General features: G+C 34.1%; 4 protein-coding genes, 1 long non-coding RNA gene and 1 pseudogene across 16 annotated transcripts; 2 read left to right on the forward strand and 4 right to left on the reverse strand.

Moving 5' to 3' along the window:
* Window positions 1-12,825: 12,825 nt before the first annotated feature.
* LOC110824845 (Sec23/Sec24 protein transport family protein) lies at window positions 12,826-20,747 on the forward strand. Of its 3 annotated transcripts, none has more exons than XM_088220605.1 (4): window positions 12,826-13,816; window positions 14,077-15,811; window positions 17,795-17,875; window positions 20,433-20,747. In XM_088220605.1, the coding sequence occupies exons 1-2, from the start codon at window positions 13,109-13,111 to the stop codon at window positions 15,730-15,732; spliced, it is 2,364 nt and encodes a 787-aa protein (XP_088076731.1). In that variant the 5' UTR covers window positions 12,826-13,108; the 3' UTR covers window positions 15,733-15,811; window positions 17,795-17,875; window positions 20,433-20,747. The 3 variants fall into 3 exon arrangements, with proteins under 3 accessions (XP_088076731.1, XP_088076729.1, XP_088076732.1); XM_088220603.1 differs by lacking the exon at window positions 20,433-20,747 and adding an exon at window positions 19,320-20,379; XM_088220606.1 differs by lacking the exons at window positions 17,795-17,875; window positions 20,433-20,747 and adding an exon at window positions 16,004-17,601.
* Window positions 20,748-21,682: 935 nt separating this feature from the next.
* On the forward strand, window positions 21,683-24,299 carry LOC110824699 (Glucose-methanol-choline (GMC) oxidoreductase family protein). Its single transcript, XM_088220607.1, has 3 exons — window positions 21,683-21,941; window positions 22,482-23,997; window positions 24,077-24,299. The coding sequence occupies exons 1-3, from the start codon at window positions 21,848-21,850 to the stop codon at window positions 24,117-24,119; spliced, it is 1,653 nt and encodes a 550-aa protein (XP_088076733.1). The 5' UTR covers window positions 21,683-21,847; the 3' UTR covers window positions 24,120-24,299.
* A 392-nt stretch (window positions 24,300-24,691) lies between these two features.
* LOC110824820 ((R)-mandelonitrile lyase-like pseudogene) lies at window positions 24,692-27,185 on the reverse strand (annotated as a pseudogene).
* Window positions 27,186-29,987: 2,802 nt separating this feature from the next.
* LOC110824857 (D-3-phosphoglycerate dehydrogenase 2, chloroplastic-like) lies at window positions 29,988-35,095 on the reverse strand. The gene is made up of 4 exons (XM_022055359.2): window positions 34,365-35,095; window positions 31,463-31,839; window positions 31,276-31,386; window positions 29,988-30,980 (listed from the first exon to the last, which is right to left on the reverse strand). Exons 1-4 carry the CDS (start codon window positions 34,987-34,989, stop codon window positions 30,213-30,215), a joined length of 1,881 nt encoding a protein of 626 aa, XP_021911051.1. The 5' UTR covers window positions 34,990-35,095; the 3' UTR covers window positions 29,988-30,212.
* Window positions 35,096-39,729: 4,634 nt separating this feature from the next.
* LOC110824461 (mitogen-activated protein kinase kinase 5-like) lies at window positions 39,730-41,305 on the reverse strand. The gene has a single exon (XM_022055046.2). The coding sequence runs from the start codon at window positions 41,020-41,022 to the stop codon at window positions 39,982-39,984; it is 1,041 nt and encodes a 346-aa protein (XP_021910738.2). The 5' UTR covers window positions 41,023-41,305; the 3' UTR covers window positions 39,730-39,981.
* A 14,714-nt stretch (window positions 41,306-56,019) lies between these two features.
* LOC110826105 (uncharacterized) lies at window positions 56,020-67,074 on the reverse strand. Of its 10 annotated transcripts, none has more exons than XR_002541997.2 (7): window positions 66,858-67,073; window positions 64,166-66,753; window positions 63,786-63,937; window positions 61,922-62,003; window positions 61,094-61,216; window positions 60,344-60,438; window positions 56,020-56,269 (listed from the first exon to the last, which is right to left on the reverse strand). It is a non-coding gene; the product is annotated as an uncharacterized LOC110826105 (long non-coding RNA). The 10 variants fall into 10 exon arrangements; XR_002541998.2 differs by lacking the exon at window positions 56,020-56,269 and adding an exon at window positions 57,767-58,178; XR_015819385.1 differs by lacking the exon at window positions 56,020-56,269 and having other exon boundaries at window positions 60,110-60,438; window positions 60,977-61,216; window positions 66,858-67,074.
* Window positions 67,075-72,089: the final 5,015 nt, after the last annotated feature.

Genomic DNA, 72,089 nt, shown 5'->3' on the forward strand with positions numbered 1-72,089 from the left:
GTTTTCGGCTCATCCACCATTTCTTTTACTCCGATTTGGCTATGAGGGTGTTCAAAATCAAATTTCAAGTGAATAAGAGAATTTTTACATTTTTTTACGGTCAGAGGTGGCTCCAACGCGACAGTGGTCGGTTCTCTTCTCCAACGACTGATTCTTCTTCTCCGGTGGGGAGCTGGTGGATAGGGTTTGGGTTCAGTATGAAATGAGATATTTATACCTGTCTCCTTTAAATCTGGACCGTTCATTGCGTTTGATCTCGACCGTACGATCGCGTTTAATGAAGGAATAAATCTGAACCGTTCATCACATTTAATCACGACCGTCTGATTGCACATGAGGAGAGAATGGATCCAGACTGTCCATGCGCGCAGGAGCACATCTGGGCCATCTGATCACGGGCACGCGGATTGCCAGCGTGGCCTCCTGCATGGTACAAAGTCAGCGTGCCTTGCCACGCAGCGCACTCCAATTCGTTAGGGTTTCTTATTGGGCGGTCCTACGTGGTGCATTTTTCTTTAATTAAGTTTTTACCTCCACTTTTTGATTTTACTTTCAAAAATACCCCCCGAACCCAAATTTTTACCCATTTTTTTCAAAATTATTTTCAATTTCATCAACTACCTATTTTTTGCTAATTTTACATTAAATAAAACTTTATAAATTTAAAAATTATATATTTTTTTAATTTTAAAATTAATCCTATACTCTATTTCGGGCCCCGATATTACTACTCTCTCCCTTTAAAAGAGGGAGATAGAATCAAACTTTAAATCCCAGTATCCCCAGCTGTTCGATTGACAGTGAGAAACAAATTTGAGGGACTAAATTTCTTTTAAGGGGGAGAGAGTTGTAACACCCAACATTTACTTTTATTTTTATTTTTTAAAATATAGTTATTTATTTATTTTATTTTATTGTAATAAAAAAAGGGGTAAAAATTTTTTAAAGATTAAATTGAAAATAATTTTGAGAAAAAAAGGTGAAAATTTGGGTTCTAGGGGTATTTTTGAAAGATAAATAAAAAACCGAAGGTCAAAACGCAATTTAAAAAAATTGGGCCACATCAGACGCCCAGTCAACAGCCCCGACCAAGCAGGACGCGCCAAGTGGCAGAGGCGCTGATGCGGGAGGCCATGCGGGGGGGGGGGGAGCCACGTGGTTGATCCGCATGGGCGCAATCGAACGGCTGAGGTCCGTTCCCGCGCGCACGGACAGCCCAGATTGAATCGCGCACGGACAGCGTATATTGAATCGCAATGAACGACCCAGATTCACTCCCTATTTAATCGTGATAAGACGATTCAGATCAAAAGCGATGGACAGCCCAGATAAAAAACAGATGGATATAAATAACCTCATCTGCACCCAAACCCTAACCCTAGTCGCTAGAACCCCTCGCTGGAGAAGACAACCTAGTCGCCGGGGAGCTAGCCGTTGCCACCCGCCGCCCGCACTGAAACCTTTTCTGATTGCCAAAAAAGGTAAAAACTTCTCATTTTGCACAAAATTCAATTTTAAACTCACCCATGGCCAAATCTGAGTGAAAGAACCGGCTAATTGGCTGAAAAATGCTGCCGCGAGAAATTTCACAACCTGCCTCCGATGAGGCTCTTCCCAATTCCTGTTTCGTATAATTTTTTTACCATTGTGATCAACGTTTTCTTCTTTACATGTTGACTGAAGTGAAAAACTCAACTGCAACGTGAGCCGGAGGAGCCGCCGCATCGGAGAGCCCCGCCGCCGGTGAGTTTCGGTTTTTTATATTTTTTGGCCCACCGAGGCCATTTAGCGTGTGTGATTGCAGGAATCGATGTAAAATCGACTAAATTTGGCCGAAAACGGTTGACCCGAGGTGGACTGTCGTGCCGAATTTCTGAAATTGATCGAGTAGGCCCTGAGACTGATTTTTGGATTTATTTGGGACATTTGTAGGTATTGTAAACACGTTTCAGTTTCTAAAGAAAAATTCAGAGAACTCAGGGACCGGTTGTAGGCGCAGTAACCATTTAGTTTTTTGACGTTAAATCAAGAACCTCTCACCCTACTTTCTATCATATATTTGAAGTTTGAATAAATAATAATAAGGTCTTTTGTACAAATTAAATAGATGTGCATAATTAATTATGGATTGCTAATGAAGCCCGAATCAAACATTGTTCTCTGTTGATTTATTTTATAGTCTAAAAGCATGACATTATCTGAAAGTCCATCTCTGGGGACTTTGGACTTTACTTGACCACTGCTTGATTTTGGGATTTAAGATATGATTGCATTACCGAACGCATGTTCATTTATTTATGTGATTATGTTTGATTTGGTAATGTGGACAAAGGAAAAATAATAAAGGAGTGTGATCTAATAAACAGATAAGATGACAGCCTCACTAGATGTCATAAGAGATGGTGGACGGACCGGGTTCATAGGGAACCCTATTGTGAACATTGTCTTATACCAAACGGGGTATGGAGACTTGGTCATTTGGTGTTCGTACCAGACGAGGTATGGGGACGACCGCATCACCCTCATACCAGATGGAGTATTAAGGTTTAATGTCTTGGTGCTCATACCGGACGAGGTATGGAGATGGCTCTGTAATTAAGATTGTTAAGGGAAAGGATTCACGTGTAGCAAGGACACCCCTATGGATCCCTATAGATACTAGTACGCTGGTGAAACGAGAAATGGTTATGATTTAGTTTATTGTTAATGAATGTGAATTTATGATATGTTCTATGTTGCTGATCGTGCATGAAGTTATGATCTGTATGGTATTATTGTTTCTGTAGTTTGTTTTCATAAATTCTCCAATAGTAAGTGAATGGTAAATGATTTTATTTTTAATAAATATATTGGTAAATTTAGTGCTCCATTAGTTGTTTTGATTTTCTACCAACCTTTACTTCTGTGCCGGTGATATAGTGTGATGTCCTTACTGGGCTAGTGTAGCTCATCATTTATTTAACAATTTCATATCAAGAGGACTTGGTTCCCAAGCCTGATCTGCAAGAAGATTGCGAGTAGATACTAGAATACTTTATATTTTCCTTTATTTTTCTCATTTCTCGTGTTTCTTTTAGAGAATTCATTTCATAATGTTTGTTTAGTACTTTTAAGTTATTGTGTAAGGAATGTAAACCTTAACATTTTATTTCGCTTCCACACTTAAATTATTTTATATTTTCTTTTGGATTCTGGAGCTGTTACAGTTATAACATAATCTTAACGTCTCTTCCTCTTTTCTTACAAATGTGACTCCAGCACTCCAAAAAGAAACACTATATCGGATGAACCCACTGTGCTATAATGTTTTGATATATTTTCTCAACTCTTCCATCTCTACATGACTCATGCAGTAAGAAAAAACTAAGATAGGCTGCGTGTCAGCTGAAGGTCTATGGTAAACTCAACTTTTCTATCCACCGGTAGTTTAGAAAGTTCATCAAGAAACACATTCGGGAAGTCTCAGACTATTGGGATCTCTTGAATGCATTTTTATTTCTTAGGTTTGCCTAGTTTAGGGAAAACAACCGAGTTAAAACGCTATGTAATAAGAAAATTGCTATGAGAGAATAATATTCAGAACTTCTATTATCTTGTAAATGACTCTTCGTTAGGAGGCTTAAATACAATTTTTTTCGTGGAAACAATCCACAGTGGTGAACTATTCACAACCCCCTTTGTTGATTGGGATCTGGATCTTGGTTCTCTTGATCTGAAATGGTTAGTGAAAGGGTGAATTACAATAACTTAGTAAGAATATTACACTACTCACCGATACAGAAATGAATGTTGGTAAAAATCATAAAAACAACTAATAGAGCTCTTAATTTAAGTAAGTTCATTTATCATAAGTCAAACTATTTATTGCGTACTTACCATTGCGAGATTTTCAAAATCAACGTATAGAGACAATAGCTCAACAACTTCATAATCTCATATTCAAGTAAGTAAGAATAACAACTTTCCCTTTTTATTTGCCTATTGATATCCATGGGGCCATAGGGATGTCCCACTACGCGTGAACCAACATCCCACCTTGTCAACTAGCCGGTCATCCCCATACCCCATTCGGTATGAGTGCTAAAAATATCATCCCTCAATACCCGGTCTGGTATAAGGGTGAAACGGGTCGTCCTCATATCCCGTCTGGTATAAGAGTAAAAAATACCAATCCTCGATACTCAGTCCAGTATGATGCAACGTTCACGGTATGGTTCCTTATGTACCCGGTCCGTCCACTATCTCTCAGGATATCCAGTAAGACTATTATTCATTCATTCACTTAACTAATTAATTTTCTGTTTATATTTAATTTTTAATTTTATAATTTAACCATAAATCAACGCAAGAGAAACAATACATGCATAAAGAAAACACAACTGAATCATTTTACCAATTTCAGTATATTATCATGCATTTAAAGCTGTAAAATCAAAAAATCGATTAAACAGAACAATAATAATAAATAACCGATTCTAACTCCATTAGTAACCTGTAATTAATTCTCAAAACATTCTAAATTACAAAAATACCGTATTATTAATAATTAGACTTTAATTCTATAATAATAAATAAAGTGAGATATTCTTACTTGAATCAGTGTCTGAAATACTAAACTTTTTACTGCGCTTACTGGTGACTCCCGAGTTTCTTGAATTTTACTGCGAACGTAAAAACACACTTCACGTACCTAAAAATATCCCCAAAAAAATGAAAATCGATGTTAAAAACCTTATTCGGCTAATTTTAGAATTTTGGCACTGCGGCATTACCGCCTGCGGTGGTTGTTTGCCCCGTACTGGCCATTTTTTGTCAGTTTTGGCCAGTTTCGACCGATTTTATACTCATCCATACGAGAAAACACGTTAAGGGGCCTCAGTTTGCCCAAAAGAAGTTGGAAAACAAAAATTTAACTGTGGCAGAATTTTTCAATGCGATGGCTCCGCTAGCTCACCTTCGTGACTGAGCATTTTTCTTCGGTCAACCTGTAGAAAACAAAACGTTGAACACAGTAGTCAAAAAATTACATAAAACGGGAAACGAAAAAGGGTTCATCGGAGGTGATTTTTAATTTTTTTCGTGGCAGTGCTGTCGGGCTTTACCCACGGTTTTCGGCTCATCCGCTGTTTCTTTTGCTCCAATTTATCTATGGGGTGTTCAAAGTCAAATTCCGAGCGAATAAGAGAATTTTTACCTTTTTTGGCAGTCAGAGGTGGCTCCAGCGCGGCAGCGGGCCGCGGTCGGCTCCCTTCTCCAACGACTGGTTCTTCTTCTCCGGCGGAGGACTGGCGACTAGGATTTGGGTTCGGTATGAAGTGAGATATTTATATCCGTCTCTCTTAAATCTAGACCGTTCATCGCGTTTGATCTCGACCGTCCGATTCCGTTTAAGGAGGAAATAAATTTGGATCGTTCATTGCGATTTGATCTCAACCATATGATCATGTTTAAAGAAGAAATGAATCTAGATCATTCATCGCGTTTAATCGTGACCGTCTGATCGTGTCTAAGAAGAGAACGGATCCGGACTGTCCACTTGCACGGGAACGCATCTGGACTGTCCGATCGCGTCTACGCAGATTACCAGCGTGGCCCCCAGCGTAGCATCGAGTCAACGTGCCTTTCCACGCGGTGCGCTACGGTTCGTCAGGGCTGCTGACTTGGCGCTATAAGTGGCACATTTTTTTTAATTGCGTTTTGACCCATAATTTTTAATTTTTCTTTCAAAAATATAATTTGTTTCACCTATTTTTGCATCAAAATTGAATGTATTACCTGATAAACTTGATTCAATGTTATTTGTATATACTGCTGGGAGTGTAACACTATTGGAAGATGTTGTCTACAGGGTTTGTACTATAGAAATAGCAAATAGGAAACTGAGTGTAGACCTATAAAATTAGACACGGGGAATTTTGATATAATTTTAGGGATGAATTGGCTAGCGGCGTATCACACCACCGTAGATTATTTTAGTAAGAATGTGGTATTCAATCCTCATAATGAGGAGCCATTTACAAATTAATAAAATCATTTAGCACTTATTCCTTGATGGCAAGTTTTCTTATTCGTTAAGTACCTTAACCTTGCTGTTTTCTCTAACAAGGCAAACCCAAAAAAGAGAATTATATTCAAGAGATTCCAGTAGTCCGAGACTTTCTAGATGTGTTTCTGGATGAACTACCCGGACTGCCAGTGGATAGGAAAGTCGAGTTCACCATAGAGCTACAGCCAGGAACTCAGCCTATTTCGGTTGCTCCTTACCGCATGAGCCGCTTTGAGATGGAGGAGCTGATGAAACATATCACTGAATTGCAAGATAGTGGTTTTATCAAACATAGTGTGTCCCTTTGGGGTGCCAGAATCACTTTTATCAGAAAGGGAGATGGAACGTTGAGACTATGTATTGATTATAGAGGATTGAACAAGGTCACAATCAAGAACAAGTATCCCTTTCCCAGGATTGATGACCTCTTCGATCAGTTGCAGGGTGCGCAGGTCTTCTCCAAAATAGACATGCGATCAGGTTACCATCAGGTAAAAATGAGGACAGAAGACATCCCCAGGACAGCTTTTCGAACCAGGTAGGACACTATGAGTTCCTGGTCATGCCATATGGACTAACTAACGCCCCAACCATCTTCATGGATCTGATGAATAGGGTCTTCAGACAATTCTTAGATCAATTTATTATCATGTTCATCGATGACATCCTGGTCTATTCAAAAAGTATAGAGGAACATTCTCACCATCCAGCTCAGCTTTTGTAGGTTCTCAGAAGAAAGAACTTGTATGCAAAATTGAGTAAGTGTGGATTTTGGCTTGAGCAAACCACCTTCTTGGGACACATCATATCAAAGGTTGGAGTATCAGTGAATCCTAAAAAGGTTGAAGCAGTGCTTGGCTGGGAAAAATTGACATCAGTTAAAGAAATCCGTAGCTTTCTAGGAATGGCGGGCTATTATCGCAGGTTCGTTGAAGGATTTTTTAGTTTAGCTGCTCCCCTAACCCGACTCACAAAGAAGAATGCCAAGTTTGAGTGGAATGAAGACTGTGAAAGAAGTTTTTAAGAACTAAAGAAGCGGCTGACTACTGCACCTGTGCTGGCCTTACTGAGTGGATCGGGGGGATATACAGTTTATAATGATGCCTCCTATCTAGGCCTGGGTTGTGTTCTATTGCAGCATGGGAAGGTCATAACCTATGGGTCCAGACAGTTAAAGAGTCATGAGAAAAATTATCCCACCCATGACTTTGAGCTTGCCGCAATCATACACGTCTTAAAGACTTGGTGCCATTATTTATATGGAGAGACCTTTCAGATCTATACCGATCATAAGAGTTTGAAACACATTCACTCAAAAGGATCTCAACATGCGTCAGAGAAAGTGGATAGAACTTCTTAAGGATTATGATTGTGACATCTTCTATCATCCGGGTAAGGGCAACGTGGTAGCCGATGCACTCAACAGAAAAACTGCAGGTATCTTAGTCCATTTTATGGTTTCAGAATGCAGACAAATTAGGGCCGCACAACAGGTTTGACTTCAGGACTTGAGGAGAGCTACATGTTTGAGTCATCTAACCGTCTAGCCTGAGTTAATCTAGAGAATAAGGGAAACTCAGTCAGCTGATCCTGCCCTAGTAGCCCTCAAGAACGATGCATAACAGAGTTAGCTCAGAATTCCGAGTCTCCGCCGATGGGTTACTCCGATTCTAGGACAGAGTGTGTGTTCCAAGTGATAGTGAGTTAAAGAGAGATATCATAACAGAGGCCTATAGTTCAAAGTTTGCCATGCATCCCGGAAGCACAAAAATGTACCAAAGCATACGACCCTGGTTTTGGTGGAACGGGATGAAGAGAGACATAGCTGACTTTGTGTATAAATGCTTGGTATATCAGCAGGTCAAGGCAGAACATCAGTGCCCAGGCGGGTTACTTCAGCCATTACTAATCCCATAGTGGAAGTGAGAACATATCACCATGGACTTTGTGATAGGGTTACCCAAGGCATGCTCAAGACATGATGTCATTTGGGTAATTGTTGACCGACTTACCAAGTCTTCCCACTTCTTGGCCATTAGGATGACTGATCCCCTGGACAAGTTAGCAAGAATATATATCCGGAAAATAGTCAGATTGTATGGAGTCCTAGTGACAGTGGTGTCCGACAGGGACCCCCGGTTCACTTCTCGATTTTGGAGTAGCTTCCAGCAAGCCATGGGAACAAAGTTGTCCCTCAGTACTGGCTTCCATCCTCAGACTGATGGACAGTCAGAAAGGACAATCCGTACAGTTGAGGATATGCTCTGAGCTTGTGTCATTGACTTCGGGGGCCATGAGGATGACCATCTACCCCTGATAGAGTTCACTTACAACAACAACTACCAAGCGAGTATTTACATGACTCCGTATGAGGCATTATATGGGCGCTTATGCAGATCGCCAATTTGTTGGGAAGAAGTAGGCGATAGAAAATTATTCGGCCCGGAGCTAGTAGAGGAGACTACATCCAAAATAGCTAAGATTAGGAAGAACATTCAGATGACTCAAAGTAGGCAGAAGAGTTATGCGGACACCCGGATGAGAGATTTAGCGTTTGAGGAAGGCGACCGGGTGTTCCTTAAGGTCACTCCTTTTAAGGAAATCAGTAGGTTCAACAAGAGGGGGAAACTGAACCCCTGATTTATTGGACCATTTGAAGTCTTAGACATGATTGGTACTGCCGCCTACAGACTAGCACTGCCTCCAGAACTTTCTAAGGTCCACAATGTGTTTCATATGTCCATGCTACGTAAGTACAACCCGGACCCCTCTCATTTCTTGGCCCACGAACCTCTACCACTCAAGGAGGACTTATCCTACGAGGAAGTACCAGTCGACATTATGGATCGAAAGAGCAGATTACTCCGCAACCGGAAAATATCTTTCGTAAATGTCATATGGCAAAAGCACACACTAAGGGAGGCTACATGGGAGCTAGAATCAGACTTTAGAGCCAGTACCCCCAATTGTTCGATCGAGAGTAAGAGGCAAATTTGAGGGACCAAATTTTCTTTTTTTTAGGGGGGGGGGGGGGGGGTTGTAACACCTAATTATTTTTATTATTTTTATTTTATTTTATTTTTATTATTTTTATTTTATTTTATTTTTATTATTTTTATTTTATTTTATTTTTATTATTTCTATATAAATATAAATATGTATTAATTGAATTTATTTTATTTTAATTTGATTAAATGAAAATAATAGTAATAATAATAATAAAAAAATGAAAAAAATAAAAATTTGAGTTCTGGAGGTATTTTTGAAAGAAAAATAAAAAAACGGGGGTCAAAATATAATTTAAAAAAGTTATACTACGTCAGCAGCCCGGTCAGTAGCTTCGACCGACTAGGACGTGCTAGGTGGCAGAGACACTGACGTGGGATGCCATGCAAGGGAGCCACGTGGGTGATCCACGTGCGTACGATCGAACAACTGAGATCCGTTCTCCCGCGCACGGACGACCCAAATTGAATCGCGATGAACGATCCAGGTTCACTCCCTATTTAATCGCGATAGGACGGTTCAGATTAAAAGCGATGGATGGCCCAGATCAAAAGTAGATGGATACAAATAAGCCCATCCGCACCCAAACCCTAACCTTAGCCACCAGAGTCTCTAGCCGGAGAAGACAACCCAGCCGCCGGGGAGCCGACCACCGCCACTCGCCACCACACCGGAGCAATTTTCGACCGCCAAATGAGGTAAAAATTTTATCATTTGCTTATAATTTGATTTCAAACCCACCCATGGCCAAATCGGAGTGAAAAAACTGACCAATTGGTCAGAAAGCGCCGCTGAAGTTCAGCGGCGCTGCCACGGGTGTTTCGATTTTTGCCTCCGATGAGGCCCTTCCCGATTCCGGTTCGATGTGATTTTTTCACCATTGTGATAACCGTTTCCTCCTCTACAGGTTGATCGGAGCAAAATACCCAATCGCAATATTAGTCGAAGGAGCTTCCGCACCAGAGAGCTCCACCGCCGGTGAGTTTCGATTTTCTACGTTTTTTCAGTCCACCGAGGGCCCTAAGTGTGTTTTCTCACAAAAATCGATGCAAGTTTGGATGAATTCGACTGAAAACGATCGAAAACAGCCAACCTGAGGCGGATTGCCTCTGCGGGTGGCGGCGCCGTTGCCGGAGCACGCGAAGCCACCGTGCCAAATTTTTGAAATTGGCCAAGTAGGCCCTGGGACTGATTTTGGGTTATTTGGGACATTTGTAGGTACCATAAGCGCGTTTCAGTTCGCGAAGAAAAATTCAGGGATCCCAGGGACTGCCCGTAGGCGCAGTAATCATCTAGTTTTCGGCGTCAAATCAAGTAAGGAGGCACCCTATTTCGTATCATAGGATTGAAGTTTGAATAAATGATAATACTATATTTTGTACAAATTAAATAGATATACATAATTAATTAAGGTTGCTAATGGAGCCCGAACCGGACATTATTCTCTGTCGATTTCTGTTTGATTTATTTTACAGTTTAAATGCATTATGGTATCTAGTTTATCTATTTTATAGTTTTAAATGCATGTAGTACTGTCTTACTTGACCGCTGTGTGATTTTGGAATTTAAGGTATGATTGTATTACCAGGTGCATGTTTATTGTTTATGTGATTATGTTTAACTTGGTAACGGAGACTAAGAGAAAACAGATAAGGTGACAGCCTCACTAGATATCCTGGGAGATGGTGGACGGACCGGGTTCATAGAGAATCCTACCGTGAACGTTATCTCATACCGGACGGGGTATTGAAACTTAGTCATTTGGCGTTAATACCGGACGGGGTATGGGGACGGCCCGCTTCACCCTCATACCGGACGGGGTATTGAGGTTTAATGTCTTGGTACTCATACCGGACGGGGTATGGGGACGACCCTGGAATTAAATTTGTTAAGGAGAATGGTTCACATGTAGCAGGGACACCCCTATGGATCCCCATGGATACTAGTAGGCTGGTGAAAACGAGAAACGGTGATAATCAGTTATTGTTAATGAATACGGATTTATGATATGTTTTATGTTATTAATTATACATGAAATTGTGATATGTATGATATTACTGTTTCTGTAATTTATTTCCATAAATTCTCCGATGGTAAAAAAAATGGTAAATTATTTTATTTTAAATAAATGTATTAGTTTAAATCTACTGCTCTATTGGTTGTTTTGATTTTCTACTAGTCTCTACTTCTGTGACGGTGATCTAGTGTAGCTCATTCCTTATTTAACTATTTCAGATTAGGAGGACCTGGTTCACGAGCCTGATCCACAAGAAGACTGCGAGTAGATGTTAGATGCTTTATAATTTCCTTTATTTTTCTCATTTCTCGTATTTTTTTCAGAGAACTTATTCCGTGATGTTGTTTAGTACTTTTAAGTTATTGTGTAAGGGATGTTAACCTTAATTTTTTATTTCGCTTCCGCACTCAAATTATTATATGTATTTTTTTTTTGAATTTCTGAGATCGTTATACTTTAAGTTAGGTTTAACTGTTATAAGTGAATGAGAAAATAAAATATTAGATTAATGGATCATCCACTTAATTATTAAAATTAATAGAGATTTCTAACATAATGAGGGTGATGAATAGAGAAATAATGAACATGAAGTCTTTTTAAGGTTTATTTTCTTTAATTAAGTTTTTTTGTTGACGACTATAACCTTGATCACTTGTTTTTTTTTTTTTTAGTGTATTATATGTAATTAACATATATAAAAATATTTTCAATGTACCACATTTATATTTTTTTTAATCTAATATACCAACATAAGATAATGCATATTTTCGAAATTAAAATTATAAATGCACATTGAGAGAAACATGTGAAACTAATAATGTGTTTTAAGATATGATATTTTTAAGTAGTAATTATTAGGTGTAAAATAGAGTAATAAATGACATATAAAAATACATCATTTTAGAAAATTATTTATAAGTTAATCTCTAAAATGTTTTACCATAGTAATGATGATATTTAGAGATATAAATTCAATTTGTGTGATATTGTTTTTGATGTCCTACTTACAGGTGTTGAATAAAGTAGTAAGTGACGTATAGATATATTCATTATTATTTATAACATTTTAATAAATTATTTGTAAATTAATCTCCAAAATATTTTAATGATATTTAGAAATGTGAACTCAGTTTACTTGAATTATTATGTTTGGTCCTGTTTTCAAAGAGGATGGAGGTTCAAGCTTTACCACATAAAAAAAAAAAAATTTAGAAATATGAGGTTATTTATTATTTTGCTAATAATAATTATTTATTTAAAATAACAAATAAAAAAATATATATATATATATATTATTATTTTTTTTCTATATAAACAAGAGTGATTTTTTATTTTATTTTTTTTTCAATCAATTCACAAAAAATTCATTGTTTAAAGATGAACATTAATGCAAGTTATCCATTAAATTGTCTAAATATATTACAGATGAAGCGTGTAAAGTATCTATAGTTAATAAAGTATGAATAAAAAATTATAAATTCAAGACGGATATACGATGCATATATAAATTTGATGATAGATTTATCCTGCATCTGCACCCACTTGCGCCCATTATATATATATATATATAATTAATAATTTTTTAATGTTATTTTAATTTTTATTCAAACTAACTAAATTTTAATTAATAATATTTTTATATTTTATATTTATTATTAATATTATTTTTAAAAATATAAAAAAAATAAATAAAAGTGATAAAAAACTAAAGTATAAATTTATATTTTTATTAAGAAGACAAGTATAAAAATTAGTATACCTATTTGGGTCCGTACTCATCCCGTCTGCATCTTAAGCCATTAAGATGAATTAACATCAACTGGAAGTTGATCCGGGAGAGAGTTGAGTTCGAAGCTGAAAAAAAGGAAAAAAGAAAAAAAGAGTCAAGAACTCTTTTGAGTGTTGGTTTTTCCTTCACGTTTTGGCCTCATTTTCCTTGGAAACAAACACAAATATCATCTTTCGTCTTCCTCATTTGTCTACCCACAAAACCCATAAACTCAACTTACTAATCATCCTCCATATCACATCAAGATCCAATGGATTTTCTCGAACTGGAAGCGATCGAGGGTCTGCGATGGTCATGGAACTCATGGCCGACCACCAAAGCAGATTCCCAATCCCTTATCGTCCCTCTAAGCATCATGTGCACCCCACTTATGGAATCCTCCGAGCTCCCGATCCTCCCTTACGACCCCATCATCTGCGCCCGATGCGGCGCCGTTTTGAACCCTTACGCCCGACTAGACTACCAGTCCCGCATATGGGGTTGTCCTTTCTGCTTCCATAAAAACATCTTTCCTCGTTCTTACTCAGAAATTGCAGAGACCAACTTACCTGCCGAGCTTTTTCCCACTCACAGTTCTGTCGAATACGCTCCCGCTCAAAAAATAGCCAGCCCGCGGGGGAATTTGGCGGCCGGTTGGGCCAATGGAGTTAATAGGTTTTCGTCTAATTCGTTGTCGTCCATGGTGTCTCCTAGGGGCTCGTTTTCGTCTCTGTCTGGTGGTAGTGGCGGTCCTGCCGAGTTCGGGCCAGCATTCGTGTTTGTGGTGGACGCGTGTATGGAAGAAGAAGAACTGAGGTCTGTGAAGAACGAGCTGCTACTAGTGGTGGAGCAGTTGCCAGAGAGTTCGTTGGTGGGTTTGATCACGTTTGATGCGATGGTGAGAGTCCACGATCTTGGGTTCTCTGAGTGCTCGAGAGTTATTCTGTTCAATGGCGAACGGGAACTTTCTCCGGAGCAGGTACTTATTACTTAGCTCGAAATCCCAATCTTCCCTTTCCACATTTTAGTTGTATGTGTTGGATGGCAACTTGGTAATCTTCCTGGCAATGAATATTTACTTAGTGGTTAACCTGAGATGCTGATCTTATTGGTGTTGCACTTAGGTACTTATTCGTCGTAGTCTCATTCATCTTTATTCTTTTTTCATTTCCTATTTCTGGTTTTCTGCTTCAAGATATGAATTAATGATATTTCTCCCTTTGTTTTTTGAAAATTTAGACCCAGAAATTTCTTGGCATTCACAAAAAGCAGCAGCAGCTTGGAAAGACGTTAGCTATTCAGAAGCAGAGTTTCTTATTGCCTCTGTCTGAGTGTGAGTTCAACATCACCACGGCAATTGAGGATATTAGTTTCTCTGCACATATCATACCCGGCCATCGGCCTAAGAGATCCACGGGTGCTGCAATATCAGCTGCAGTTGGGCTGCTTGAGGGATGTTTAATTGGTACAGGCTCCCGGATCATGGTTTTCACATCTGGGCCTGCAACAGTGGGTCCGGGGATTATTGTAGACTCCGATCTTAGTAATTCCATAAGAACACATAGAGATATCATTAATGGTCATGTGCCCTACTATGAAAAATCTACTAGTTTCTACAAGAGATTGTCTCGGAGATTATGTGATTTATCTATTGTTCTTGATTTGTTTGCTTGTTCTCTTGATCAAGTAGGAGCAGCAGAGTTAAAAACCCCAGTTGAGAGTTTGGGTGGGTTCATGATGCTAGGGGAATCTTTTCGGTCTGATCAATTTAGAAGATGTATGCGGCACATATTTAGTCATGATGAAGAAGGGAGTCTGAAGATGTATTTTGATGCAACGATAGAGGTAGTAACCACAAAAGATGTAAAAATCTGTGGAGCCCTTGGCCCTTGTGTGTCTCTCAGGAAGAAGAACAATTTGGTCAGTGACAATGAGATTGGGGAGGGTGGTACCTACATGTGGAAATTGAGTGCAATCACTAACAAAACATGTGTTGCTTTCTTCTTCCAAGTGGGTGATGAGCAGAAACCACAACCTGGATCTGCATTTTTTATACAATTCGTAACTTGTTATCGTCATGGGAATATAGGAGTTCGAAAAAGAGTTACAACTGCTGCTAGAAGATGGGTTGGCAAGCAGTCACCAGAAATCACTGCTGGGTTTGATCAAGAAACAGCAGCTTCAGTGATGGCCAGACTTGCAGTCCACCGAGCAGAGACATGTTATGCTCGTGATGTTATCAGATGGCTGGACGACACACTAATTCAATTTACAGCAAAGTTTGGAGACTATGTGCAGGAAGAACCATCTTCCTTCCGTTTATCATCAAACTTCTCCCTCTATCCACAGTTCATGTTTTATTTGAGGAGGTCTCAGTTTATCGATGTCTTTAACAGTTCCCCTGATGAGACTGCATTCTTCCGATTGATGTTGAACTGTGAGGGAGTAGTAAGTTGCATTATCATGATCCAACCTACACTTATGGAATATTCATTCGACGGGCCTCCTGTTCCTGTTCTGCTAGATGTTCGCTCTGTATCTCCAGATGTTATTTTACTCTTTGATTCTTATTTCTATGTGGTTATACACTATGGGTCAAAGATTGCTCAATGGAGGAAGCTTGGTTATGATAAAGACCCCAACCATGAGACTTTTAGAAAACTGTTGGAAGCACCCGAGGTTGATGCGCGGCAATTGGTGGCTGATCGAGTTCCTATACCCAAGATTATAAAATGTGACCAGCATGGTAGTCAAGCAAGGTTTCTTCTTGCCAAGTTGAATCCATCAGTCACTCATAATTCAACATACACTGAAGGATCAGACATCATATTTACTGATGACTTGAGCCTGGAAGCTTTCCTAGATGACTTGCAGACGCTGGCTGTGAGGGGCTGATTAGGTGGACTTTTGCATAGAGTTTTCTCCCGTTTTGGTGGTCTAAGGAAGTAAAAATACCATGTAAAATTGCTTGAAGGTAAACAAGTCTTTATATATTATTTTAAAAAAGCCTTTATTTATTTATTTTTTATTTACAAGGATGCGCACATACTTCTGATCTTCATAGATAAATTATTTCTTATATTTTCTCTCCATCAATGTGGGTGAAGTAGGAGTGGGTGGACCATACTATGGTTTTTTATTAGGATTTCATTATTTATTGGTGCAGACTCAAGATAATTCTGCTATGGAAACATAACAACACGAAGCATACTTGCCGATGGTTTTCTTTGTCCTTTTTGTGGTGAACATCTAGTACATTTGGATGCAGGATGATTTGAGGATTTTCACTAGTCGCATGTAGTTAATATGTAGATACTATAGAAGGTTTTACTCATGAAATGTGTTTCATACGTTTGAATGCCTCATTCTTGCCTGGTAAGAAATTGCTTATGACCCTTGCAAACAGTCAATATGGATAGCACACTGCCTGAGTACTGCATCTCAAGGGGATTATAACTGCTGAGGGGCTTAGCTTTTGAATTTCTCTTGAAATGCAAAGTGTGGTATTAAAAGCAAAAAAGGAGTTCAACCCTTTACAAAAACTATACAATTCTATCAACAAATCAATCAAGTCCTAAATCCTCGCAAGAATAGAGGGGTTAACTTTGTATTTTTCGTTTATATATTAATAATTTTACGAGTTTTTAGATTCTGAAATCAATTGTTGTTGATTTTGAAGTGAAAATTGGATTGGTTGGAAGACTAAATGTTAGAGGTCTATTTTTACAATTTGGGTTATGAGGTTTCCTATTCTTGGCAAAGTAGAAATTTAGAACTCATGCGATTTCAATTGTGTAATTGGGAGAAAACTATTAAAATATTTGATCACTTATTCAATTTTGGTTTTGATTATCTGGGCACCACTTAAAATTAGCCTAAGGTCCAGCAAAATTTGATTTGCTATTGGTTTGGGTAAGTTGAGGTTTGACTTCTTGGTGATGGGAACAGCATAACATTGCAACTATTATTTTAAATCTGAATTACTATTTCATGTGACTGTAGTGCTTTTAGTTTCAGAAAAGTTTGTTTTTATTGCATCATGGAAGAATTTTCTCAGCCAATAGGTAAAGCAGGCTTACATCTTAGTTTATGCATGATCTTCAGTTATGGTACTATTTGGGAAAGAATTTAATTAATTATGACTTCAAATGGTGATCTAGATCATACTCTCAGCTGTAGCTCATCTGAGCTCTAAAACTGTTATTTTGATGCACTAAGGAAAAAGCTAATGACGTCCCTTGCCATTGCGTTGATGTTTTCCACAATAGCTTTTATGAGCTTTTAGAGTGATGAACAAAACCATGGTGCTTCTGTCCCTTATATGTATACTTGTATTTTTCTAAATTAAGTTCATTGGCAGACTTGTATTTTGATTGAATGGGCTTGTTGTCAAGTCAAGCTTTGTGCTAGCTCATGATGATCTATTGCCAGTTTATCCACATCTGGATCTGTTATCACTCTTCTGCCTCGGGAAGGAACTAAGATGGTTTAACTAAGAGAATGTCTTCATATCGTGATTTTTTTTGTGTGGTTAAATTTTGAATATCTTATCACTCTTCTGCCTCAGGAAGGAACTAAGATGGTTTAACTAAGACAATGTCTTCATATCGTGATTTTTTTTTGTGTGGTTAAATTTTGCATAGATATACATAGACATCCATTATATGAGAATGTTATCCCTGTTGTTGAGGAACTTCAAAGCCTGCCCCTTGTGAATGCTGTGTGTGAAGGTCAAAGAGATGAAAATAAATTAGATGGGAAAAATGATGTTGAACCAGGTGAAGGAGATATACCGCATTACTTTGATTGTTCAAGAGTTAAACTAAGTTTAATGTGATTACTTGAGAGCTGGGATTTTCATTCATCTTTGTGGAATTCCTTATTTTATTGATTATAATCTTAGAAGACAAAGTGGTTTCTTATTCAATATCTTAATTATTTGTGTAATGCAATGTAGAATCTCCTTTTGTATTCGAGCTCTTCCAGAACAGAGTTAGGAACTGCTGCTTATTGTGCTTTCAATGTGCTTACCTCCAAGGTTAGTTTTCCGTGTTACTCAACTTGGTTTTTCCTTCAGCCCACTGGCAAACTGACTCCTTAAAAAAGATGGTATATACATCCTCTTATTTGTTGATTTAGGAATCGGTTCTGATTTGTTTCTCATAACTTGATCTTGAAAAAGGTGCTTTGAACTCAAAATAGGAGAGAAATTAGTTTGCAGAGTTACCATTCTATGGTATATTCTCTTTTGGCTTCTTATTTTTCTTTTGGTTTATGATTTTTTGTTGTAGTTTATTTTTAAAAAATGTTATTTTGTTATAGTTAATTAAGCTATAATTTAGAACAAATGTGCAAACTTATTTATATTGATATAGAAAATGAAGAACTATTGGGTCTCTTTCTTGTTTATCCTTGTGGAATCTGTTTCTGAGGTCGGTTGACTAGGTCGAAAGTAGACTATAAATTCTTGTCACTGTCAGCAATTTTAGAGGTCTTTACTTTTCTAGGGACTGGGAATCCAATGCAAAAAATGTTTGCTAGATTATTGTCCTGTTATCATGTGATGATTATGTGGTAGATTTATTCAATACTTAAAGAGCTTGTTCCTAAGTTTTTTATGCTAAACGTAGATTTATCCAATCCTTAAAGAGCTTTATCCTTTGTCTTCCATGGTGAACCGGAGATTTAGGCTTTCTTCCCTCATTTTCTTTTAAATGTAAAACATTGCATAGTTGGTTTGTTTTGTTTTGATTTCATTTTTGATTTCTCACTTTTCTTAGTTCGATCTTATCTTTCTATTTTCATTCTTCTTAAAATCACTATTTTTGTGAATGTATTGTCAATAAGATTTGATTTGATTATATTTTTCAAAGAAAATTATTTTGATTATCTTTTGAAATCTCCACTTCTTTAATCATCTATTTTTCTACAGTTGGACTTCTGGTTGAAAGCCTTAAGTTTTCTTACTGGGATTTCCATTAAGCTTTGCTTTTGTATTCTTTTCTATTAAACTCTGAGTTATCAATCTATTTTTGTACTTCAAATTCTTTTCCATTCTCCACGTATTTATCCATCAACTGCCAATCATTCGAAAGTATAGGTATAGACTTCTGGGCTTGTTGAAGCTTTTTCACTGGACATTTTCTTTTGAGTTGTTGCTCTAATTTCTTTTTTCTTCCTCCAGAGTGTCTAGAGTTGTTACGCAAGAAAATGAATTTTAATTAAGTTTAGACTTGTAAGTTTGTTCCTAATTTTAGTTTTTTCTTTCTAATAATTATCTGAAAAGCCTCTGTATTGTTGTCTTCTCTGGTAACAATTTTCGTTAAGTTTCCCAGATTTTTGGTTGATATTTTTCCTTAAAGGGTATTATTTCAAAAAAAAAAAATTCCTTAAAGGGTAGACCGAAATTTTCTATGTAGAAAATTTTGAAAGATAGATTGAAAATTCGCAACATCACTAAATCAAATATTCTTTGCAAACAGTGGAGGCATTCGAAGTCGGGGGATTTGTTGGTGGACCGGCTGTGTGTTTCTGCCTTCATGAATGTCTTGATGAAAGAGCAAAAACCTGATCACTGCTGTGTGGGTGGCTGCTCTGTCAATGATGAAAGTACAGACCATATACCAATGTGCTGCGGGTTTGGGGGATTTTGTGAGTAAAGAGCTGGAGTTATCGATGGTGGTTTTGCAGTCATGATTTGGGTTTTGTTGATGCGAAGAGAAACTAACTTTGTGAGACAAGTAAGTGACTTTTAGGCCTATTTTGATACCAAGAAAATAAAGGGAATTATATAGAACATGACGTTTCGAGGGAGAGATGGACGTAATGCAAGTGAAACACAGAGAAGGCAGAGGGAAGGAGGAAAATACTGAGGGAGGTGGCCCTGCTGCACCAAATAGTTATTGTTCATTGCTGGAATCAGTGGAACCTAACTGCAATTGCATGTGGGTGGGACAAGGAATCAATGCACCGTTTTGATCTGTATGTTACAAGTGACTCTGTTTTGCTCTTTGTTTTTGTCTCAGCAAAGATAAAAATATCAAGCTGAAAAAGTCAGTAGAGAATCATGGGTTTGGTGGAGACTTGATATAAGATGGTGAAATGCGTGGAGAATGAGGTTGAAATGAGAGATGAGGTTCCAACAGCCATGGAAACAATGCATGCAAGTTCTTATTTTTTTGAGTGGCTAGCCACTGCTACCAGAGAATGTGAGCTTTATGGAGCGTGAAAATGTGAACGAAAGGATAATTACTGGCGTATAGATATTTAATTTTTAATTTTCGCACAAGGCTAGTTAGTTTTTTTTTTTTTTTTGGGTGGAAAAAAAGGTCCTATATTCTATTTATAACCTGGGCTTTTTGATTTAGGATAGCATATTAAAAGTTTCTTGTATTGTTTTTTTTTTTTTTAAAAAAAGAAGGTTTAAATTGGGGTTTGTGTTTGAATTGTTACTGTATCATTAACATTGTTATATGCCGACGTGATAGAAATATTGCTGCAATGGCAGTCATGTGGCCGCTGGCAACTATTTTCCCTCTTTTTTCTTTTGTTGTTCTTTTTATCTTCAGAGTTATAAGCTATATAGGTTTGTACAGTGTCAACAGGAAGACATACAAAAAGGAAAGCTACAATTCCAGTGATTTTGGAGCCTAGCCATTACCCATCTCCTTGACCTCTGTAAAGATAAAATTGCAAAGGAGTGAGTGTATGTAACAATAATAATATTTCTAAAACTTTATTCACACAAACATGTTTTGTGTCATTGACAAGGATTTATTGGAAAGTATAGGTTGTACTTGAACTTTTGATGTATTATCCATTTTAATAGGGACAACGACACACAAGTTTGTAACTTTTTATTTGGCGACATCCATCATCATCTATTGATAGAATGCCTACTTCACAAGTAATGTAATGTATTTGCTGAACTGAAAAATGAACTCAGATTATGAAAACACGATGATATAATTAATTTTCATAAGAATATCGAATAATTACAACTAAGATGATTTGCATGAGATTAAATAGTTTTAAAACGCTGACCAATGTATTTCGTACTCGTATTATTTGTCGGCCTTCGTGATACCTTTGGAATATTAAAAGCAATGCTATGTTAGTAATTTTTTAATAAAATTATAGAAATTTTTTTTTATCTCATATTTATTATAATAGACAAAGATCTTTTTTTTAAAAAAAAAAAAAAAAAAAAACCAAATAAAAAAATTATAGACTTATTTTATTACAAATAAATTTAACGGGTAACACTGAAATGATTTATATTAACTTATTATTATTTTTTTAAAAAATAATTTATATTGTAAAAATAAAAACTTAAAATTAACATAACAATAATTTTATTTAGATAATGGTGAGAGGAGTGTTTTTGAAGCAGAAGGAAAAAAAAGCATAGGTTAAAATTGATTTTTCATTCTTATTTAAGCCATATCCTAAATAATGAGAGATTAAAGATACCCTCTAATTTTGACAAGTACTAGAACCATATTGTATTTTATTTAAATTTATTTTACTTATATATTCAATTACTATATCTTATATATTTGAATTGAAGACTTCATTCGTATTCGATTTTAATTCATGAATTCTATTTTATTGAAATATAGATTAAAATCAAAGTCCGTCCTAATTGGTTCGCTTACCCACAACCGGATTAATAATATTATTCTTGACATATAACCACTCTGCATTTTGGAGATCAGTTCTTTTTTTTTTTTCACCCCTTTTTAATCGGGCCCCACATATGACGGTTAGAACAACTGTCATTTTCTTCTTTAATAACCACGTGGTGTTTCCTAAATGGCTCGTTATAGGAGTATTAATAAACCCGGATGCAGCGGATCATAACTCTTAGACCCTCCTAAAACGATTTAAATCTTCTAACTAAAAACCTCTGAGAAAGAAAAGAAGCACCGGCCTTTCTACTCCTCGCCTGTTCAAGAAATCGCAAGAAACACATGAAAAACACTTAGAATTCTCGCATGTCTTTACAAAAATGGTGAAACCAGTTTGCTTGTTGCAGCTACACGTTGGGTTCTTGGTGCTCCTTTGTGGGGTTCTTTCTCGTGCAAGGCCACAATTTCCACGCGGTGAGTTTAATGAACGTCTTTTCTTGGTTTCTCCCGCAAAGCCTTTTTTTTTTTCTTTCTTTTTTTGGCCTTTTCTTTGTCTGTTTTGTGACAGAGAAAACGAGAGGTAATACTGATGTTTATTATTGGAAGTTTGGGAATCTTGAATAATTCCAACCGGAGTTTATGTCTTCTATCTGTAATGCTCAAACCCATTTATGTTTCTCGCTTTTCTTGATTTTATCGTGTCTAATTTTCTTGTTTGTAAAAAGGTTTTGCTACATTTCCCCTTGAACCCTTTTGTTTCTAGTTGAATCCTTAGAAGGCCTTTTTGTGTTGTGGGAAAACGTTAGAAAAGAAAACAGAAGAAGATTCTTGGTCGAAACTCCGAAACCCAATTGAGTTTTCTACATTTTCTCTTAAACCCCTTTTACTTCTACTTGAATCTACAGAAAGCATTTTTGGGTTTTTGGAAAATGAAAGAAAAGAAAACAGAAGAAGGTCCTTGGTCTTAACTCCAAAACCCAATTGAATTTGCTTCTTGTTTGATCTTCTGTACAGGTCCAAATTTCTTGCAGTTTGTTGTAAACGCTACGGAGTTGCCATCAGAAGACTACTATGACTACATAATTGTAGGAGGAGGCACTGCAGGGTGTCCGTTGGCAGCGACATTATCGCGATCTTACCGAGTACTTGTACTGGAACGCGGTGGAGTTCCCTATGGCAGACCAAACTTGATGACCCAAGAAGGCTTCTTGACTACACTAATGGAAACTGATACATTCGACTCTCCCGCCCAAGCTTTCACATCTGAGGATGGCATCCCAAATGCCAGAGGCCGCGTTCTTGGAGGCAGTAGTGTCATTAATGCCGGCTTTTATAGCCGAGCTGATGAAGATTTTTATCAGAATTCGGGTTTCAATTGGGATCTTAGAGTTGTGAATCAGTCTTATCAGTGGGTTGAGGGAGCAATTGTGTTTAGGCCTGAGTTAAGGAACTGGCAATCTGCGGTTAGAGACAGCTTGTTGGAGGCTGGCATTGATCCCTATAATGGGTTCAATTTGGATCATGTCGTGGGGACTAAGATTGGTGGTTCCACTTTTGATAGTCTAGGGAGAAGACATAGTGCTGTTGATCTTCTTAGTTATGCCAAAGCTTCGAATATTAGAGTTGGCATTTACGCAAGTGTTGAGAGGGTATTGTTGGCATCTTCTTCTACAAGTTCAGAGTCCAGACAGTCGGCAATTGGCTTGGTTTATCGTGACCAAATGGGAGGATATCACCATGCGATGGTGAGGGAACACGGTGAGGTTATACTCTGTGCTGGTGCCATTGGAAGTCCTCAGTTGTTGCTGTTAAGTGGAATCGGTCCACGTCCTTACCTCGCATCATGGGGAATTCCAGTTGCTTATCATCATCCCTATGTGGGTGAATACCTCTATGATAACCCCAGAAATGGCATCTCAATTTTGCCTTCAGTTCCACTAGAACACTCATTGATACAAGTGGTTGGGATAACTGAAATGGGAGCTTATATTGAAGCATCTTCCAATGTGATTCCTTTTGCATCTTCTGGTTCCTCTGCTTTTGCAGCCACATCATCCTCACCCCTTTATCTCACTGTGGCCACACTCATAGAGAAGATTGTTGGTCCACTCTCCTCGGGTTCGCTCAAGCTGGCTTCGACAGATGTGAGGGTGAATCCCACTGTTCGATTCAATTACTTCAGCAATCCGGTGGATGTGGAAAGGTGCGTGAATGGGACTCGAAAGATTGGGGATATTCTGAGAAGCCGGTCCATGGAGGATTTCAAGTTCCACGAATGGTATGGAGGACGAAATTTCAGGTTTGTTGGGCCTCCATTACCTGCAGCTCAATCAGATAATGCGCAGATGGCAGATTTCTGTCGCCGGACTGTAAACACTATATGGCATTATCATGGAGGTTGTGTTGTAGGGAAAGTAGTTGATCCAGATTACCGTGTTATTGGTCTTGATGCACTCCGTATTGTTGATGGATCAACGTTTAGTGTCTCTCCCGGAACCAATCCTCAGGCAACTGTGATGATGCTTGGGAGGTCTGTGATTTCCGATGGTTGAGTTCCTTCAGGATCCTTGTAATGAAATTATGAGTAATCCCTTTGCTTATTTTTGCAGGTATGCAGGTATGAAGATTCTTAGAGAAAGGATGAGTACATGAAGGTTACTTGTCTTTATTCTTGTGTCTAGTTACACTTGTGAATTTCCCTCTGTAGCTATTCATCTTATAGCTTGTTCTTTCATTCATTGACATGAATAACATGTATGATAGCAAATGTGTTGTTAAAAGATACCAAGATAAACTGTTTGACACCTCTAACATTGAAGTAGAAATTTTGTACATTTTGTTTTTGAGATGTTGATTAGATTTTTACTAGTCTATTAGAGATAATTATATTCTCAAATTATACAAGAACTAAGAAAATATACCAAATGGTTTGAGAAAATTATCAAAATATGTTAGTCATCACTAGATATACTTCAGTTTACTCCAACCAATATTTGGAATAAAGAATAAAGAAAAGTATAGAATCTTCATGTACTCATTCTTTCTCCAAGAATCTTCAGACAATTTGGGGGAGCATTTGCAATTAACATTTTCATTTTCAGTGGAGCTATGAGCAGCAGTAGGCTGCTTCTTGGTATGTAAGATACTAGTGATTTATCAAGCTAAAGAAATTGCATAGACTAAAAGAAACTACTTCCTGTGACACTAATATCCTACACATAGACTAAAAAAAAAATTACTGCATTAAATTTAAGGTAAATAACGAAGTAAAGCCACAAGATCCTAAGAAAGAGCTCAAATGAGTTGATGAAGCTCGAGGTGTTTGTTTAATCCATAAAGAGAGTTACTTAACCTAAAAACGTAACTAGGAAAGTGATAATGAATAAGACTGTACGAGTACTGCATATAGACTTCCTCCTCAAGATTGCCCATGCGAGAATATATTCAAGACATCGAATTGTTGAAGAGGTTACTGAAATGAGGAGGTTAGGACAAACATAGGGCATATGGTGGTAGCCTCAATAGTTAGACTAAAAGTTTGAAGATAATCAATCAATTCATGGTTGTTGATTAAACCCTTTGGCAACAAGGTGGACCTTATATTTGTCAATATTACAGTCCATGATAATGCCATATGGTGTTTACAGTCTGGCGACGGAAACCTGCCATCTGCGCATTATCTGATTGATCTGCAGTATGAATACCCAACAAACCTGAAATTTCGTCCTCCTCACCATTCACCAGCTTGAAATCCTCCATGGACCGACTTCTCAGAAGATCCCCAGTCTTTCGAGTCTCATTCACGTGCCTTTCCACATCCACTAGATTACTGAAGTAATTGAATTGAACAATGGGATTCTCTCTCACATCTGTCGAAGCCAGGTTGAGTGAACCTGATGAGTGGGCCAACAATCTTCTCTATGAGTGTGGTCACGGTGAGAAAAAGTGGTGAGAATGATGTGGCTGCAAAAGCAGAGGAACCAGAGGATGCAAAAGGAATCACACTGGAAGATGCTTCAATATAAGCTCCCATTTCAGTCATCCCAACCACTTGTATCAATGAGTGTTCTAGTGGAACTGAAGGTAAAATTGAGATGACATTTCTGGGGTTATCATAGAGGTATTCACCCACATAGGGATGATGATAAGCAACTGGAATTCCCCATGATGCGCGGTAAGGACGTGGACCGATTCCACTTAACAGCAACAACTGAGGACTTCCAATGGCACCAGCACAGAGTATAACCTCACCGTGTTCCCTCACCATCGCATGGTGATATCCTCCCATTTGGTCACGATAAACCAAGCCAATTGCCGACTGTCTGGACTCTGAACTTGTAGAAGAAGATGCTAACAATACCCTCTCAACACTTGCGTAAATGCCAACTCTAATATTCGAAGCTTTGGCATAACTAAGAAGATCAACAGCACTATGTCTTCTCCCTAGACTATCAAAAGTGGAACCACCAATCTTAGTCCCCACGACATGATCCAAATTGAACCCATTATAGGGATCAATGCCAGCCTCCAACAAGCTGTCTCTAACCGCAGATTGCCAGTTCCTTAACTCAGGCCTAAACACAATTGCTCCCTCAACCCACTGATAAGACTGATTCACAACTGTAAGATCCCAATTGAAACCCGAATTCTGATAAAAATCTTCATCAGCCATCATATAATGATCTCTAGCTTGAGCATCGTTACTGACTATGAGGGCATCGATCATGTTGGCATCTACAAGTACAATTTTTCTCATCCACGATATTTGTTCTGTTTCCTCTCTCTCTTCCTCTTACTTGCTACATCTCAATAATATTTTGCATGTCCTTTCCTTTTGTAAAAATCTTATTTCTGAAAGATTTTCTCAAGAATTCCTCAAACTTTTTGGTTTCCTTTTCTATTTTTTTTTTTTTTTTTCTTTTTTGAATGATCATGTTGCCTAGCAACTTAGCTAGAATACCCTCGAGTAATGAGGGATCTATCATTATCATGCCAGTCTTGAAAGGAGGATGTGAAATAGGCTTTTGGGTGCAAAGCTCACATTTTTACATTTTTACAAAAGTAAAAGACATTCAAAATATTAGTTACATGTAATGTTAAAGCATCATTTCCCTGGAGCTTGAATAATATTTTGCTGAATCATTTCTCATGTTAAAACAGATTTTTGAAAATTTTAAAAAAAAACTTCTTGAGTTTGCAACCTCGAGTTTCTTAATTTACATAAAAAAATAAACAAATCTAAAAACAAATTTACTCTCAGATTTTCAATTTGTTTCTCGTTTTGTTAATGCCTTTGTGATTTTTTCATAATTTGTTATATTTTCTTGAGTCATATATCTTATGCTAACCCAAAAAACTTCAGTAATATTGTTAACACAAAAATAAATTTATGACATTCATTAAAATTAGAAGAACAAATTTCTAATTTGTGCAGAAATGTTTGTTATTCTATGCTAGCATTTGAAACTGTCATCAATACTTCATATCTATTTCAGTCAAGTCACAATTTTAGCAACAGAAACATTGACTTATTTTTCACTTAACGACTTAATTTATTAATAGAAAACTACCTTTTTTTCTTTTTTTTTTTTCTTTTTGCGATAATTATAGTGGAAGTGGGGAGATTGAGAGTAGTAGGTGATAGTCACACTACCTCAATCTTAATCTCATTGCTTTCTTTCTTTTCAATTCCAAAACCCAAAAAATTATTCATCTTTTAAGTAATGAAGCAAACATTTATGATGTTTTACATAGCAATTATAAAATTAAAGCGGACGTTGATTGTATGACAATGTATTTAATATTGGCATAATGAATATTACACTTAATTCTAAGATAACTTAATTTTTCAGTAAAAAATAAATATGAAATAATAAAATTTAGATTATATTTGATATAAAAAAAAATTATGAAAACAATTATATGCTTCTTGCAAAATTTGAAATTATATATATATATATATATTGTTATGTTTTCACAGCAACCCTAAAATTGAAGTAGATGTTGATTGTACAAGCAATTCAACCAATGTTGGTATAACGAATATGTTCTTGATTTTTAGATAAGTTAATTTTTTATTGAAAAATAAATATGAAGTAGTGAAATTTTGATTACATTTGATATCAGATAAAAACTATGAAAACAATTACATGCTCTTTGCAAAATCTGAAATTATATATATTGTTATGTTTTCACAGCAATCCTAAATTAAAGCAGGTGTTGATTGTACTGGCAGTGCAACCAATATTGACATAACGAATATATTTATAACTCTAAGATAACTTAATTTTAAACTGCAAAATAAATATGAAGTAGTGAAATTTGGACTACATTTGATATCAGAGAAAAATCTTGAAAACAATTATATACACTTTGCAAAATTTAAAAGTATATATATATATATATATATATACTGTTATATTTTCATAGTAACCCTAAAATTAAAGTGGGTGTTGATTGTACTGGCAATGCAGCCAGTGTTGGTATAACGAATATGTTCTTGATTCTTAGATAATTTAACTTTTTACTGAAAAATAAATATGATATAGTAAAATTTGACTACATTTGATATCAGAGAAAAATCTCAAAAACAATTACATGCTCTTTGCAAAATTTGAAATTATATATATTATTATGTTTTCACTACAACCTTAAAATTAATGCGAGTGTTGATTGTTCTGCCAATGCAACCAATGTTGGCATAATGAATATGTTCTTAACTTTAAGATAACTTAACTTTACACTGAAAAATAAATATGAAATAGTGAGATTTAGACTACATTCGATATTAGAGAAAAATTATGAAAATAATTATATACTTTTAGCAAAATTTGAAACTATATATATATTGTTATGTTCTCATAGCAACCCTAAAAATAAAGCAGACATTGATTGTACTGTCAATGCAGCAAATATTGACATAACAAATATGTTCTTAACTTTTAATAACTTAACTTTTCACTGAAAAATAAATATGAAATAGTAAAATATGAACTACATTTGATATCAGAAAAAAATCTTTAAAATAATTATATGTTCTTTGTAAAATTTGAAAATATATACATATATATTGTTATGTTTTCACAGTAACCTTAAAATTATAGCGGGTATTGATTGTAGTGACAATGTAGCCACTGTTGGCATAACAAATATATTTTTGACTCTAAAATAACTTAACTTTCAACTAAAAAATAAATATGAAATAATAAAATTTAGATTATATTTGATATAAGGAAAAACCATGAAAACAATTATATGATTTTTGCAAAATTTGAAATTATATATATATATATATATATATTGTTATGTTTTCACAACCCTAAAAATAAAGCAGGCAATGCAGTTAATGTTGACACAACGAATATGTTTTTAACTCTTATATAACTTAACTTTCTATTAAAAAATAAATATGAAGTAGTAAAATTTAGACTACATTTAATATTAGAGAAAAATTATGAAAACAATTATATACTCTTTGCAAAATTTGCAATATATATATATATATATATATATATATATTGTTATGTTTTCTAAGGTGACACTTCACATTTGGAGCACTATAAAGAAAAACATAATGCTACAACAACATATTCCTCTCATATTATTACCCTAGAAAAATATATGTTTATCTCAAAGTATAACAACAAACATCTCCCTCTTATATCATTATCTTATAAAATGAATGTTCATCTCGCAGGCAGGGCAAGTATTATAAAATATTTTTTTTTTATACGAAGTACCATTCTAATGAAATTGAGCATATAACATTAAAAAACTATTTTCAAATAATTTTTTAATCGAACTTTAATTATTTTCTTAGTAAAATTATTAAAAAAAATTCCAAACTTTTTATTTTAAAAAAATAAATAATTAATTGAAAATTTTATTTAAAATTCTTTTGAAATTCCTTTAACCGGTGATACTAGAAGATGGAACCAATTACTTATATCCTCTTGTGTATCTGTAGGCTAACATGTCTCTGTAGAATTCAGACAATAAAAAAAAAAAGAATTATCTATAAAAATCTTAAATATATTTTTTATTTTAAAAAACTAGGTTAATATAGAAACAAGAATTAAGAACTAATTAAAAGAGACAGAAAATAAAACATAGCTGAATGAATACAAGTTAAATGGTGAAAAAAATTATATGCACGAGGTTTTACAAGAACAGGAACAATAAACCTCCCTCCACCATCTCAAAAAGTACAATCCGTAGGCATATTGTTAAATAACAATAATGAACATTTTTTTTTTATACAGCCAACTTAATACGATTCACAATTTTAATCTTCAAGTAGAATATGGAGGGTGAAATTTTATCAAACTATATATCTCATGCTCTTTATTTCTCTACTTTTATCTCATGATTTTTTTAAAAAAAGTTAAAAGGGAATTTTCAAATTTTAAACTACAAACCCATTGATATTTTTGTGTGATTCTAAAATGCAATTACATTTTTGTTTAGAATATGATAAACCTTCAAAAAATATTGCAATTTTACTCATCATAATCACGCAAGTAAAAGAAATGAAGAATATAAACAAAAAAGTACAACAACAAGTCCTCGCAGAGTAGCATAACATTATCATCAGTAGCTGCTAAGTCACAATCAGCTTAAAACTTATTCCTAATTTTTTATTTTCTACTCTCTTGCGAAACCTATATGGATATATTACTAGAACCCATTAAAAATGATACATTTAGCGAGCAATCTAGAGCAGAATTTGTGAAAAATGATGTATATCTATAGTTTTAAAAACACAAACTCTTCAATGGCGGGTACCTTTCCAATCTTGTTAAGAGCTTCCTTCTCTGGTTCTTCATCAACACCAATTGCCATAATGGCATGTTTCCTTTGAATCGTCCTGCCGACACTCATGAAGCTGACATTAACATTGTGGTTGCCGAGTATGTTTCCAACCTGACCGATCATGCCAGGCTGATCCACTTGCTTGCACAATATGAGGTTGCCCTCCAAGCTCACATCTACTCCGAAAGATCCCACACAAGTCAAGTGAGGTATCCCATACTTGACTCTTCCTTCAATGCTTATGTCTCCATTCTCTGCAACTGCACTGGCAAACTTGGAATCCACGTTCGATATCTGCACTTTGATAGAATCAAGTGGGAACTCCGGGGAGGAGTCAATACCCATGCGTTCTTCACTTATACGAAGGCCTTTTTGCTTGGCAATGTAATCTGCATTCACCAGGTTGATGAATGAGGAGGATATTGGCTCGATGATACCTTTTGTGATCATGGCTCGCAGCAGCCTGGTGTCCAAGTCATCTGGGTCCCTTGCAGATCTATAAACTACCTTGACAGATTGGATTCCTTTACCTCCACCTACCAATTGCACGGCTAGCCTACCTAGCTTCTCGGCTAGAACAACATAAGGAGCCAATTCCGATAAAACCTCTGGAGCAACCATGGGAGCATTAACAGCTGTTGCAGATAGCTCTCCCTGCAATGCTCCTACTACAGCCTCCGCTATTTCGATGGCTACACCCTCCTGTCATATGATGTTGTTGCAATACAGTAAGTAAAGCAAACCACAGATAGAGAGAGAGAGAGAGAGAGAGAGAGAGGAAGTCTTAAATAACTGATCTAACAAATTATTTAAAGCCTTAGGCCCAAAACTTGAATAATGCACATGCATATCAAATCTTGTGGATTCCAACACTATATCTCTAACTCTGATGCCATATTAAGTAATTCATTGAACCGGATTTTTTCAAAAGCTTAAATTAATAGAGAATAATTAATCAATTATTTATATTATAACTGAAAGAGAGTAAAAACAGTACCTGCGCTTCTTTTGTGCTAGCTCCAAGATGCGGGGTGGCGATTACATTCTCATGTTGTACTAATTTACAGTCTTTAGATGGGGGCTCCTCGGTGAAAACATCTAATGCTGCCTGTTCCATTTTCATAGACGTGAAGATGGATAGAGAGACATTTATTGGAATTTAGAATAAAGAGAATTAAGAGTACCTGAGCTACAATTCCAGAAAGGAGTGCTCGGAGCAATGCATCTTCATCAATGACTCCACCCCTGGCGACATTGATAATACGAACTCCCTTCTTCATGGTTGCAAAACATTGGTCGTTGAAAATCTTGCTAGTGGATGGAGTGAGAGGCATGTGGAGAGAGATGAAGTCTGCCGCTGCGATTGCTTGTTCGAAGGACACCAAATCCACTCCAATGGCACGGGCTCTATCGGCAGGGGCATATGGGTCGTGGGCAATCACGTTCATGCCTAGCCCTTTTGCACGTCTTGCAACTTCTGATCCTACTTTTCCAAATCCCATCACTGCCAATGTCTTTCCAACCATAGACACGCCCACATACTTGTTTCTTTGCCATTTCCCTGCAACAAATTCCATCACTCCATATATCCACTACATTTCCCATGCAAGAAAATTTCTAATTCTTTTTGTTTAAAGACTATGTATTTCTATATATTTTAAAAAATATTATGTTATGCTTAATGTGTATGTGTCAATAATTATAAAATATATGTATTTCACTTTAAAAAAAAAATGTCAACTATATGAATAATTTTTGTATATTTTATATATTTTTTTAGAAATTTGTGTTATAATTAATGTGTATGCATTATCAAATTATAAAATGTATGTATTTCACTTAAAAAAAGTACTTCAACCATATGAGTAATTTCAGTCCATGAATTTATTGATGAAAACGATAAACAAAAAATAGTGATGAAGCAAGTAAATATTATGTTTAGTGAATGTGAATGATGTAATTATAGTTATTTTTTAATTATTAAATATAGTCATTATAGATGTACAAAATCTTTTGCAATAAATTTATCAATAAAATTCATGAGAAACACATGGGACCCTAAAGAGACGAATCAAACAGAGAGTAAAATAGTGGGATTTTGTCGGTGGAAAGCATCCAATCATGCTTCTCCTCCGAATTTAATTATATATTTTGGTATAAATCCAAACTACCCACCAACCCTGGCTTATAATAAAAACATGTGATTGTGATACAAATTGCATTTCCAGATCCTCCTCCACTGCTCTAATTATTCTTTCTCATCGGTTATACACAATATATATCTAGGATTACCACGAATCTACGGGAATTCAATTAACCTACTTAAGTTTAACCATGTTATATAATTAAATAGTAGAACAATTACTCCAATTAAATTCAACCATCTTAGTAATTAAATGTTAAAAATAATTGTTGATGCTTTCAAAAACAGTCACGGAATAAGAAACGGTTGACTAGATAATTGATAAAAGATAACTGTCAATTACTTCAGGATGTAAACGGATTAGTAGATTTAATAAAGTTGATCAGTTTATTTTAAATTTTTATGGTTATTTTTTAAGAAAAAATTAAAATTAACTAATTATATTTATAAAACTTTCCAAGGCGCTACTACTCTTAAAATACCTAATATTTTCTTATTCCTAAATGGGCTAATTTATAACTATTGCTCTACAATATATATGATAAATTGGTCATTTTGTAGTTGGGTTAAGTTTTTTGAGGAAAAAAAAAATTGATGATAAACTTATTTTATTATGGTATGACTCTCAATTATGAGTTTATATACATTCATTCTCTAGCATACCTATTATCTCTTATTGTGTAGCCCATAAATGGGTCATATGCGCATTTGCATTTTATAGCTACTTGGGTTTAGTCTAAGCCTACTTTCTATCTTATTTACATTTGAATAATTTAGGATACAATATTTGTGCTGTTTTTTTTTTTTTTTAACAATCCAGCACCTGTAGTTGAGTAGTCCTTATTCAGTATTAATTTCTTTACGTTCTTATTTTTTTTTCCCCTAATATTGACTTGCTTGGTTTTTAATTTTTGTATTTAGGGTTTTAGAAACTATATGCAATATTCTCTAAGAGACCAACATAGTAAATATAATAACCAGTTATCAAATGATAAGTACTAATTATTACACAACAGTACTTGAACCTAAATGAAGTCAAAACCACAATAAATGAGAACTATAATTGACTCCAAATCCCATCACAAAACTAAAGATTCAAAACAAAATAGATAATTTAACAAGTTTTAGGAAAACTTGATTTTTTTTTTTTGGTTATTTATTTTTAACTATTATGTTATGGAACTAAATGATAATCAGTAAGTATATTTCACTCTGTTTGAGATGAGTTTGAAAAAAACATAAAGGAACAGATTTTTAGGATTACTAAATATTTATATCAAAGCATGCACAAGCATATAAATATAAATGAAACTAAAAACTGAAAATAAAAAAATTAACACACCGCGTGTAGTTTTTCTTAACTTTTCTTTCTCTCACCACTACCTCCAATCTAATTTTACTACCAACAAATTCCCTCAAGATAATACTGTAAAAGACTTGAAATTACAGAAATGTTGTGTAATATCTCTTTCCAATCAAAGCAGCACTCTACTTTTAATATATAAAAAAAAAAGGGACAAAAAGTAGGATCCACCCTCCCAAAAAAATTGAAGCACCTTTTATGTGCAAATATTTAAATGTGTATTCTTCCTACTTTTATATATTCAACGAACAAAAATGATCGTGATCAATTATAGTTTATAACAGAGCATCTTAGACTAAAATATTCTTATCTCAGAAAAAGAATTATGTTAATCTTTATTTGCATACCAAATCAACAGTTTTGCTGAAATTCATTTCAAAGTTAAATGTAATTTTAATGGAATTTATGATGGCAAAAATTAATTAGTTTGAAGTCGATTCAATATGATAATATTGAAGATGAATTACTTTAAAATTTCGTATATAATCATTTTTTCGTACTCTAGAAATCTTTTTATCATTATTAGTTAAACAAAATTTAATTTCTAAAATAAATTTCATAGGGAAGAATAGAGGAATACCAGCTTTGACGGAGGCATCAGCCTGAGGGATATTTCTTGCCATTGAAGCGAGCAATGCAATGCTATGCTCCGCCGCAGCTACGGTGTTAGCCGTCGGCGCATTTACCACCAAGCAACCTAACTCCGTCGCAGCTTGCAGATCCACATTGTCAATCCCAACTCCCGCTCTTCCCACGACTTTCAGTCTCCCTTTCGCCGCCTCCATCACCTCCCGGCTCACCTTCGTCCCGCTCCTCACGATCAGCGCGTCGCACTCCGAGATCTTCGTGCATAGCTCCTCTGGTTTCAGATCGTACGCACACTCCACCTCTCCGAAGCCCCGTAACAACTCCAATCCCTTCTCTCCTAGCTTCTCCGCCACCAAAATCACCGGTCGTGTCCGTATCTCATCTTTCACCTTCTGCGGCGATTGCAGGACCGGCGATTCTGTAGTTTTCACTGCGTTCACTGTTAATACAGTCCGTTTTGAAAGATGATGAGCGGTCAACTTTCGGAAAAGCGCCGAGGATGAGTTGGTAGGGAGGAAGGGGAGACGAGATGAGGAGGAGGAGGAGGAGGAGGAGGTGGCGGAGAGGGAGGAGAAAATGGAAGAAGCAAAGAAAGAAGAAGAAGAAGAAGCAGCCATTGTTGTCTGATTGGATTTGTTTTGTGTTATGCACCTCAAAAGTTATTGGAATGGTGTGTGTATTAATAGGAAATTGAGCCCCAAGTTTTTAGAGTAACTGGAGGCAAATATGTCAACCACGCCTCTCTCGTTCGTTACTACATTTGTCCTTTTGTCTCCCCTAAATCAAACCCAAGTAAATTCAATTTCTCCAAATTAAAAATGTAAATATATTTAAATACTAAAATTATTTACTCATTTTAGGATTGTACAAAAAATAAAAATAAAAATTATCGAGAATTGTTGAATTCGATCAGAAAATAAAATAGTTTAGGTTCGGATCATCATCGCAGGCCAAATTAGTAATTTACACTATGAGTAGGTTTCAGAATTAGAAATTAAACATTAATTTTAAAATATTTGTAGTTATTTATGTTATAATTAAATTACTTTGTAGAATTGTTGAATTTGCTAACTTAATTAATCAATTAACTAAATAATTTTTTATTTGTTTCTAATCTTAATCAAATATATTAAATGTATATACATGTATGTAATTAAATTTAATTTTTCCATATATGTATGTAAATGTAATTTTTTTTTATTTTACCGTAAATACTCAACTTATTTATTCATTTACCATTTTTAAGATCATACAAAAAATATAACTAAAAATGACTGGGAGTTATTGAATTCAACCCCGAAACTCTCATCAGTTTCAGTTCTAAAATAGTTTGGGTTCGGATCATGGGGGGCCAAGTGAGTAATTTACACGAGTAAGTTTCGGATTTGAAAAATTAAAAATTAATTCTAAACCGACTTGCGTACATGTAACATTTTTAATTTTTTATTAAAAATATTTATATTATAATAAAGTTATTTTGTACAATTATTGAATTTGTTGACTTAATTAATCAAGTAACTAATTAATTTTTAATCTTAATTAATATGTTTCTAATTAATTGATTTGTGTATAACGAAATGAAATCTTAGAAAGCTAATGATGTGGATTTCACAAAACCTACCCTAAATCTAACTCACTAATGACTACCTACCCACCCTAGATCTTTGTTTAAGGAAAATTCTAATTAAAAAATAATATTATTAATATTTATTTATTTGAGTAATTTTTTTTTTCCCTTTTGATCTGCATAAGGAGTTAATTTATTTCCAAGATACTCAAATACTAACTTCATTTTAAATTATATATTTCTGATTTTTTTTTTATTATTACATTAGAAAATGTTATTGTTAGATATGTTATTTATTTAAAATATAGTCTAAAATAGTACATAATTAATTATTTCTTTACAATTTTGTATAATGTATTGAATTTTTGCTAAAAAAGAATTGTGTGTGAATATTTAATATAAGAACCAATTGCATAAAAACTTTGGTCTTATAAAAATCATTACTACTGAAGTGTAGATAATTAAAGGAAAAATTGTCAATGCCTTGTAATGTTTTCCTAAATACACAATTTTATATTTTTTATTCCAGGAAAATATATATTTAGATTATATATATTATAATTATTCACATTTCTTTTAAAGAAACTATTAAAATATTTCGTACTTATACATCGGACAATGTTATTAAATTCTGTAATAGCTAAATATTTAAATTATAAGATTCATTTATTATGATATTATCTATTAAATTAAATATTTTTTATTATGATATAAAAGTAAAAGGAAAAATATCACATATATGCATTTTGAATTGCTTTTCTTTAATGGTTATTTTTGGAAGAAAATTATTATAATTATATTATGTTGAAATACATAATTGATGTAATTATATGAAGTGCTTTTTAAAAAAAAAAAAATTTGAAATAAATTATTTTTTAAAAAAATTTATAGTAAAAATTAAGATTATATCGAACATGGATTGATAATTGTTTAGAGTTTGAGTTGATTGCCGAGGACTGTAAGATACTATTAACTTTTCACTTAAATATTTCGATAAAATGAGTTAAATGATATTATAATGAAATAACTTATTATATCACAAAAATATCGTGAAACTATTTAGATTTTTACATTCGAGAGAATTTTCTCCCAAATATTGCTGTAATGTTTTTATAATATTATTGAATGAAATAATTTTTTTTTATAAAAAATTAAGATTATATTTGTTAAATATAGGTAAATAATCCATATTTATATTGTTATTATTAAGGGTACAATTCTTTATTCTATATAGAGTAAAAAAGTATTAATTAGGATACACAATAATGAAAATATCATACACAAATATACAGTAGTAATTATAAATTTGAATGTAGGTTTTCTCGTCAAACAAATAAGAATATATTATAAATTAAAATATTATCCATTACAAGAACTTATTTTGATAATTATTAAATATTTTAAAATTAAGTAAATAATATTGATGACCTTAAATTTGAAGACATATCTGTCACATAATTAAAATATTATTACTTACAAAATTAATTTTTTATTTACTACTAAACATCCTATAATTAAATATAGAACATAAAATATATATTAGATGTCAAAAATTTAAATATATATTTTGCCAAACGTTGTCGTTTCTATTTGTCAAACGACGTCGTTTAATTTACCAAACACAAGTGGGTTTCTGTCTGAGTTGGGCCTATTTGAAGGCCCTCTGCTTTTTTCTTTTTGTGCAATTACCAAACATCTAATAATTGCAATTCAATATTTTTATAATGCAAGTATAATTTGAAAAGAAAATAAATAATTTATAAGCCCCACAATTTATACTTGTAATACTAATTTTATCCAAGTCAATTTTTATTTTTGGATATTTTCAAAACTTTTAAAGATTATTAGTAATAATAATAATATTATTATTACTATTAGTTATTATTCTTATTATTAAAATCCATCTCATAAATTTGGGGTAGCCTATTTAATTTGTTCCCCTTTTATTTTCGTTTGTGTTGTATTTCAAACCTTCATCCCCGATGCAATATAAAATATTAATCTTTAAAATTTTGTTTTTGAATGGATATAACGATTATACACTTGCACTGTTGTTACACGTGCAAATTATTATTAAAATAATTAGTTTATACCATATAGTAGGTGTTTTATATCTTCTTATCATATACTATTTCATCCAATTTTTTTTTTTTTTTTAAATAGACCAGTTTAATATTAAAACTGTTAAAAATTAATGTACAAATTATAATTTATTTTATTTATTAATTTAAATTAAAATAAAATTTATTTTTAATTATATTTAGAATATATTTTAATTTTTAAACATCATATTATTAGTAAAAATTTATTTTTTAAAAGATTTGATTAATGTTTATTTTTTTAGATTATATTAGATTATTTTAAAAAAAATTAAATTCGATGTAAATTTATTTAAAGACACTTTGAATTATTAATTTGAGAGTGAATGAAATCAATAAAAATTTAATTTTTTTTTTCTCAAGAGCAATAATAACTTTTTTTTTTTTATACTTTAAATAATAATAAAAATAAAAATATTAATTTACATAGTTTGTCTGTTGCCTTATGCCCCTTTAATTGTAATAGTACTCCGATAGTTGATCATTGTTATGCAATGAAAAGATATACGTATGTACATATATATATATATATTGACCAAAACAATAACCAGTCAAAACAAATTAGGTAGGTAGCTAATGTTTAACACATTTTTTAAAAATATTTTTTGAATATCTTTTCCACATAAATACTAAAAAAATATATACATATAGTAATATCTTTATATACTTAAAAGGCAATATAAAAAAAAAAAATAACACATATTATATGTTTATATATACTAAAAAATAGTAGGGAAAAAACACTACATATAAATAAAACCAATGCCACATTTGGGCCGGTGACATTGATTTACAAAGTCATAAATATATAAGATGCAACTTTATTATCTTGCAATACAATGTCGAAAGTAGTTCCCACCATACTAATATATGGATATAACTTTATAGAGTAATTATAAGATGTTCTAATGGTATGGATGTGTTGAAATTTGTATTCATAGCTTAAATATATAACTCACAAACCAACTACTTTTGGAGTACTTTGTAGTTTAGTCTGTGTTAAAATTTAATAAAAGAGCTAGTAACCACATATTTCTTTTATTATCACTAAATTTAAAGGTTTAGTTTAACGTAAATATTTAAGGATTTTGACAAATGAAATCAGTTCTAGAAAGTTACTAAATTTATATCCTCCTTATGTTAGATGCACATTCTGGTACTATTTTAAGGTTTTTTTCTTTTTATAAACTTATATTGTTATCTTTTTGTATAACTAGTTCTTATATTTTCAACTTATCAATACTATAATAACGTACATTTAATTAGATATCTTATTGTATTTTTATTATTACAAAGTTTTGTTTTTGTTTTAAATACAATTAATTACACAATTCATTCACTACAATTAAACTATGTAAATGAAAGAATCAAAGCTGTTAGAACTAAAAAAAAAAATTAAACAATGTAGTTAATATCTAATCAAAAAGAAAACCAACAATTAAGGTTAAAAAAATTATAATGAAATTAAAACTCACATTTCACAAATCAAAGTTCTAGAATTTTACTCAAAATGGTTAATAAAATTGTACTCCATGCAATCTAGTAATACAAAAAGTACTTAATCTTTCATTTCCAACACAAAAATACCATTAAATGCATAGGCTGAAAACCCTGAAATCAATAACCAAATCCAATCCATGGCAAGAAGTTAACAGAAATAGGAAATGTCAAAGCTTGTTGATTTAGAAACAGGACAGAAATGGCAAAATTTTTCATAGATCTAACAATCCAATACACCCCAGAACTTGGGTGATTAACAAACAAAGCTCAGAGATTAAAGAATCTACAATCTACTCCATGTATATGATCAAACAGTTCGTACCTGAGATTAGTAGAAACTCCTCTTCCCTTTTTGCTAATCAACATTATCCATTTTCTCCCACCTCGATATGAAAAATTACAACAGAATCACCATGAAAATTAAACAGTAACCAAGATTAACATTACGAAGATGGAAGAATAGGTTTCGGAGGTGGCAGCAGTTGATGTAAATTCTGACCCCCCGGGCTTCCCCTCATGATAAATGGATGCTGCAGCAATTGCTGAGCCGTCCACCTCCTTGCCGGATCTCTCTGCAAGCAACAAGCGATGAAGTGACGGAAATCATTCGACGCCGTCGGCGGAGCCTCCGGCGGCTGCGACATACAAATCGCACACATCAAGCTCGCCCAGTCGCCTTGCCTTCCTACGGCAAATGGGAATCGTCCCAAATAGAACTCCAATATGCTCACCCCCAGACTCCATATATCTCCCGCATACCCATCGTACTGGCCGTGATTCAAATCTGTATTGATCCTCTCCGGACTCATGTAAGCTATGGTCCCAACCGATGAATTGCAAGGATCCATGGTCTGCGCTAAAATCCTGCTCACCCCAAAATCTGCAATCTTAACCTTCTTGCCGGAGTTAATCAGAAGATTCGACGGCTTGATATCTCTATGAACGATATGGCGTCGGTGAAGATAAGCCAGCCCGTTGAGGATCTGGCGGGCGAGATCCGAAAGATGAGTCTCGTGGTAGATGTGAGTTCCTTCAAGAGATCCGCCATCCATGAACTCCAACAGAACCTGGATTTCTCCGTTGTGATCGTACATATCGTGGCACTTGACCACGTTCTGATGGTCCACATCCCGGAGGATCTCGATCTCGCGGCAGATCTGCCGGCGAACGGAGTCCTCGTGATTCCCGTAAATCACCTTGAGCGCATAGAGTCGGGACGTAGGGCGATGAACCACCTTATAGACGGTACCACCGGTGCCGCTGCCGATTCGATTGAGCCGGTCGAGTTCCGAGAAGCTGAGCGGGTGGTTTTGATGGTGACTCGTTGAAGGTGCAGAGTTGGTGTTGTTGGAAGGAGGGAGCGGGAGAGGAACGGCGAGAGATGGGTCGCGTTGGGGCAGCGGTAGAGTTAGGTCAGGTCGGCGCCGTGGACGGCTGCGATTGGAGGTGGCGGCGGTTCCGGGAGGTGACTGAATCGGTCTCATGACTTTTCTGCTCTCGATTCTTGTTTATTTGTTTTATTCTGTGCAATCCCTTGTGAAGTAAACGGGTTTTATGTATTTATGAAATTTCTCTGCAAGGAATTGAGAAAGAAGAAGAGTCAATGAAGATGATAAGAGCAAGTCATCGTCAAAGGACTAGGAGCTACAAGTGGTTCCATTCAAAACCAGAAGATTCTTGGAAGAAGGAGAGGATGAAGAAGACGACGAAGAAGAAGAAGAAGGAAAGAGAGAGGAGGAAAGTAAGACATTACGATAATATTGGTTTCGAGATTTGAGGGGAGGAGGTTGCAATCAGAACTACCCTACATAATGAAAAAAAGGCCAAAAATGAGATCACGCGCTGACCACGAGCGTGTCTTCACGCACCAATCAGAATCAGAATATGACCTCCGACACATGTGGGAACTGATGGCTCCGCGGCTTCACACATCGGATATCTCGTGGGAAATTTAACACCATCCTTCGGTTCCGCACTGTAATTTTTTTTTTTTTTAAACATTAAATATTTAAATTAAATTACACGGAAATTTCTAAATATTCAAATAATTAGAATTACATATATTGATTCCACCGAATAATAATAATAATAATTCAATCTTATTATTGGATTATTGTTAAAATAGTAATAATGACAAAGATAATCTCTTTAGTAATGACAAGTGGAATAAATTAACGGTAATCTCATTTATGAAAACTCAGAATTTGAAAAATTTATATTTTTGAAATATGGGAAGAGAGGCATGTTTTTTACTATTTTGTTTGCTTTTTATTTCTCGAATCTTTTTGTACTAAATTTTCTTCTTCTCTGTTTGACGAAGATTAAAAGAATTATTTTTCTTCTCAATGTATTTTCTATGTTAGTTAAGATAAGAAAGAATTATTTTTCTTTTTAAAATATGTAGATACGTAAAAAAAATAATATAAGATATTATTACATTAAAAAATAAAAGAATGTACAAGATATGTAGAAAGATTTATCGTGGCATAACGTTAACATGTAATAGAGCATGATACATACGGTACTAATAAACAATAGTAATAGCACTTGCAACACTTAACGATATGTTGGACTTTCACTAACGGTAATAACAATAATGTTAACTAGTGCTTTGCGAACAATACTCAATTTAGTCTTAAAGATAAGTTATAGTGATTAATCATGTATATCACCCATATACAATTTATTACTGCCAATGTTATGCTCATATCATAATAATGAAATAATGATCATTAACTTGCTCCTTAAACCATGTATTATTGCTATATAAAGTTGGCTAAGGAAACAATTGGACATACTCTTTATTCCTTTTAAAAAATTCACAGTTACTCTTTTAATCTCGTCTATTATTTCTTTTTATTGACTTAAACATCAAAATTCCTCCTTTAAGATAATATTCAAAGGTCACTATTTATTTCTCACTAGACTCCAAGAGTACATGGGGTACACTAGCCATCTCGACAGTTAACTTATGTTTAGGCACACTAGTTTAATCCGCATATTCCTTTGTTTCATCAATTAAAGTCATCAACAAGAAATAAAAGAAATAATTATAATGACTACGAAAAGTGCACAGTCCCATAATGAGACTTCTAAGGCATAGTGAATTCACCTCCCAGAATGTTTTACCCCAATAAGAATACGATAATCTTGCTAGTTTGGTGGATGAACAAGGTTAGAACATCGAATCTTTGTCGCATTAATTGATGGATTTAAGAAGAAACTGTAACCCATTATTAAGAAGCTAAAAAACAACTAAAAACAACAAATAACCTCTACTTAGAAGAAAATATCAAATAAAACCAAAATATAAACAAACAACTTGACTTTGAGGCTCAAGAGACAAACACTAAAAGCAATTTCTAGTTATGCCTTGGGGGTTTCAAGAAGGAGGTCAAAGAGGGAGAAAGCAAAAATGCCAATTTAATACAAAATCTGGTAAAAAAACACCCACCTCAAGAAACTTGAGGAGAAACTCCTCAAGAATGACTCGTATTGATTCAAAAATAATGGTGACTCTATGTTTTCCTAACTTTCTCGATGTAAGAATATTACATCATCATCAAAACCAACATCCTTGTATCTCCAAGAAGATTTGAACCCCTAATATTCATGGAAATGGTTATACTCAAGTGAAGTTTTAGATATGAACCTATTTATCTACCCTATATCATAATGAGAAAGACGACAGAAGTAAAAGGTAATCTCGGTCTTTTGTCATATGGTGCTTTGATATCTTGTATTGTAAAACTTAGGATGGACTCAGATACCTTTATAAATAAAGATGAAATGAAGATACCAGAATGATATAAATATGATGAATACAACCTCAACTATTTCCAGCCAACCTTTATAAGCACTGATCCTTATTATTCTCTTCTAAAGGAAATCTATAAACAAAATGAGAAAATATTAGAGGAAACACTGGAATTTAAAAAAAATCTTGGCGTGTGAGGATAAAACAAGGGAAGGGTAATTAGAAGAAGATAAAACAAATCTCAATGTACCAAGTCAAAACAAACACAGGAAGTCAAAACTAAATGATAGAAATGTTTGAATTTAGAACGCTTGTGTATCCCCCTTACCATGGAACACTCAGTGTAGCATACCATTAAGAAAAACACTTAAAGACAACCAATATGATACTTAGATAGAAACCAGAAGAAGAAACAAAGTAGATTTAAAAAATAAACTTAGAAGACAACTTATAAAAATTCAGGAGATTCTCCCTTCCTAGGAAAGACCTAAAACTAATACTAGAAAATCCTAATTAGAAATAAAAGCAACTCATGGGGGACAATACGAGTGTAACACTTAAATTTTTACTCACCTTATAGGCACAAAGTAAAAGAGAGTGTGCTCTTCTCCAAGAATTCTCCTTTCCACCTTATTGAAAATTTAGGAATAAAGTGTTCAAGCATAAATCTTCAACTGCTTTATTGTCCTCTTCCACATGATCTTTTATGTTTTGTTGTCCTATTTCTCTTAAATATTAAGGGGAAGCTTTGGTGTTTTCCTCTCATTTCTCCTTTAAAACAATCTTCCATTTAAGAGGAAATGCTTTGTCTAAATTTTGGGTAGAATTGAAACAACATAGAAAAGGAGAAAAAACACAATCTTTTATATGATAAAGTTTAAATAGGGAATATTGAAGGAAAACCCTTAGGCTTTTTCTTCTTTAAATGCGACCATCAATTGTTAGAATCATATTTAATTTTACATTAAATGGCAAGAAGACTTTCCCCTTTTAATTTTATTTTTCTCATTTTGTTACATGTGATCGAATTCTGCCTTATATCTTTATTTCTTCCAAAAAGAAAAACTTCCCTAAATGATTATTTCCTAGATAACTAATCTAACGACTATTTTGTTATTGTAGATAAAATCACATCAAACTGTAGCACCTTTAATTTTTTATTATTTTATAATCCACTTGAATATTTACTGTTAGATTTAATTTCTTCCAAATCAATTCTTAATAAAAATAATCATTTTATCCTTAATCTTATTTTCAAGTATAGTTATTGTATGTGTAAACTCATTATCAAATAACGACAAATTTCAACACTTTAAAACTTAAAGGCTATGGGAATTAAGAATCAGATTTATTTGATCTTTTTTTTTTTCCAAAACAATCGTGGTCAATAAAGAGAGTTTCTCACATCAAGACAAATTTGTCCTGATCTGCAAAGGGCAAACAATCATTTATCATACTCGGAGTCTTTATAAATAAAGACTTTCCCAACACCCTAAGGACATCTTGAAATCACTAGAGAAACCTTGCAATAATTCTTTTTTCACTATACTATAATAAATAATCTATAGGTTCTAGTACTAAAATTTCTCAAAATAAGTTATAAAAGTAAGTCATCTTATAAAAGCTCTTGCAAACCCTAAATGTCATTTTAACTGATCTTATGATTCGGTTGTCAAAAAATAGAGTCCAACCAAAGGCTAGAACATATAAGTGCTTTTAGGTAATTAAATATTTATTGTAAATTATCTAAATAACATTTATTGTTAAATTAAATAAGAATTTAAAATTAAGTTTTATATTGATTATAATAAATAAAATAATGAAATTAAAACAAATATTTTAAAATAATTTAAATTATCATAATATTTTTAGAAAAATATTGTTATTTAAATATTAGAATAATTAATTTTTATTGTTATGTAACTTTTGATTATTTGAAAAATTATTATAGCATATTGTCAAATATAATATAATATTTTATATTGACTTATTTTTTAGAACAAATTTTATAAAAATTATATTATATAGTTTTTATTAAAAGTTATTTTTTAAAATGCTCTTTTACCAATTTATGGTATAAGTACCAGTAGAGACATTCGAAACTTAATCTGTTTAGTAAATGGTAAACTTCAGTATATTAATAAGAGGCAAAACATTCGAAGGGGGCAAATTATTTTCCAACTCTACTTTCCCATTTTCATTTACTCTATGGCTTACTATTTCCTTTCCTTTATTTAATTATTTTGCTTTTTTGTATAGAAGATTATTTAAGACTTAAATAACAATGAACGTTAATTTTTTACATAAATAAGTTTTTTCTTTTTGTATTTGTTCATAATTTTTGGGAATAGGTAAGTTTTTTTTGGGTATGTTTTTATAACCTTTTCGGGAAGTAAGAGAATAATAAAATTACTTTTGTCTCAGAAAGTCGATCCTATCAGAAAGTTGATCCTATTTCGTCTTTTTGTTTTTCTTTCTAACTAACCTATGATTTTTCACCTTAACTCGCTCTCCTTATATTCTTCTTCTAACTTAGGCCGTGATCAATCTTACTCATATCTTTGCTTATATTCTCCTTCGTTTCTATTTTCTTTAGTTTATGATACCATTTTATTTAAATGATACTCAAAATACACAAGATAAGATCTTTTTATTGTTGTCTACCATGCTTAAATAAAATTAAGAAAAGTACAAAATTAAAATATTAGTTTATGGGCCATTTTATTTATTCTCTACTATATTCTTCCCTCCCATGTGATATGATAATTAGGTTGGAAGATCTACACTTTATGCGTTTGAATATTACCACCTTAGAGGTCAATCCCTCCCTCTCTTTTATTTGCTTTTGTTCATGTTTCCACACTTTCTTATTTGCTATTTGCTTCAAACATTTTTTTTGGGAAAATTTTTTTCTTTAAGCATATTTATTTATTTATTCAAAGTCTTAATTATTTACATATTTGGGAAATACATATTCCTACTTATGGACATCACCCCTTTTGTTTCCCCTTTTCTTATTTGTTCACTTATTTACAATTCCCCCATTAAATTTTGTTCACTTTATTTTTATGCTCTTATAATTGATGTAATGACGGCGTGATAAAAATAAATGGATTAGGGTTGTGAAGCTTACATTTAATGGGTTCTTTGTAATACAACTAGGTCAACTAAGTCAAAGATCTTTGATGGCCCCATAATTTTAGTTACTAATTTCTCAATTTTTTAGGATGGGAATTTACTAAATTAAAGAAATGTCCAATAAAAATAATGCACCTTTTTAATTTTTTTTAAAAATAATTTTAAGTGTCAAATTTTTTAAAATAAATAATCTAAGAATTACCAATTTTCTCTTTTTCTTTATTTCTTGGCAAGTCATTGGATTTTCCCTAATATCATACTCTTCTATTTATGTAACTCCTTAACATTAAAAGTAATTCACTCTTGACTGCTTCTACTGTTCAGTTTCAGTTACATTTATGAAAACATGTTATAGCATTGAACAAATCGTATCATAATTATATCCCATAGAAGGAAAACCGACAGTGGTAAGCCGTTTCTCTCTTTTCTCCGTCATTTTCTTCATTCCTTAAGTTTTATTAACATATGTATGCATTTGTAGTTAGAAATTCAAAACCAAGAGTGGGGAAACCCAACTAGGTGACTGGAAACCAAGCAAAACTCTGATTGTTTTCTTCAATCCAATTTTAGGTAACAGTGTAGGATGTTGTTACTACCGAAATTAATATATTGATATCCTTTAATAAAACATAAGCAGTGGTTTATTCTGATGAGAGATTTCATGCAAATACAATCCAACTGAAAAATTTCATATTTTTCTTTATTACCTTTCTGTTTTTTAATTTTTTTTTGCATGCATATGTTTAGTTTCACTGTAATGGTGTATGTTGTTTGCATGCTTTCTTACTGTGATAAATGGAAATAGAGAGACAAAGTGAGAGAACATAGGAGAGGGTTTCCCAATCTATTAACATATATATATATATATATATATATATATATGAATATGCATGTTTGTATGAGTGAGTGCGTGCGTATATATGGACGTAAGCATGTTTATACTGATTCTGTGTGTGAAAAAAATATATGTTTAAATCTATGTGAGTATATGTAGTCTGTACACATCTATATTCTTGTGTCTGTATGCGTTGTATGTTTATGTTTGTGTGTGTATAAATAAGTAAAAATGAGGATATAAAGTGGTAAATCTATATATATATATATATATATATATATATGGGAGTCTGAATGCATATATATGTATGTTTGATTTTGTGTGTGTATATCCAAACATATACGTATATATAAAGATCTGTAAGCTTATATATATATAAATGGCTCTGTAGGAATATATTTATATTTGTAAAAATTTGGGCAAATGTGTGCTTCATGTATGTATATAAAAGCGCACACACATTTATATATATGTATATTTAAATAATTAATATTGAAAAATAATGAAGAATGAGGAGTGATCACAACATTCCTCGATAGGGGATCACTTTAGAGAGTGATATCTTCTTTTCTAATTCTCACAAGTGAGGGTGTATTTGTTTAAGAGAGTGTGATGTGAGCAAAGATAACCGAATAAAACATTTTTTGAAGACACAAGAATCTTGCAAGAAGTGGGATTCTCGCGTACAGCTGAGAACCCACAGGAAAGCTACCTATGGGCATTCACCAACATGGAAAGGACATGCAGCGTGCATGCATATTGCATGGGAGCCTTGCCCGCTCACGCCAGCATGTGAGCACAGCCACGTGCACATAGACACAAAAGAAGAGCACTTGTGCCCATTGGAAAGGGGATTTTTCCCATGGGAAAAAGAAATCCTCTTCCCATAAAGAATCTCGCGAGTCTAGCTTCAAACCTGACTTGGTTTCTAGCCTAAGGAGGCTTCCTAAGCTGGCGTAATAGCAAGGGAATCCAAGATTGTTTAAAAGCCAAAAAGTGTTTAAGGGTGCGGGCTTGAGACACATGTGCCAACCCATAGGCTTGGGAGATTACTTGGAAATAAGGCAGGCTTTGAGTCCTTGGAGAAAAAAAGGGTTCCAATTTATTAGCACACTAAAGTACATTAAAGAACTACAAGACTTTTGAATTAAATGAGTTCTCATATACTACTTATTCTCAAAGAAGATTAATGACTAAGCCTTCAAAGGCTAAAATTATACTCTCTTATGATTATACTGACAAATTTTCTTGTCGATCTTGCTCATAGATGTAAGTACACTGCTGAATCACGTTTAATCTTGTGTGTTCTTTTTTATTTGCTTTACTTTATTGTAATTGTGCTCAGTTTATGGATGAATTTTTCTAACAAGTGATATTAGAGCCAAGACTTGAAAGGGAACTAGGTTGTGAGAGAAAGTAAGAAAATAAGAGAGAGAGGAGACTGTCATCATCCATATATGAAGGGGCAGCGGTGACCTAAAGGAGAAACCAGAGGCAATAGTGCAATGGTGGCAAATAATAACCAGATTTGCGCCAAGGGAAGCAGAGCGCGGTGGAAGAGATTGTGCTAGTACACGGTGCTGCAGTTGAGATAGAGATGTCAAAAAAGGATGACCGTGCGTGATTTACAAATGGCTTATACGCAGTGACCTCCAGATCTGTTCAAAAATTTGTGCGAAGAAAGGGTTGGAGAAGAAAAAATTAGAGGTGCATCTGCAAGGTCCGACCTATCTATGCTTGAAACTAGAAGGCCAGAGAGAGAGAAGTTGAAGCGGCGACTGGTCGCGCGAAGTAAAGATCCGTGAGGGTCGGTGTGCGAGAAACCCAGGTTTGGTGTTTCCTAGTGCGATTTCACCAGATCTATGCTAGATCTTAGCAGACATGCATCTTTGTGGCATGTGGTGGTTAGCGGCGCACGTGTAGTTTTAGTGATAGAATGTGCATCAGTGATGGCGGCACGTGGATTGCTTCGGTGGTTGTATGGAGTGGTTTTTGGCCTAGTGGTGCTTTTTTATAATATTTCTCTTTGTTTATTTTTGGTGCATAATCTATGAATTTGAGATGACATCCACAAAGTATAAGATTGAAAAATTTGATGGTGGAATGAGTTTCAGTATGTAGAAAATTAGAATAAGGATCGTCTTTGATTTTACAAGGTTTATGGAGAACAATTGAAGAAAGATTTTTTGAGGTTATGAGAGAGTCGAATAAGGAAAATATGTAGGATAGAGCCTTATGTACGATTTTTATGAGTATGACTGATAATGTTTTGTTGGAGAAAGTTTAGCTTCAGTTGCATGGAAGAAACTAGAAGATTTATATACTATGTAAAATCGTTGATGAACTGCCTTTATTTGAAGAAAAGGCTTTATAATATGAGAATGAGTAAAGGTACGCCCATTAAAAAATATTTTGATTAGTTTAATTCCATAATTATGAATCTGAATAACATCGAGGTTGTATTGTGTTAATTATCATATTTTTTTGAGACTTTTGTTGATACTTTACTGTATAGAAAAGTTAATATTTCACTGGATGATTTAATATACTAAAATTAAAGGAGTTAAAAAAGAGCTTTGTAGAGTATAGAATAGAAGGGTAAGGTTTAATAAGCAGGCGATGAGCACAAATATGGCCAGATCAAAATCTAGAAGTAAAAAAAAAAACTGTTTTGAGTACAAGGAGTATGGTCACTTTAAGAGAAATTGTCTTAAGCTAAAAAGAGAAGAAAATAGGAGAGTTATGCTAATATAGTTGACATAGATAATTATGATGATAATAATGATAGTATTGCTGGGGAATTTTTATTTCTGATTTCAAATTATAGAAAGAATTCATGGATTCTTGATTTTGGTGCTACATTCCACATATGTTCACATGGGTATTGGTTTGCTACTTACAAATAGATGCGTGGTACTATGTATATAGAAGATAACAGTTCGTTGATTGTAGATGAAATTAATAATATCAAGATAAAAATGTTTGATTGTGTTATCAAAACGATTGAGTGTTGGCCTGTTCCTTAGATGAAGGTAAATTTGATTTCTTTTCATACATTAGAGTATCAAGGTTATAAATTCCATTCAAAAAATAGTGTCCTTAAAATGTGTAAAGGCTCCAAGTACTCCTGAAAGATAATTTGAAATCTATATTGTATGTTCCTCAGGTGAGTATATTTTTAGGAGAAGCTGCTGTAACATCAGGGAACAATAATCAGAATAAGTTGTTATATATGTGTTTGGGTTACATTAGTGACAAATGATTGTCTGTTTTGAGTAGACAGAGTTTTTTAGATTGGTATAAAAAAAGAGTCATGGATTTCTGTGAACATTGTGTATTTGACAAGTAGGTCAGGGTAAAGTTCAATAAAAGGGCAGTGCACAAGAATAAAAATAAGTTGGATTATGTTTATTTTGACTTATAGGGTCCATACAGAGTTCCCTCCAAGAGTAGTGCCAGATATTTTACGACATTGATTGATGATTGCTTTCAGAATGTTTAGGTGTATTTTTTAAAGTCCAAGAGAGAGGTATTTTAAACATTTGTTAGATGGAAGACCATGATTGGGAAGCAGACAGAGAGAAAGATAAAGTATCTTAGAAGTGATAATGGTTGGAATTTTTTAATCATATCGTTTGATGATTTTTGTAATATAGAAGACATAGTGAGACACTGCCACTGGTGTTGGAACACCACAACATAATGATATTGCAGAATGCATGAATATGACACTTTATGATAAAACATGAAATATGTTGTCTCATTTAGGTTTGAGACAAGAATTTTCGGCTGAGGTTATGAACATTGTTTGTTACTTGGTTAATAGATCTCAATCCACAATTATTGAGTGTAAAACTCATTTTAAAGTATGATCTTGTTCCCCTGTTTCATTACTTTCATTTCTAGGGTATGTATCTGGAGTGAAAGGTTACAAGTTATGGTATAGTGATCCCAAGTTTTCAAGGTTGATTATCAGTAGAGATGTAACATTTAATGAATCTATTTTATTAAACAGTTAGAAGGAGAAGGCAATAGTAGAATCAGATCACGGTGTTGGAGAATAAATAGAGTTTGAAGTCCAGTCCAATAGGGAATAAAGTGCAAGTTCTTTGTGAAAAAGGTGATGATGCACCTGATCAACAATAACCATACAATATTGCAACAGGTAGGGAGAGAAAATATATTAGACCACCACAGAGGTATGAGAATTTAGTTGCATATACTTTGTTAGTTGCATGGATAATTAATTTGCAGGAACCAAGGAGTTCAGGCGTAGATTAGGGGGGTGGTACTGTGTGTGAAGAACTTGATAGCGAACATCACTTTGTTCAAGGATTAAGTTACAAGTCTAGGCATAACCTAGACTTATTAGAGTATGTGATACTCAGTAGTGGCCCTGTGTTGGGCATGATGGCAAAATGGTGTGACAAGATGGCCAGTTGTCTAGATGATAGAGAGAATTCAAGTCAATGGGAAGATTTGTTGATATGGCTTGAATTTTTAGAATTATCTTATCTCTATTTTGAGGGATATTTTATATTTATTATGGTGGATAATTTTGTATATCTTGTAAATATTTTCTATTCATCCTGAATAATATTTGATATATATCATAGAGAATTTTATTGGAGAAAAATTCTTGTAATCTCTATATATATAAGTTTATTAACCTATATATAAGTTTATTGATCATAGTGAAAAATTTTCTTGTTAGTCTTGCCTGTGAATATATACACATTACTGAACCACGTTAAATCTTATAATTGTGCGTAATTTATGGATTAATTTTCCTAACAAATTTCGTGCATTGTATGAAGACATAAAAGGAGATATATTTAGGCCCATTAATCCACCATATGGACAATTTAGATATTTTATAACTTTAGTATATGCATTAATAAAATGATCATGTGTGTGTTTATTATCAACTTATAACCTAGTGTTTGGAAGTTACTTGCTCAGATAGTTTGATTATGAGTAGAGATTTTAAATTATACAATCAAGAAAATCTCTTTTGATAATGTTGGTGAATCACATATAAAGGTTTTTAATGAATATTGTACAATTATTGAAATAATAGTATAATATTTTATAATGCATATTTTATGCACAATAAATCAAGTTTGTTGATTTAAAGGATTAATTCAAAAAGCACAAGTTACCTAAAGTTGGTGATATACACAAAATGAGTGCTAGCATTTATGATCATTGGAGCTGCAACAATGATAACATATGAGACCTTAAGTTATAGAAGCATAGTAATAAATTACCTTTGTTGCTTATATCAAGAAACACTGAGTGGCATGACAAAAGCCATAGCTAGTAATGTAGTAAATGAAGCTAATAATGTAGTAAATGAAGACTAGACACTTATTTGATGCCTTAGATTCCACCATTTTCAGCTCTCCTCTATGATAAATCCTTATGAATTCTTTGGTTCATCGCTTCTTTTTAATTCACTTGTTAACTCAGATTCACTTCTCACTCCAGATTTACAACTCCTCTTCTACCAACTACTATATCATGTGTTCATGAGTCACTGTGAAGGCCAACTATTATACATGAAGGAAGCCATGGTGGAGGTAGACAAAAGGAACTTATTAGATGGTGATGAAGCAGGAGGTAAGATGAATGGAAAGATAAGGCAAGTTTGAGACTGGGTATATGTTGAAGAAAAGTTACAGAAGTTTTGTGGCTTCTCCTTTTCAATCTTTAAGTAATAGTTTGAAAATATTTAAGTATACGAGTATTTACAAAACTGCAATAAACTATCACAAACACATACAACCATTTTCAATTTCGTAGTGGTTTCTTAAACCTCCACAAAAAATCTTCTATAGATTCCTTTTTTTCTTGGTGAAACGATGATGGTGAGCTAAAGTGTATTCTGTTGAGGTTTTGTTGTACTAAATACATCTTACATGAGAATGAAAATGACATCTTTTTATAAATAAAAAATTTATTTTCATTATAATCATTGTGATATGAAAAACCTTTTGTGTACGATTAATTATTACATACTAATATATATTAATTCATCAAAAACATATATATTAATTAAGGTTTATGGAACCTTGAACTGAGAAGGGTGACAAGAAGAATATGTTGATTTAAAAAGGTCATAAGACAACAAGTTTCACAATTTTCTTTAGTTAATATTTTTAATACGAGTTGCATCTGCTTATGTTTTTATAGCTCAAGTCATGACCTATTATGACATGCTTGAAACATATTTACACAAATGTACTTAATGATTATACAACACTAAATCTGCTATCTATTATCTCTACCTCTATTTCTTCATCATCATCTTGATATTCTCATCTTTTTGGTTTTATTTTCCCCTAGGTTTCTCCTTCTCGATTCTACTTTTAGTTTAAATTTTGAACAACTAAATGTTTTTATAGCCTCTATTTCTAGGGAAAAAATGTCATTAAACCCTTTTGTTAAATCTTTTGCCCAAGTGCAGTCCTACCTTTTTACATTATACCCACTAATAGTTATAAAATTCACTCATTCTTCTTATTTACATCAAAATATAAATTAGATGTAAGTTATTCCATAAACACCAGAGTGCTAGTTATGTAAGAGCTAAAGTGTAATATGTATTTCCACATACATGATGTAGAAAGGAAAAACAATGTTGGTGAGAAACATGAAATAACAGTTAACACTAAAAATAAACATTAAGTTTTAAGGTTTACATTAGACACTTATGGTGGATACTGGAGGTCCTACAATTAGAATCAAGGATGTTTTACGCTTTGAAGTCAAGTGTATTCCAAGGGCACAAACATGAGGAAAAAAGTAAAAACCTAGTAATAGGTCAAGCTGATAGTTATAATATCATTTCGTGTATGATAGGTGCCTATATGATGTGGTAGGTATGTGTTTATTTTGGCAGACATATGCCCAAGTAGAATCTAGTGATTTTAATAAAAGCTATCAAAAAGGAAAAGAAAATAAAGGGAAAAAAGCCTTGCTCAAGCATGGATCTCTAAATTGGTAATACTAAAATATGAAAAATGTTTAAAATAATTATGAGTGAAAAAAAGAAAGAAATAGCATATAATAACAATGAACGAATGGAAATTGCCTATAATAACAGTTGTAAAAGAGGAAATTGCCCTAAATAATATTTAACTAACTCTCATCACCTTGGACTATATAAATAATTTATCCTCTTTAGAAAAAAGAGGGATTCTTAGAAAGAAAAAGAGCAAAGCTCTTACAAATATCCTCTCATTTGGAATTATGTTGTCAAAGATGGAACACGAAGTTGAAGAAAACTCTTTTTTCTTATATGTGGAATACACAACAACCTCAAAGAGTAATAAGAAACCAAGTAATGCTCGAGAGATATTAGTTACTTGAAAAACAAGTTACATACTATCCTTTCTCTATATTTTTTATTCTCTTTAGAAATGAATTTATTTTTAAAAAGAATTTTAAAGAAAACTTGAGTCTTCATGAGAGGGGCGCGTATCAGCCACTCCGCTCACTTCTGCCCTCTTTCATTGCATTGTCCATATTTTTAATTATTGTTTTATTATTCGTTGTGTTTTTATTTTATTCTTTTTAGATTTTAAAGAACACACATGTTAGGAGTTTAAAATTTGTATAGCTTTTCATTTCTAAAAGGAATTTCTGTCATAAAGTATTTTAATCCAGTATAGATTTTCAATAGACTCCCCCTTATATCCCTAGATTCGTGTTCTATTTTATTTTCCTTTTAATCTTAAACATGAAATTAAGAAGGCACACCTATATTTATGTGTCTGCATGTTTTTGCCTAACTAATTGATAATTTTAAGTTTTAGACAACATTATAGTTACAAGCGTAGGCGTAAGACAACTTTTGACATCAGATGTATCAGTCTTTTGTAATATATATTAGTCATGAATACTACATATTGTCATGGATATATGACCAATCATTCCATAAGCTTATCTTATTATTTCAATTTTATTTATTTGAACATTTTCTTAATAACTAATAATTTCTAAAGAATTTTTTTTCCTGATATACACAGTCAGTCCATATAACAAAAACACATGCATCTTATACTGACAAGTTAGACCTTCCTATGTTAGATTTGATGGATGACCCATTAGCTACCACAACATATATTGCAAAAGGAAAATTAAAGTTATCTTGAATTATCTTTATAAAAATTATCTGTTTAATTTTAATTATTAGGATTCGTTCTTACAATCAATCTCCAATAATTCCAATTGATTTCAGATTAGCAAAAGGTAACTATAGATTTGACATCCCTTCCCTATGATGAAGAGTTAAATGCTGCAAGCTTTTAATATTGGAGGTAGTGAGTAATGTGACCTTTCTTGAGGTAATGACTTGATTTTCGTTAAATAAAGTTGAGGTATATATATATGTATAAGATGAGATTAATTATCAATCAAATATTCTAATTCTACCTAATTATCTAATTTATAAGATTTTTTCTCAATTAAATTTTTATAACAATTACGAAAATGCACATTTATTTTGTTTAATATGCCCCTCAAGATGAAGCTCCTGTGGAGATCAAATCTTGATCTTCAAAAGTTGAAAGCGAGTATGTGGAAGAGGCTTGGTCAAGACATCTACTAATTGATTTTTTGAGGACATATAGATGACATGTAAAACTCTACTTTGGACTTGACCCTGAATAAAATAATAACCAATTACAACATGCTTTATCCGTAAATAGAAGACATGATTGAAACAAACATGAATTGGACCAACATTATCACAATAGATAACTAGAGCCGCAGGAACACAAATGGCAAACTCAGTTATAAGAGAAAAAATTCAATATAACTTGGCAATTGTAGCAGTAACAGGAAAATATTGAGCTTTACTAGAGGATCATGTAACCGTGCATTGTTTCTTGGAGGACCAGTATATGACATTGCAACGGAGGTAAAAAATATAAGCACTTACAGATATAAACACTAGTGGATGTGTAGTCATCCTCATTATATGCATAGTCAACATCTGAGAAGGCATAAAGCGAAAGAGACATGTCACGATGCAAGGTAAGACTATGATTAGTTGTATTATAAAGATAATGAAGCAAGCGCTTGACAACATTCTAATGATCAGTAATACGTCGATGCATGAATTGAGACATCTTATCAATGGGAGTGAGACACAGTCCTGGAGACTTCCAACAACTATTATATATTTAGAAGGATCTGTTAAAGAAGTACTGAAAAAAATTATAAGTGTTGACTCGGTGGCAAGTGGAATGGTGACAGATTTGGCCATTGTAATATTTGAGCGAACGAGAAGATTTATGATATACTTATGCTGAGAGGGTACATCAGTGGAAGTACTGGTAAATCTCTTCCCAAGAAGATCAATATAAACTATTGAACTGTAGTAGCTTTACTTTAAGTAATAATTTTTTTTATAAGCATACACAAAGAGATATGGTAGATTGTAGTTAGTTTTGAAGAATTAGACTCAGAACTCTCTCTCTAAAACTTTCTCTCTCTAAAATTCTTTTTTCCCTGTTCTATTTCCTCGTGCATCTCCCTCGCATCTCTCTCTTCCGTCCATTTCTACTCGCTCCAACACTGAGGCATTAATGTCTCACTCTAAGGACCGGGGTCAGCCATTGGGCCGATCAAGCCACGAGCCCTTCTCTAGAATCATGATACCTCCAGACACTAAACACTTTGTGCTAATAGGACATAAATCATACGACATTTGTTGCGAGGGTAAGAAGTTGGAAGACATTAGAATATGTGATAACAAACGAGGAAACAAAATATCAATATCCCTCAACAAGGTTGAAGTTTCTTAGATTGTGGATGCCCTTAATGATTTTTACTAGAATAAAGGTGGTTTTTCATGGGGTACCAACACCAGAGGTCGATATCACCGACTGTTTTCGCTCTAATCTTGACCAGACGAGGAGAGCCCTTGTCTTTTTTTTTTTAAAAAAGGAAATTTGAGATGAGTGGATGGTGGCGCTTCATGAAAACCATCTTTGAACTTACAGAGACCCCATTATCGAACCCATTTTCTCTGAAATCTAGTGAGGCTACTCCCATTCTCAAACCCTATAATGGTGAGGTTTCCCCATGCACCAGATTGGCATTTTTTTGTTGCCCTAACTGTAACAGCTCTTTCAATGACTCATTTATGTCAACAGAGAAGAAAACCTTTGTCGCTGCTCTGAGCAATCATAACTCGAACCCCTTGTTGTGTTCGGCAAAGCCACCCGACTCGACTTCTCTTCTTAAAAATTTTAAAATTCGAAATCCCTTTGCAGTGGTATCAGTATGAAAGAAAAAGAACATGTGTTGGTGGATCGTCCAAATTAATAACCTAAAATGAAGGGCTAGGATTTTTTCTCCTTTTTTGAGTGGTTGGTTATTGTGGTGTACAACTGTAGGTTTCGGTAGATTTCAAAAACCATTTTTTCCGGTTTTCTCCTTTCCCCTACATGTATAAATGTACTCATGACCAATTACACATTTCACAAGAGAGAAAAATTAAATATCATTTAATCCGATTTTTCTACCCGTTGGGTTTCTTTACATGGTATCAAAGCAGTGCCTTTGCTAAGCACTGTTTTGTTTTTGTTACAATACTGTACATCATTAATCTACCTTTAATGGCAAACCCTAATACAGATGTGCTAACTCTTCTAAACTTGGATCAACCCAGAATGCAACTTGTTACAACTACTCTTGATGGCTCCAGCTATCTGTCTTGGAGTCGAGCTATGGTGATTGCATTAAGAGCAAATGATAAAGTTGTTCTTGTTGATGGCATATACAAAAACCCAAACTTGATGCAGTGGAGTATGAACCATGGCACAAAATAGAGAGCATGGTGGTATCCTGAATTCTCAGCTTGATGAACAAGGAGCTGGCCAGTGCTTTCCTATACACTACATCCGCAAAGAACTTGTGGGATGAAATAAAAGAAGGGTATATAGAAAGTAACAAACCTCTGCTGTATTAGTTAAAATGTAGTCAAATCTTTATGTCACAGCCTATTATACTAAACTAAAAAGGCTATGGGATGAGCTGACTCACCTAAGGCCTATACTTGTCATGCTGCAACACAACATAATGAGATTGATAACACTGATAACCTGATCCAATTCCTAATGGGTCTCAATGACTCATATGACCATGTTAGAAACTAAATATTGATCATGGAACCCCTACTTGCTGTCAACAAAGCTTATTCCATGGTGATTAGTGTTAAAAAACAAAGAGAAATACACAACATCAATCTACTTGAAGGGATGCCCATTGCATGTTATGCCAGTTTGAAAGACAATCCAAAACTTCCAAACCAAAAGAAAGAAAGGGATAACGAAATATATATTTATTGCAAAAATACAGGGCACACAAGAGGCACATGTTTTAAACTCCACGGCTACCCAGAATGGTTCGCATAACTCAAAGGGAAAAAAAACAAAGAGAAAGCAAATACATTAGCAAATAATATCCCAGATGGTACCAAAACTGAAGCATCCAAAACAAAATGGGGCACCAAAATAGCCACATTCATACATTAAGAAATCAGCAAGTATATGAAGAATCAAGGAACAAATGCAATAGAATCTGCAGGGTGCGTGGGCTACTCTGGCCCTACCGGTAAATAACTTAATTGATATTTTTTACATACCTCTAATGATATACGTACCTGGGTAATAGACACAGGTGCTACATCACATATATGCTATGATTTTGGTATACTTTCGAAACCCGTAAAGTTGGAACCCACAATACCTATTTCACTACCAAATGGAACTTTGAGTCACTCGACCCACAAAGGAACCGTAAGATTGTGTAATGATCTAATATTAGACGATGTCCTTTACATATTAAAGTTTGCTTGCAACCTGATTTCTGTCAGAAAATTAACCCAAACATCAAATACCTACATATTCTTTTATCCCAACCATTGTTTTGTGCAGGATTTAATGACTAACAAAATATTAAGGAAGGGAATAATAATGGAGGGCCTGTACACCCTAAGTAAAGACATAGATCCCGATAAAGCATGCAGCAGCCACACCCAAGAAAACAACCTACAACTTGGCACAAAAGACTCGGTCACACATCCACAAAAAAAAATGACTCACGTTCCCAGCCTAAAGTTATCAAATAGTGTAGATTCATATGTTTGTGAAATATGCCCATTAATAAATCAACAATACTTCTCTTTTCCCAAAAGTTCCATTACTACTAATGACATCTTTAGTTTGATACATGTTAATTTTTGAGGTCCTTACCTTATTAATTCCATTTATGGTGCATCTTATTTTTTAACTATAGTGGATGATTTTTCATGAACTACGTGGAGTTATTCACTAAAAGGGAAAACAATTGTACTGAGCATTTTAAAATATTTTTGCAACCTGATACAAAACCAATTTTAAAAAATAATCAAGGTCATTAGGACAGACAATGACATTAAATTTATAAATACTTCATGCGAAAATATTTTTCAAGAAAAGGGCATTGTGCATCAAAGAACCTGTTGCATACACACTACAACAAAATGGTGTGGTAGAAAGGAAACAGAAACACCTACTGCAAGTTGCCAGAGCACTTATGTTTGAATCAAATTTACCAAAAGGTTTTTGAGGTGAAGCGATACTTACAGCCACATATATAGTAAATGTTTTACCAAGCTCCGTTTTAAAATGGAAACCTCCCTATGAAGTTTTGCACAAAAAATGACCAGATTACTCTACCCTAAGGGTTTTTCGCTGCCCGTGTTTTGCTACCAATGTTTACCCTTAAATAAATAAATTTGATGCTAGAGCCTTAAAATGCATTTTCTTAGGGTATGCAACTGGTGTTAAATCACACAAACTATATGACATATCAAACAGGGAAACAATTTTGTCAAGAGATGTTGTATTGAACATGTTTATCCATATCAAACACAACCTCCTCAACTAGACTACCATAACACACCGTTACTGACACCCAATATTAACATACTAGATATATTCAATAGCCAGCTACAAAACAGGGAAGAAATTCCCTCACATCACATTACACCCCAAGAGCCTGAAGTCAGTAGGAGTACCAGGGTGAGAAGCAGGCCCATCTGGATGGAAGACTTTATTGCTCATGTCACTGTGCCACCTGCACCTGAGCCCCCCTTCCTCATGTCCACCTCACCTGCATACAATCATGACTATATTAATTTCATCACACATGTGTCTATTACAAAAGAATCAAAATCATACAAGGATGCTAAAGAAGATAATAGGTGGGTTGAGACTATGCAGGCCATATTATCTATGCTGGAAGACAACAACACTTGGGAATTAACTGTATTACCCAAAGGAAAGAGAGCGATTGACTCCAAATGGATATATAAAATTAAATATAATGCAAATGGTTTAGTTGACAGGTATAAGGCAAGACTTGTTACCAAAAGTTACAACCAAGAGTTTGGTATCGACTACCATGATAATTTCTCACCGGTGGCCAAAATGATCACGGTTCAATTGCTCATTGCTATAATAGCCACAAATGACTAGCCAATGTACCAATTAGACATCAAAAATATTTATTTACACGAGTTCGTAGAGGAAGAGCTATATCTAAAACCCCTGGAGGGTTATTCTAAAGCCAATGAAGGACATGTATGCCGTTTGACTAAGAGCCTATATGGTCTAAAGCATGCTGGACGCCAATGGAACAAGGAGCTCACCTCAAGGCTCCAGTCCATCAGTTTCACAAAATGAGAAGCTGATCATTGTCTATTCACAATAGGAATAAAAAGAAATTATGTTGCAGTTGTGGTGTATGTAGATGACTTAATCCTTACAGGTCCTGATGATAGAGAAATCCGCAAAGTTCAGCATGCCCTGTATGAAGCTTTCACAGTAAAGGATCTTGGACAAGCAAGATATTTTCCTGGGTTCGAAATAGCCAAGTCAAGGGAAGGTATCTACATCAGCCAAAGAAAATACATCAAGGATATTTTATAGGATACAGAAATGGAGGATGTAAAGGGAAGTCATTTTCCCTTACCTTCTGGACTAAAATTAAATACAAAACAAAGAGAAATTTTAGTAGATCCAGAGAGGTATAGGCGTTTAATTGGCCGCCTGCTCTACCTCAACTTCACCAGACCCGACATATCCTACTCCACCCAATATTTGAGTGGGTTCATGCAACATCCTAGACGGCCACATCTCGACACTACACTCCATGTCATCAGACACTTAAAGTAGTATTCGGAATAAGGCCTCTTCTTCCCGAGAAGAAATGACTTCAAAGTCCAAGCCTTTTGTGACTCAAATTGGGCATCATGCCCGATGACTCGTAAATCTCTCATGGGCTTCTGCATCTTTTTTGGGTCGTCGTTGATCTCTTAGAAAATAAAAAAGCAGACAATGGTAAGTGAGTCCTCCGCAGAAGCTGAGTATAGAAGTATGTCTTCTACAGTGTGTGAAGTTCAGTGGATCACTTATCTCATTCGAGATTTCCAGATAACGCCTTATTTATCCATAATACTTAACTATGACAACAAAGCCGCATAACACATCGCAGAAAATCCAATTTTTCATGAATGAACAAAACATTTAGACATCGATTGCCACATAGTCTGCAACCAGGTACAAAAAGGTTTTATCAAAACAAAACACGTTACCTCGAGAGAACAGCTCGCGGATCTGCTCACCAAACCCTTAGGAACTTCAGCACATCATCGACTTCTTTTCAAGATGAAGCACCTACAACAAGAAAACACAAACAACCAAGAAGAAATGGGGAGCTCAAAGAGTCAGAAAGTTAATGAGTTTCATTTTGAGGGGCGGGTGAAAAAATGAAAGAACATGTGTTGGTGGACCTTCTAAATTAATAACCTAAAATGAAGGGCCAAGATTTTTTCTCCTTTTTTGAGTGGTTGGTTGTTGTGGTGTTTGACTTTAAGTTTTGGTAGATTCCAGAAACCATTTTTTCCTATTTTTTCCTTTCTCTTACATGTATAAATGTACTCTTGACCAATTACACATTTCACAAGAGAGAAAAATTAAATATCATTTAATCTTATTTTTCTGCCTGTTAGGTTTCTTTACATAGTACCACTCTTGCAAAAAATAGTGTCTTTCTAAATATAAAAAAGAACAAACAAGTAGACAAACCCTAAAAAACCAACATTTTTGGGATAAGTATTGGTCCAGGCCCAAATATGACTCTCCAATGAAGCCCAAACTTTCTGTGCTGAAAAGAAAAATGGACCAATCTAGCTGGCCTAAGCAAACTCCCAAAAACCCCAAAATCAAATGGCCCCAAATTGAAGATGCAGAAAGTTAAATGGGAATGGAGAAGAGAAATCAATTCTGTCAGGCATAACAACAATGCCCAGGAAAAGGCTATGTTTTCAACTACAATGCCAACGAAAATTCATCACTTATGCGACATGACTTCTTCTTTCTTCAACTCGAATGAATGGTGTAATGAACATATTTCTTTAACAGCTCTCCGATCAATCTAGAGGAAGAACATCTCCCCATTTCTTGAATATAAATAATTCTGAGCAACGTAGAACCCATCATGCCTCTTGAGCAAGAGAAGAATGATACCACTTTATTTGAGGTAATCTCGGCTTTGGAGAGACTTATAAATGAGAACAAAAGTAATAACACTGATTATTACTCTTAATGGATCCTCAAGAACATTTCTATATTAATGAGTTTTTGGGTGCTTCTTTTTTTGGATATAACATGGACATTCACTCACTACTCTTTGAACTAGAAAGAATGTTAATGAAAGGTAAAAAGACATGCTGATGTTAAAAGTATGGAAAAAAAAATAGCCTACATGAAGCACTCAGGAATTGAGAAGATTGCATTCCTCCATCAACTATGAAGGAAAAAAAAAAGAAAAAAAATCAAGGAGATTGGTAAGGGAAAAGAAAAAAAATATTAAATCAATCAAATGATAGACAACATACTTTTTTGGGATGTTAGAGGTATCAATGACAAAAAAAAGAGTTCTTAAAGGATGTATTAGCCGTTGGAAAACAACTATAATCTGTCTCCAAAAAACAAAGATGGAAGAAATCAGTGTGAAGCACATTAAAAGCCTCTGGAGGGGTAATGAAATCGGATGGAACTTCCTGTTAGCCAAAGGTACCGCTGGTGGTATTCTGATTATGTGAAGGGTAGATAGAGTCTGGTTCCAGAACATAATCAAGGGTGAGATCACTCTTGCTTGTCTTTTCTCTAATATTGTTAATGGTGATTCTTAGTATTTTGCATGTGTTTATTGTAGAGGCAACAATATTGAGAGAAACATGTTAGAAAGTGAATTGAATAATTTGAAAAGTTTGTGGGGTAACAAATGCATCATTGATGGTGATTTTAATATGGTTCTACAGAGATGTGAAAGATTGTGTCGCAGTCAATCCGACAATAGCATTGATGATTTTCACTCAATTCTAAATAATTTAGAACTCAATGATATTCCTCTAAAGGGTGGAAATTGAACATGGAGCAATCAATGTGACCAACCTTTCTCCAGAATTGACATATTTCTTATCTCCTCGGATATTCTGTTGTCTTCAGATAACATTATTCAAAAATTGATGCCCAGGCCTATCTCTGATCATTATCCCATTCTCCTTGCTATGGATGGTATAAAGTGGGGCCCTATCCCTTTCTGTCTGAATAAAAAATGGATCACATTAGACAGTTTTAATGTTTTAGTAGCAGATACTTGAAACAACACTAAGGTGAGTGGTACTGCTAGTTTCAGATTAGTCCACAAGCTCATTAGACTTAAAGTTGAAATTAAAAAATGGGTTAAGGAAACAGGCAAAAAAGAGGAAGAAGTCAGTAATGATATTATTAGAGAAATTGAAATTATTGACAAATTAGAAGAAATCAACAACCTGTCTCAAGTTGATAAAAACTCAAAGAAAGCTCTGAAAATTGATTTGGCACACTGGTTACATATGAACCGCGACTGCTCGTCGCTTCTGGCTATCTTTTTCCGTCATCCGAGATCCAAGTCAACCCCTGCAGAGATCTCTTGATTCCTCGCGGCCGAGCCGGCTTGGAAGCAAGCTACCTGTCACCTATCTCACTCCCTTTCTTCTTCTTAATAAGATAGGTTGCCCCTTTCTCTAATAAGGTGAGCTTCTAAAGGTCCTTCCCCTTATATAATGTATCTCTTGGAGGTAGAAATCTAGAGAAAAATGGCTCAAGGAAGGTGATAAAAATACAAAATGTTTCCAAATGCTAGTAAATCACTGCAGGAGAGTTAACTATGTTGAAGAGCTCACCATTAATGGTATACTTACTAAAAGGAACGATAGCCTGAGAGAGGCTGCTAGTAAGTACTTTGAAACACTCTACACAGAGAGCATTAATTCCAAGCCTCGACTTGATGGTTTATCTTACAATAATTTGAATAATGTTGACTGCTCTCAACTGGAAATGAAATTTATTGAGGATGAAGTACAAGAATGTCTACATGACTATGATGGTGACAAAGCCCCCGGACCTGATGGTTTCAATTTCAAATTTCTCCAAACATTTGGGGATATTCTTAAAAAAGATATCATGGAGTTCTTTAATGACTTTCACAAACATGGATCCTTTGTTAAATCAATCAATTCCACTTTTATCATCATGATTTCCAAAAAAATCTAGTCCAACCAATATTGGTGATTACCAATCGATAAGTCTTGTCGAATGTATTTACAAACTTCTCTTCAAGGCAGTGGTCGAAAGACTTTTAAAAATATTGCATAAGATAATTAGGAAGTGTTAACATGCTTTTCTTCCAAGAAGGTAAATTGCGGACTCTATTATGATAGCTAATGAAACAGTTGATGAAATCCTCAAAAATGATATGAAAGGCGCGCTATGAAGCTTGATATAGAAAAAGCCATTGACCATGTCAGCTGGCACTTCATTGATTATATGCTTTTTAGATTAGTATTTGGTTCTAAATAGAGACAATGGATCAAATGCTGCATATCCACTACTAGTTTTGCTATTATTGTGAATGGGGGCCCCTATACCTTTTCATTGCTACTAGAGGTTTAAGGCAAAGTGACGCTCTCTCTCCTTTACTTTTTATTATTATGAAGAAAGCTTTAAATAAACTCATTGAGAAAGCTAAGGAGTTGCATCTTCTCAAAGGAATCATGGTTGGTCAGGGGAGGGGACATGTTGATGTTTTACACATATTTTTCGCTGCAAGCTAGAAGCTAGCTCCCTTGTTTTCCTTAGATGTATCTTACTATGTTTCCAAGTTGTTTCAGGTCTTAAGATCCATCTCAAAAAATCAGAGCTAGTGATACTTGGGGAGAACTCTGGTAATGGATTAGCTCAAGTTCTGGGGTGCAAGCTCTCTGAATTGCCTATCACCTATCTCGGGATACCATTTGGTGCCAAATTTAAAGACAAAGAATATTGGGATCCCATCATCAATATGTTCCAGAATAGGTTATCAAATTGGAAAAATAATTGCTATCAAAATGGGATAGACTGACGTTAATAAATAGCACCCTCTCTAACATTCGAATATGCTACTTAAGTGTGCTCAATATCCCTACTAATATTGCAAACAAGCTGGAAGCCATACAAAGGAATTTTCTATGGGGAGATGACGGATCCAACAAGAAACTCTATTTAGTAAATTGGAATGAAATAAAAAAACCCCTCAAGAAGGGAGGTTTGTGTCTAAGATCTATTACCATGATTAACAAAGCACTTCTTGGGAAATGGATTTGAAGGTTTTGGAATGAAAGTAACAGTCTATGGAAAACAGTTATCTTGTGCAAATGGATCAATGGTGGAAATGGTGACATGTCTAAAATCAAGAATGGTATATATGGGACTACCCTCTGGAAAGCTATTTGACAACTTAAAACTCTCATTCTCCATAATTCCAGATGGTGTGTTAGCAATGGCCAGAAAATTCATTTATGGACTGATAGATGGCAAGACATAGTTAGCTTCTTTGTAAGATTTTTTCTTAATTATGCTATTTCTAGTGACAAAAATATGCTGGTTAAAGATGCTATTGATCCCAACTTCCCCAACCATTGGAATATATCTATCAACAGGAATCTCCAAGACTAGGTGATGTAAACCTAAACACAAGAGACACAAGGAAGGATGCTTACATGAAAGACGAAGAAGATAGTTGTAGAGAAGCAGGAAGAATGATTCAAGTCCCAGAGGGACGTATCACCCGAGCCCGTGCTAAAAGCTTCCAAAAAGCTTTCAATCTTCTCATCCGAAGTTGGACTACCCAAGGGATTGATTTTGAGTCTCAAGAAGCTGTAACAATAGGTCCAAAAATGCAAGAAGAGCCTTGAAAATATCTGGTTCTGGTTTGGGAAGAACATGGGCAAGGAGGAAACACCATGTCGCGCACCTGCACAGGAATCACCGTCACCTAGCCATTACGAGCTGTGTTTTCTCTTTGAAGAGGCTTGAAGCATCTCAGTGGACTCCAACTGACCTACAAAATGGAAGCAAAATAGAGAAAAAAATAGTCAAGAAAAACATTGCAGCAAACAGAAAAAAAGGCACAAAAGAAGAAGACAAACATGCAAGTAAGAACACCTTCAATCCAAAGAGGATCACTCGTTGAAGCAAACCACCTTGCAGTTTTAATGTAATTACATATCTGCATCAAGGAAGGAGACCTTTACTCAGCCACCAGTAGATGAAGAGAAGAACACCTAAGATAAGTATAAGAAGAAAATTGAGAGGAGTAAAAAAGAAGAAGACCGTATGCATGAAGAAGAAGAAGTTTGACCAAGGTGAAGAAGAGTCAACTTTCATAATTATGGAAGGCCAATTCTGTCTGTTACTATTGTAAAAAGTGAAAGGAAAAAGAGTAAAAATACAAGACCTAAAAGAAGTTTAAAGAAGGAATCTAAATGGGAGTCTAGCTGCCTAGGGAGAAAGTAATTTAATACATAATTTTTTTTTAAGTTTAATTAAATTAAGTTTCATAATTTTATTGAGATTAGAATTAAGAATTATATTTAGGATTCTTATTTCTTAGTTTAAGTAAAATAAAGATGGCCAACCCTATAAATAGAGACCACCACCCCTTTATGCAAACACAATTCAGATTATTAATAAAATTCAGATATTCTTACTTTAAAGCTTCTAAGCTTTCAAGAATGAGTAAGTGAGTCTTCGACTAGTTTGTTGTATTAGGAATTGGAATCACTTATCGAGGTAAATCTCATGGCATCCTTTCAATTCTACTTTTTTGTTTCTTTCCCTATAACCTAGGTTTTACCTCCCTTATTTAGTGCGGGTTAAGTAGGGAGGGTTGATTTAGAGTTTTGAGTTTTTGCTTGCTGATGTACATGCAGGATTTTGGATTGCGTTGTTGATCCTGGATTCTGTATCAGTTAGTTTTAGACCTTAGGCTCAGGTAAATCTAATATCTTTTTGATTTACTATTTATATTTATTTTTTTGCCTAAAATTAGCATTCGTTTTATAAAATGCTAATTCATTTAGTTTCTTTTCAATAATTTTTTTAATGTTGTTATTATAATTAAAAAAAGGAGAGATTATGTGAAAAAAAGGGAGAGATTATGTGAAAAAAAATAGAATATGTGAAAAAAATAGAGAGCAAGAAAAAAAGAGAATAAAGAGAAAAAAAAAGAGATAACAAAAAAGAAATTCCTAAGATAGCAAATTCCTGAATCAAGTGTCAATCCAAGCAAAATGAATCAACAATTAGATCAAAATTAAAAAAAAAAAGAGGTGCGTGATTTCCTAATTTTATTTTTACAACATTGCATTAAGTATTCTACATTAACTTCTGCATCACAGAAACTCAAATGAGTCATAGAGCACAATTGTCATTGGGTAGAATAATTAGGCATAACATGCTTGTTATATCCATAGGAGTTAACTGGATCCTTGATACTTTATGTCCAGAATTATTATTTTTTTCTTCTACTCCTAATTTTATTCTTTCTTGAGTGCTCTAGTTCCATTAGGCATCTAAGTAGTTAATTGCATCCTAACTACTTAGTTATAAACATAAAACATCACATATTCTTCTTATGTGTGCTTACTTTTGAACTTCTAGAGAGCGAGATCTCTTTTGGAAATCTTTGTAAAGTCTCAACGATAATCTTGCTTGTCTTAATTCAAGAGACCCAATTCCAACACTTAACTTGGCAGAAGAAGACATAGAGAGGTAAACAGGAGTGATTGTGAGGGAATGATTTTTTTTCTTTTTCCATTAACATCTTTTCACATATATGTCACAATCTAGTGAAGGCAACTGACCCAAGACCATAGAAGAACACATGAAGGCTAGGATGGATGACATGTATAATAGATTGAGCTTAGCCATTGAAGGCATAACAATAGAGATGGATTATAGAAATGGAGAAAGGAACTGTAACCATCCCAGACACTGACATCGCCAAGATAATGATGAGTCGTATAGAGACAATAGTGAGGCCGACATAAGAGAAGTCCGAAGGGAATATTATGAGATTAGGTTCATCAAGATGTAGATACCCTCTTTTAGAGGTAGGAATAATGCATAGACCTTTCTTGAGTAGGAATCGAAGGTAGAGTTGATCTTTGACTGCCATAACCACAATGAAGCTAAAAAAGTGAAGCTAGTAGTAGTTGAGTTAACAGATTATGCACTTATTTGGTAGGATCAAGTGATCACCCTTAGGAGAAGAGATGGAGACCAACTTGTATCCACCTGGAGAGAGATGAAGTCTATCATGAGAAAAATATTTGTTCCACCTTATTATTATAGAGAATTGTACCAGAAGCTCCAAAGATTGACCCAGGAATCCATGTTTGTGGATAATTACCATAAAGAGATGGAGATGATAATGATCAATGCCAAAGTTTATAAGAGCCCATAAGCCACCATGGCTAGATTTCTGAGTGGTCAAAACTGAAAAATTGCCAATACTGTGGAGCTACATCACTATATAGATCTAGAAGAGATGGTGCACATGTTTATGAAGATTGAGAGGCAATGAAGAACAGAGGTTCCTCTAGAGGAAATTAATAGTCTACTCCTTAGTATAGTTCTAGATGACCCAAGAAAAAAGAGAGAAAGAGGTTTGAAGAAAGGAGGGGCAAGTCCAACTTTACTAAATCTAAAGGTAACCTTAAACCACCAATTAATACTCACAAGTAAAGTTCTCTTGAGTGTTTTAGGTGCCTTAGAATTGGACACATTGTTTTGCAATGTCCCAATAAAAAGATCCTATTATTGCAAGATGATGGTGAGATAGAAAGCTCCAGTTAGTATAATAGTGATGGTGATAGCAGAACATCACTAGATGGTTGTGAAGACAGTTTAGTAGCCCCAGTGTAAGGTGAGATCTTAGTTGTTAGGATAGCACTAAATATGCAATCCAAGGAAACATATAACGATCAAAGAGAGAATATCTTCTACACCATATGTCATGTAAATGGGAAGATAAACAATTTGATCATAAATGGGGGCAGTTGTGACAATGTTGCTAGTACCCTGCTAGTTGATAAGTTAGGATTAACATGCACTAAACACCCGAATCCTTATAGACTGTATTGCCTTAATGAATGTGGAGAAGGTAGTGTAAACAAGCAAGTCAAGGTTCCATTCTTCATAGACCAATATAAAGATGAGATCTGTTGTGATGTCGTTCCATACACATAGTCATATCCTGCTTGGACGACCATGACAATATGATAGATAGTACATCATGACGGGTTCAAAAATCAATACTCTTTACGTTTAGATAGTTTTAAGCATATTTTGACACCTCTATCTCCAAATGCTGATTATATCAGATTCAAGAAATTTTTTAAAGAATATTCAAGGAAAGAAAAGAAAGAAATGAGGTTGAAAAGAAAAAGAATGGTGCATTGAGAGAAAAAGAGGCTGAAAAAGAAAACCCACTTAGTGTAAAAGAGGCCCAAAAAAGAAAAATAAAGAAGGCCCAATGAGATAAAGTGAGAAAGAGAAAAGAAAATAGTGTTTATATGTGTGTGAGAGAGAGAAATGAGAAGATTGATATGCGATGGATGACGAATCCACCAAAAATAAAATCTTAATTAACCAATAAAACTGAATTATAGTAGTGATAAGAAGAGTCAAATCTACAGGGAATTGAAAACTAATTTTTTTCCTTGACCAACCAATAAAAAGTAAAGAAATGGGAGAATTTTGTATAACTCAATACATAAAAATATAAGCTGAATAATATTAAACAAACTATTGGCTGCAAGTTAGAAACTATAACAATTACGAAAGGGTTCTTAGTTAACGAAATAGCTATCTCTAGTAACGTAGTTGATCATAAATGTAAGGATTTATTTTACCTAAACTATGGCAAATCAGTTACAGCTGTCGAAAATGTTCCGATAACTAATCATTCCTTATTCTTAAATCAATTGATAAATGTACGTTAGGTTGTTCTTTACTGCCAAGCAATCCTAAGAACATCAATATGATTTAACTTGTCAATGACCTTGAGAGCTAGAAAGACTCAATTCAAGTTGGCAGATTCATCATCGTGAACCAAATAACTAGATGACTTGCCTCCTCAGTGGACATTGATTGCTATTAGGTGCCAGAATCGCTCAAACAATTACAACTTGGAGGAGTTCAACTAGCTACTTGCTGTTTCTCTTCTCGTATAATAGGTCCTGTTTAAACGGGTTCAAAACAAAAAATATATATACGTGCAGGAAGTAAATAAATATCAGCTCTAAAATAAGACTCAAATTAATTTGATTAGATCTCACAAGTACATTATTGAATTTTTCTAGATCGATCAATTAGGAAAAAAAAAATAAATCAACCATACATGGTAGACTTTTTATCAGAAATGAGTTCTTGGAGAGTAAAGAGAAGAAGAAAAATGAAGGAGAAAAAATTGTAGAAGTAACAGAAGCTACTATGTGTGGCATCGAGAAGAAGAGAGATGATCCTTCTATTTTAACAACTGCTCCCTTTAATGTTGAGCAAATTGTAGAGTTTTCTTTTCTTTTTTTTCCCTTCATTTCACATCTCTCTACTTGATTCAAGTTTGTCCTTATCTTTCTAGAATGATTTCCTCATGATTTTCAGCCCCTAAATCTTGGCAGAGAGGATATCTTCTCAAATTTTAAAAATTTTACCTTTTCTTTTAGCACACTGCAGGTCGAGATGCGTGCCTCTGGTAAGGGTTGTGTACGTGGGCCAATGCACGCTGCTACTATGGGGTTTTAGCCTTGACCAAGGCTAAGACCGTGATAGATGGTAGTCCTGTAGTTTTTGCTCTTGCTTTCTGCTATTCTTTCAGGCTTTAGGCTCCAATTCCTAAACTGCATCCAAATGGATAAAACAAGTCGATTAAGTAGTAATCATTTCCTTTTAGACATACAAAATTAGATGACAAGAGTGTTTTTACACCCTATCAAACTCCCCCATACTTATCTTATGATTGTTTTCAAGCACTACACAGTACACCCCATTAATACTTACCCTTTTTCCTTCAACTCATTAATTCCTAATCATCACATCATAACCCACATGTTATACCTCAACCCGTAAATTGCAAGAATAACCATCAACTAGTAATTTATAAATTTGAGTTTCATAGAATCACACTAATGAGTAACCACTTTGACTACACTTAAACATAACATGAGATAGTTTTGCAAATTTAACGTGTAAAAATATTGAGGGGGATGATCAATATACCTAGTAGAATTGCCACCAAACCTGTTCGTATATAAGGATTCATATAATTGGTTCATGCCAAGAATAGAAAGGCTTGAGCACCTTTGCTTACTTGAAATGTTGCTAGTCTTTTGA

The sequence above is a fragment of the Carica papaya genome, chromosome 5 (genome assembly GCF_054855325.1).
Source record: "Carica papaya isolate Zhongbai chromosome 5, ASM5485532v1, whole genome shotgun sequence".
In the NCBI taxonomy this organism is placed as follows: domain Eukaryota; kingdom Viridiplantae; phylum Streptophyta; class Magnoliopsida; order Brassicales; family Caricaceae; genus Carica; species Carica papaya.

Coding starts and splice junctions, on each gene's coding strand:
- LOC110824845 (XM_088220605.1), top strand. CDS start 13,109: ATGGATTTTCTCGAACTGGAAGCGATCGAGGGTCTGCGATGGTCATGG. Junction 13,817..14,076: donor GGGAACTTTCTCCGGAGCAG/GTACTTATTACT, acceptor TTGAAAATTTAG/ACCCAGAAATTTCTTGGCAT.
- LOC110824699 (XM_088220607.1), top strand. CDS start 21,848: ATGGTGAAACCAGTTTGCTTGTTGCAGCTACACGTTGGGTTCTTGGTG. Junction 21,942..22,481: donor AAGGCCACAATTTCCACGCG/GTGAGTTTAATG, acceptor TCTTCTGTACAG/GTCCAAATTTCTTGCAGTTT. Junction 23,998..24,076: donor ACTGTGATGATGCTTGGGAG/GTCTGTGATTTC, acceptor TTATTTTTGCAG/GTATGCAGGTATGAAGATTC.
- LOC110824857 (XM_022055359.2), bottom strand. CDS start 34,989: ATGGCTGCTTCTTCTTCTTCTTCTTTCTTTGCTTCTTCCATTTTCTCC. Junction 31,387..31,462: donor TTTCTGGAATTGTAGCTCAG/GTACTCTTAATT, acceptor AAAATGGAACAG/GCAGCATTAGATGTTTTCAC. Junction 30,981..31,275: donor CTAGCACAAAAGAAGCGCAG/GTACTGTTTTTA, acceptor ATCATATGACAG/GAGGGTGTAGCCATCGAAAT.
- LOC110824461 (XM_022055046.2), bottom strand. CDS start 41,022: ATGAGACCGATTCAGTCACCTCCCGGAACCGCCGCCACCTCCAATCGC.